The sequence below is a fragment of the Centroberyx affinis genome, unplaced genomic scaffold (genome assembly GCF_046629955.1).
Source record: "Centroberyx affinis isolate AG114_WGS23_722 - 3 ecotype Tasmania unplaced genomic scaffold, CSIRO-AGI_Caff_v1 ptg001954l_1, whole genome shotgun sequence".
NCBI classification, from domain to species: Eukaryota; Metazoa; Chordata; class Actinopteri; order Beryciformes; family Berycidae; genus Centroberyx; species Centroberyx affinis.
The window spans coordinates 97,445-161,317 of NW_027280311.1; the positions used below are offsets into that span (position 1 = coordinate 97,445).

The 63,873-nt window shown below is 41.4% G+C and overlaps 2 protein-coding genes across 2 annotated transcripts; one reads left to right on the forward strand and one right to left on the reverse strand.

Moving 5' to 3' along the window:
* Nucleotides 1-20,198: 20,198 nt before the first annotated feature.
* On the reverse strand, nucleotides 20,199-60,685 carry LOC139653735 (calsyntenin-2-like; the record flags this gene model as incomplete). Its single annotated transcript, XM_071530681.1, has 12 exons — nucleotides 20,199-20,872; nucleotides 21,050-21,240; nucleotides 22,108-22,228; nucleotides 22,562-22,707; nucleotides 23,634-23,801; nucleotides 24,099-24,310; nucleotides 32,688-32,836; nucleotides 34,248-34,414; nucleotides 43,479-43,641; nucleotides 57,293-57,414; nucleotides 59,033-59,290; nucleotides 60,500-60,685. Coding segments are annotated over 12 exons (2,108 nt in total), but the record flags the coding sequence as incomplete, so codon positions are not given.
* LOC139653734 (sialoadhesin-like) lies at nucleotides 35,396-40,422 on the forward strand. Its single transcript, XM_071530680.1, has 10 exons — nucleotides 35,396-35,416; nucleotides 36,297-36,338; nucleotides 36,423-36,761; nucleotides 37,008-37,286; nucleotides 37,486-37,734; nucleotides 37,873-37,986; nucleotides 38,575-38,649; nucleotides 38,746-38,811; nucleotides 38,907-38,981; nucleotides 40,106-40,422. The coding sequence occupies exons 1-10, from the start codon at nucleotides 35,407-35,409 to the stop codon at nucleotides 40,111-40,113; spliced, it is 1,257 nt and encodes a 418-aa protein (XP_071386781.1). The 5' UTR covers nucleotides 35,396-35,406; the 3' UTR covers nucleotides 40,114-40,422.
* Nucleotides 60,686-63,873: the final 3,188 nt, after the last annotated feature.

A 63,873-nucleotide genomic window follows, 5' to 3' on the forward strand; every position in this document is an offset into this window, starting at 1 on the left:
CTTGTGGAACTCCAGGTAAAATTAACTTCTACCTATTTGTTTCTAGCATGTGAGGATGGAGAATGGGTAGCCCACTCCATCTCTGCTCTGTTGAATGCTTCAGTAACATTAGTTGATTCATTCAACGGAACACATGGACTGTGTATTGGTTTGAAAAATACTCTGCCGCTCGATTGCGTTTGTTTGGCTAGCACAGAGGCTGCATTGTGTGTTCGCTGTTATTAGGAGCTTTAAGCCATTATCATAGGGTTCACATCAGAAATCGCTCTGCCTTCCTCCAGGCTACTTGTCCTGAATTGTCCCATTCATCTCTTTGATCTCATTTTTAATTGTCGATGCGATTGCTGATATAAAATAATGAAGTACATTAAATTGATAAGAAAACCTGTCCTAACGGAGGACAGCAGGAAAGAAGAGAGGAAACATTTGTATATAAATTATACTTAGATTTTGTAATGGTTTATTTCAACCAATTACTTTTTTCATATTTTGATCTCCCTCTTGCTTTTCAAAATAGAGGAGGAGCATCCTCCTCTGCCTCTATGGACCAGCCTCCTCTGATGCAAAATGATGATACATACATACATACACCATGTTCATTTATTGTCCATTTTAAACATTCATTACAATGACAATCTATTTAAAGATGTTATTGAAGTTATAATAATTTCAGAAATTATACAGCATAAATTATACAGTAGTTCATCCAGTTTTATTACATTTATACTACATTTCAGACATACATTGACAGTCTGCATGAGTGAGACTTTTCATGTATTTGGCGGTTTATGGTAGTGAAATGAACATTCAATTCACAGGCAACAGCTCTGGTGGACATTCCTGCAGTCAGCATGCCAATTGCACGCTCCCTCAAAACTTGCAACATCTGTGGCATTGTGTTGTGTGATAAAACTGCACATTTTAGAGTGGCCTTTTATTGTGACCAGCCCAAGGCACACCTGTGCAATAATCATGCTGTTTAATCAGCATCTTGATATGCCACACCTGTCAGGTGGATGGATTATCTTGGCAAAGGAGAAGTGCTCACTAACACGGATTTAAACAAATTTGTGAGCAAAATTTAAGAGAAATAAGCCTTTTGTGTGCATAGAAAAAGTCTTCGATCTTTTATTTCAATTCATGAAAAATGGGAGCAAAAACAAAAGTGTTGCGTTTATATTTTTGTTCAGTGTATATCAAAGTGGTTGACTTGCTGCAAATTTCAGTACTTGTTTGAGTGAACTTAGCTGCAAATTTTTCAACTTGTGCTTTTCACAGTTCTTGATCGTTATATTTTTGCCGCAGAATATTCCTTATACATTCCTGCACTCGTAATTAAACATGCATGAAAAGTGTGTTGGTGCAAAGCCACTCAACTACTGAGCCCTTATGGCAATGTTTTGGATTGTTAGTGTGGTGGTCAGAAAAAAAGGGACAATGTGATCATGGATTGATGTTTGCATTCACATTTTGTAATTCAAAGTCGACATAAAGACTTGATAAATTGTGATTCAGTTGGACTAGTCAGCTCCATCTTGGGGCGCTTTCACACCTATAGTCCGTTTGCTTTGGTCCGAATCAGTGGATGAGTTGCTACTTTGTTGCATTTTTCATTAGGTCCGTTAGTGTTCACACGGTCCTGTGTTAAGCGAACCAACATTTGTAAACAAATGACACACGGTCCTACATGCCGTTCATCTATTGGACAGAACATTTCCGAGAGAAAATCACTTCCTGTCAATCACATTGTCACGGACAACAATGGAGCAACAGCAGCATTTTGCGATTGCAATAGTAGCTTTGATTATTATGATTTGGTGTTGCAACCAAATAAGAACAGTGCAATGTTGTTATCAATAGTTGTTTATAAAGTTATTTGCTAGTTTGCACCAGCCGAAGTCTTTCGGCCCAAAGAGTAACCGCAAACCGTGACCAGTTACGTAAACTCGCTGGCGGCCGCCAAGTGTTTTAACCACCGTAAAATGTTCACACATGCGTGGTACAAATCGGGCAGGAATAAGCACGCGCATGTGCATAACGGATCGGGCAGCTGGCACGTCCTGTTAAATATAAAACCCGATAAAACCATAAAACATGCAGTATCAAGTTTGTCCAAGTGGAGTTGCTGTATCTAGCTGTCCAAGATGGCGGACCCGCTTGCGCATGCGCGCGCATGTGCAAAACTGATCGGGCAGCCGGTACGGATCGGGTACTGACAGGTCCTATATTAAGTCCGATTACGTTCTCACCTAAAGCGAACCGAACCGTGGTTCACTTGGAAACGGACCGAGTCCCAACTTTTCAGGAGGACCATGGTTCGCTTGTTTGGTCTGCACCAGAATTCGAATGCATGTTCTCACCTCTCCAAACGAACCGGACTTACGGAGTAAACGCACCATGATTCGATTAAAACGGACCAAACCGGGTAGGTGTGAAAGCCCCCTTAAACACTGCAAACACAAGCTTTCTAAAATTACTGCAATAAATGTTCTTAGAAAACATATGCATGTTTACGTCTTACATATTTTTGTATGTATTTAGTCATAAATATGATGGTAAATACGATGGTAGCCATCATAGAAGTACCCACTGTACATCTATCCTGTATTTCTCTTGCGGCATCTTCATTCTCCTGTAGTGAAATATAACTGTTATGCTATATAACATACAGTATGATGACAGACAATTATTCGTGCCTTCTGTCAGAGAGGGAACAAAAATTTCACCTTCCAAACAATTCACCTATAGGAGTTAGATAAACACCAGCAGATTCAGGACATTAGTCCTACACGGTTGAATGTAGTGGCTGCAAAAACCCCATCTCTATCCCAATGCAAAAATGTCCTCTTTCAGATTGTCTTACAATTTACAATTAAAATGAATAAATACAAGATCATTATTCAACTGAATTGTGGCCGTTGGGTAGCGGACGCACCAAACAACAGACTTCTAAGTATTGTTTGTAGCCTACTTTTATTTAAAACTAAGTAACTTGTCATTGTTCACAAACCAAATACAAATCCCAAGATTTACAAAAAATACATTAATAAATACAACGGAAGTATAAAACAATAACTATAAAACCATAGAAAAAAAACTTGAAAACCTGTTGAAATAAACTGATTGCAGGTTCTTTCTTCTTTCTTACTGGCCCTTTCCACAGTAGAGCTGACATTCCTTGTTTGAGCACTTTATTTTCCATGTTTAAAAAAAAAAACAGTTATAAGGCCCGTCTTGTTCTGGTCCATTTATTGAAAGCCACAGACAAGCAGCCAAAGGCTTTCTATTTAGTTGGCTCTGTTTTGATCTGAAATGTAGACCAAACTTGCTTTCGATCATGTAGAGAGAGAGCACAAGAAGCAAGTAAAGAACAGCGTAGCTGTACAGGTGGATGCCGTGTAAACGTGGCCATCTCAAGTGCCATGCTTTGTTGCCATGGAAGCCCATGTGTTAGTGGTTAGTGAGGGGAAGGGGAAGTGTCAGAATCAGAATCAGAAATACTTTACTGATCCCCGAGGGGAAATTGGGTTACATTGCAGTTGCTCACTTTCTAGAAGAGAAATATATATAGGCATAGAGAACTTATAAGAAAAATAGAAATAAGAAAATAAGAAATATGTAAAATATGTGCATTATACTACAATATATAACTGATAATAATAATAATAATAATAATAATAATATAGAAATAAGAGAAATAAGAATTATGTACAAATATGTGCATCATACTCCAATATATACAACAGTGTACATAATTAAATAATTATTGCACAGTTGAATTATTGCACAAAATTATTACTAGAATCGGTATTGCACAGTTTAAAATATTTTTTTTTAAATAAATTATGGGGTTATAAACTGCGGGTGAAATAGTCCAAGAGCCAGTCTATTGACTCAGAGTGTCTGACACTCTGAGGGAGGAGTTGAAAAGTTTGATGGCCACAGGCAGGAATGACTTCCTGTGGCGCTCTGTAGTGCATCTCAGTGGAATGAGTCTTGCACTGAATGTACTCCTGTGCTTGACCAGCATGTCATGGAGTGGGTGGGAGACATTGTCCAAGATGACACATAACTTGGACAGCATCCTCCTCTCTGACACTGCCGCCAGAGAGTCCAGCTCCACCCCCACAACGTCACTGGCCTTGCGGATCAGTTTGTTGAGTCTGTTGGCATCCGCTACCCTCAACCTGCTGCCCCAGCACCAGTGTTGGGCAAGTTACTTTCAAAATGTAATGCATTACATATTACTAGTTACTTTCATTTGAAATTAATAAGTTACTTTACAATATTACTGTCTGTGTGGAGTAACTCGTTACTTATTACACTACTTTTGCATTACTTTCACCAAAATAACCGCAGAAGTACGACACCGCCAGTTAAAAGCTTCGGTAACACAATTTGAGACGCTTATTGGTATTTCATTTACATGTGTACTAGGAGAAAGAAAGCAGCTCTGTGTCGGTCTTAAACCTCTTCAGCTCCGTCTAGCTCTCCGACGAGTGAACGCCCGGTCACGGTTAACTCTGGTCGGTCTGACCCCGTGCTTTGTCACGCTCCTTCGTAGCTCTTTTAGCCTCTTATAGAACTAGCGCTCGGCGCCGATGGGTCCGTCGGGGTCCCGGGAGCAGTTACAGTCTTGTCTTCCATCTTAGTACTATCTGCCATATTGATTAGCTTCGCGCTGTTCAATCTAAGCAACTAGTCTGCATTCAAACTGCGTCTGTTTTCTTCCTGGTTTGGTTTGACTTTCTGCCGGTGGCGGTGGCGGTCCGGCGCGGTGTGTTTCGGCTGGTAACACGTTACTTGACATAGTAACTGTAATAATATTACCGAAATCCTATTAGTAACGCGTTATATTACTTCGTTACCGCTAAAAGTAATATATTACCTGTAACGCGTTACTTTTGTAGTGCGTTACCCCCAACACTGCCCAGCACACAACAGCAAACAGCACCACAGACTCATAAAACATCCTCAGCATTGTCTGGCAGATGTTGAAGGATCTCAGCCTCCTCAAAAAGTAGAGACGGCTCTGGCCCTTCTTATAGAGGGCTTCAGTGTTCTTAGCCCAGTTCAGTTTATTATCAATGTACACTCCCAGGTACTTGTAGTCCTCCACAATGTCCACACTGACCCCCTGGATGGAAACAGGGGTCACCGGTGCCTTGGCCCTCCTCAGATCCACAACCAGCTCCTTTGTCTTTGCCACATTGAGCTGCAGATGGTTCTGCTCACACCATGTGACAAAGTTTCCCACCACAGCCCTATACTCAGCCTCCTCACTCTTGCTGATACATCCAACTATAGCAGAGTCATCAGAGAACTTCTGAAGATGGCAGGACTCTGTGTGGTAGTTGAAGTCCGTGGTGTAGAGGGTGAAGAGGAAGGGAGACAGGACTGTCCCCTGCGGGGCCCCAGTGTTGCTGACCACTCTGTCCGACACACAGTGTTGCAAGCGCATATACTGTGGTCTGCCAGTCAGGTAGCTGAAATCCAGGACACGAGGGGGACATCCACCTGCATCGCTGTCAGCTTCTCACCCAGTAGAGCCGGTCGGATGGTGTTGAAAGCACTGGAGAAGTCAAAAAACATGACCCTCACAGTGCTCGCTGGTTTGTCCAGGTGGGCGCAGGCGCAGTTTAGCAGGTAAATGATGGTGTCCTCAACTCCAAGTCGGGGCTGGTAGGCGAACTGGAGGGGGTCCAAGAGTGGCTTGACCATGGGTCAGAGCTGCTCCACGACAAGTCTCTCCAGGGTCTTCATGATGTGGGACGTCAATGCCACCAGTCTGTAGTCCTTGGAGCCACTGGGACGCAGCGTCTTTGGCACAGGAACGAGGCAGGACGTCTTCCACAGCACGGGAACCCTTTGAAGACTCAGGCTCATGTTGAAGACATGGTGAAGCACTCCACATAGCTGGGGGGCACAGGCTTTGAGCACCCTGGGGCTGACACCATCAGGGCCTGCAGCCTTGCTTGAGTGGAGTCTCATCAGCTGTCTTCTTACATGGTCAGCTGTGAAGCACACTGTAGAGGTTACAGGTAGGGGAGGGGGAGGGGTGGAGTCGTCAGGGGACTTCCGGTGGTGACACACCCAAGATGGCTGCATAGGAGAAGTGGGCTAGCCAATGTTGTTGTTTTCCCCGTTTTTTACATAAATTGAGTTTGCAGAACTACATGTACCACCGGTGAAATAGCAATTATAAAGTGATATGTCGGTAAAAAGTCACTATCCTCCTCAAAGCCAACGTGGCAAAAACTTGCAGGAGGTCACGGGAGCAACCAAGATGGTGGAATCACTTCCACAAGACACCCCAACCGTGGTGACTGAACTGCAGGGAATCAAGACTATCCTCGAGAGCCTGGCTACAGACCTCTCGGGGGTAAAAAGAGGAGTTGAGGCCCTGAATGAGACGGTGAAAAATTGGGGCTGCAGGATTACCAAGGCAGAATCGAGGATATCCAAACTGGAAGACGAAGAGGCAAAAAGGGCACGGCGATGAATGACCTGGCGAGACAGAATCACATACTTAAGGAGAAAATAACCGCACTGGAAGGCTTCTCTCGCCGCCAGAACATCCGTATTGCGGATGTTAAAGAAGGAATGGAAGGTCGCGACTGGGATGCCTTCATGAAAACACTGGGTCAGAACCCTTCCTACCGAACCATATGACCTTGGTCTTGGTAGTGTTTAACAAGAGGTTTAGGGTGGAGAAGGCCTGTTGAACCCTAAGGAAGCTATCCTGAAGTGATATAAGTACTGTGTCTGGGGAGGGACCAGCGGCATAAAGAACTGTATCATCAGCATAAAGGTGAATAGATGAGTCTCCAACAGAACAGGCAATGTCATTTATATATATAGAAAATAATGTGGGGCCTAGGATCGAACCCTGGGGCACACCCTTAGTGACAGGGAGGGGCTGAGAGAGGAGTTGTTCTGATTTAACACGTTGCACCCTATCAGTGAGGTAGTTTGAGAACCACGCCAGTGAGTGACCAGAGACCCCAATACTGCCCAGCCTGCCAGCAAGGATAGAATGATCGACAGTGTCAAAGGCCTTAGCTAAATCAATAAAGATTGCTGCACAATGTTGTTTAGAATCTAAAGCAGAAGTAATGTCATTAAGGACTTTGAGGGTTGCAGTGACACAGCCATAACCAGATCGGAAACCAGATTGAACACCAGACAAAATGTTATAAACATCCAGGTAGTTAGTAAGTTGCTTATTTACAAGTTTTTCCAACACTTTTGATACACAGGGCAGTATAGAGATGGGCCTATAACAATTAGGATCAGCCTGGTCTCCTCCCTTGAAAAGGGGACGCACAACAGCTGCTTTCCAAGCGCGTGGGATTTCCGCTGTGTGGAGGGATAGGTTAAAAAGATCTGCAATGGGAGCTGCGATGATGGGGGCCGCAATCTTAAAGAAGAAAGTGTCCAGCTCATCAAACCCAGCTGGTTTTTTGGGGTCCAGCCTAAGCAGCTCATCCAAGACCTCACCCTCCGAGATGGCCTATAGAGTGAGGCTATGTAAGGGGGCAGGGGGCCTGGGGGGGGAAATAGGGTGAGAGGCTTCAGGTGAATTGGGGTGTGGGCTTAAGGGAGAAAGCCTATTGGCCAGACGGGGGGGTTTAGCAGACTCGTAAATAAAACCAGACTTTATGAAATGCTGATTAAAAATATCGTCCATACGCACCTTATCAGAGACTATAATGTCCAGAATCTTTTCGGGTCAGAGCCACAGAGGGAGAATTGTTCTTTGAAATAGCCAGCTTTGGCCTTTCGAACAGCTTGCGTGGCCTTATTTCTAATTTGCCTAAACACGGCTATCGGGTAGATAGCCGCGCCTTGCGCCAGGCAACGTTTTTTTGTTGGAGACTGCAAGCTCAGGGTCAAACCAGGGACTGTGTCGATGTTTTATTCTTATTTTTTTGACAGGGGCATGCTTGTTAACAATGGCACTGAACAGGTCACAAAACAAATTCCATGCATCATTTACAGAGGGGATCAGGCTGACTCTAAACCATTCCACATTGGCCAGGTCATGTAAAAAGGCTTGAGTGTTAAAGTTTTTTAGGATTCATTTACGATTGATCTGGACAGGCTGTTTAGCAGAGCAGTTTGATCGAACACAGGCAATAAAACAGTGGTCGCTAATATCACTGCAAAACACACCAGACAGTCATGAGCTCTTTCAAAATAATCAAAATAACTCCATTACATTGTTTAGAGTTGTTTTGGATGGTATAACATGCATTTAATGTACATTAAATCTTTTCATGGTGGTATTTCTGGTAGGTGAAATTACTCAGTAAATATATGTATATGGTATGTTTGAGGTCATTATGCAGTTGTTCCAATATGGAGTGTAATGAGTGTAAGTTTACCTCAGTACATCCTGCTGCTCTTCCAACAGGGAGGCCAGAGAAAGAACTGGAGGGATGCAGACAGCATCATTCACTCTCTTCAGCTGTTCCCCATTGTGGCAGAAGCGCTTCATGTGAAGCACTAGCACTCTATTAAAAGAGAGAGTACCATTAACACACACTATAGAAAGACAGTGTAGTTTACAACACCTGTGAGCAGGTTCATGTATGGGACTTACCTGGGTAGAGTGAGGAAAGCTCTGGACACTGTCGCCTGGTGGCCAAGGCACTGCCGGCAGGTGCACTCCAGTTCTGATGCCTAAGGAACAAGACACAGAGTCACTACATTAGGTGTGTGTGTGTGTGTTTGTGTGTGTGTGCGTTTGTGTGTGTGTGTATGGAGAACTGAAGTGATCCGCTGTATACTGACTTTGAAGTAGAGTGCGAGGCTGTCGGCCAGGCAGGAGGAGAGGTCCAGAGAGAGGTTGTTGTGCCCCTCCTCCTGGAAGACTTTGTTACCACAGCTTTAAAAACAAACATGGAGGAGAAAAATACTTTAACTCAGATCACCAGACAGTTCTGTGAACCTCAGTGATAAGTGATGTACTTTGTTGTTTAATGTTTAATTCTGTGATTGTTCAGATAAAACATCATGAATATAGTAGATGCAGTTTGCTGTTGAGTTACCTGGACAGGTGCGGACAGACTGCAGCTTGAACTCAAAGTTCAGAATGGGACAAACGTAGTCCGGTGTTGTGGACGTCCCCTGCTGCGTCTCGCTTTGCATTTTCATGCCCATGAGGAAGAGCATCAGGAACTCATGGGCATCCTGTAAGAGATCAGCAAGCCATTAAAATATGTTTTTCACACAAATACTGCAGTAAGAAATAAATCATGAATGCTAGACTCATTTTTGTACCTGCTGAAAGTCACCCTCGTACTCCTCGTTAAACACGGCCAAGCTGCTCTTGACCGACCTCAGGAGGGCGCTCTTGCCGTGGTAGGAGCTGTGACTCTGCCTCGCCTTGTACAGCTCTCCAAAGTACCTGGAGAACAGGAGATTGAGAGCATAAGTATTTATGATTTACTTTTAATATCAAGGGAACAATCAGTAAAGCAATGAATCAGTGAAGATCTCTTGCTCTACTGTACCTCTGCAGCTTCAGGCTGGTTTTCTTGGGGCTCCACAGCGCCTCCTGCCCCATGATGTCAGCACAGAAAGTTGGGATGCTGTACAGGGCCTGGAGAGTGGCGTTCAAGAAGCAGGTGTTCCCAATGTTTGGCAACCTGGTCAATAAAAACAGAATAACTTTCTAATGTGTTCTGTTGCCCAAGGTGCTTTTAATGAACCTTGAAACCATGAAAATTCATGGTTTGTAATGGCAGTGATATGACTGACTTATCTGAACCTCAGATATCCAAACTGTCCAGTCTACCAAATGGGCATAATGAACTAAATAGGCAGTGATGAGAAAATGAACCCTGCCAAGTCTTAGAGATGACCTCAGTCTAAAACGTTTTGCTTTTCCAATATGCTAATACGGTCAAGTGCAATTAGAATAATTAAAAATTTCCTGCTTGGATTTCACTTGCCTTGTACTAATTAAACAGGAATTGAATGAAGAGTCAAGGTAGATCAATTTATTTTTTGTTTCATACCCCATCTTCTGCTTCTGGCCTCTCTGGGTCCTGCTGGACTTGAAGGAGGAAGCCTGCACTGGCCTGAAAGATGGAGAGAGAGAGAGAGAGAGAGAGAAGGAGAAAGAGAGGGGCTGGGTAAGAGAGAGGCAGACTAGCAGGGATGTGATCTGAGCAACACAAAAAAGAATGGAGCCAAAGGCAGGAAAACATGAATATTCACTGGAAATGTATCTCTAAGCAACATATCTGATCTCTAAACTGTCCTAGGTTTCCACTGCTGTATGAGAAACCTGTTTCATGGAGAAAAACAGTAATACCTCTCCAGAGATCCAGAGCAATGCAGCTCCAAGGAGACTTATGAGGAGAAAAACATAAACTAATGAGAGAGCAGTTTTGGAGTGGCACATGGACAATACATATATATATATATATCATACATACATACATATCATAACATATCTGTTATTAAATGTACCTGCTGTGGCAGCGATGCCAGGAGACTCAGTCGGTGCTTCCTGGCCAAGCACCTCAGGAAGTGCTGGAATCCTACAAAACAGTGTACCTTCATTTAGGACAATAAAAATATAAAATATATCATTAGCCTTAATTAGCCTGTGTCATATTCTACCTGTTGATGGCGCTGTTCTTCACACTCAGAGTGGTGGAGGGGGGGGAGGAGGAGGGAGAAATAGAGGTGGAGGGGGGAGAGGAGGAGGGAGAAACAGTGGGGGAGGGGGGAGAGGAGGGGGGAGAAACATTGGGGGAGGGGGAAGAGTAGGAGGAGGGAAAAACAGGGGTGGAGGTGGGAGAGGAAGAGGAGGGAGAAACAGGAGTGGAGGTGGGAGAGGAGGAGGAGGGAGAGACAGGGGTGGAGGTGGAGGGAGAAGAGGAGGAGGGAGAAACAGGGGTGGAGGTGGGAGAGGAAGAGGAGGGAGAAACAGGAGTGGAGGTGGGAGAGGAGGATGAGGGAGAAACAGGGGTGGAGGTGGAGGGAGAAACAGGGGTGGAGGTGGGAGAGGAGGAGGGGGGGGAAACAGGGGTGGAGGTGGGAGAGGAAGAGGAGGGAGAAAAAGGAGTGGATGTGGGAGAGATGGAGGCAGAGATGGAAAAGATGGAGGCAAAGAGGGAAGAGATGGGGGTGGAGAGGGGAGAGGAGGGAGAAACGGGTGGAGGGGAACGAGGAGGAGGAGGGAACAGTGGGGGAGGTGGAGGGGGAGGAGGAGGAAACAGTGGTGGAGGGGGGAGAGGAGGAGGAAGAAATAGCGGTGGAAAGGGGAGAGATGGCAGTTTGAAGGGAAGAGACGCAGGCAGATAGGGAAGAGATGGTGATGGAGAGGGGAGAGGGGGAGGGAGAAAAAGTGGAGGAGGGGGAAGAGGAAGGAGAGGAGAGGGGAGAAAGGCGGCGTCTCTTCCTCGGGGGAGAGGAGCAGGGAGAAAAAGTGGAGGAGGGGGAAGAGGAAGGAGAGGAGAGGGGAGAGAGGCGGCGTCTCTTCCCCACGGTGGATGAGGCACAGCTAGGAGTCGGCCACGTGCCATCATCAACAGCCTGTTAGAAAGAACAAGGTGAATTTCAACATACTGTAACGTACCTGGGTAGAATTATATGTAAAGATGAACAGAGAAGTAATTTGAATTTTAATCCTATTTTTGTTCAATTGAAGAAAAAATTCAATCCATGGCTAATTGGCCCTTTTCACAAACACGTCTGCTATACTTCTGCAGGATATATCTTGGTTCTCACCATTGGCAGCAATGTTAAAAAGACAACTTTCTGTCACCCGTAACGCTGTCTTTGATCACTTATTTTGTGTTTCAACATAATGTATAACACAATACAGGTGTTTTCACTGACATGTTTCTGTTTCTGTTGTCAGACGACTGCGCAAGTAACTGTGATCGAGGCTGACAAAATGCTAACTGGCTAACGCTAATTTCTGTGCTGTTAGCATTTTGTGACCCTCAGTTTTTTTCAGTCGTCTGACAACAGAAACAGAAACATATGTCAGTGACAACACCTGTACTGTATTATACATTGTGTTGAAACACAAAATAAGTAATCACAGACAGTTACAGGCAGCAGAAAGTTGGCTTTTTAACATTGCTCCCAATGGTGAGAACCAAGTTATACCTTGCGGAAGTATGGAAGCCATCTCATTAGCCTCGTAGGCTAATGAGAGACTTATTTGTTTGGTCTGGTATCATTGTCCAAAGCAGACGGAATATGTAGATCTGTTTATGTCTCATTGGCCCAATGAATATTATCAAGGATTTAAACAAACTGCTTTCTGATGTTATTTGGAAGATTTTAGCTCTCTTAAACCAACAGATCACACATTTTTTTTTATTTTGTTATTATCTAATGACCCCCCTGTCAGCTGAAACACTGGTGAAGTTTGTATTTATAACACACAGCTCCATAGCAACTTTTTCCAAATAACTGGAGTGAATAGATAGTTTATTTAGTTCCAAAAAGGTAAAAATTACCATAAATTAATCTAAACAGCATAATAGAAATGTTTTGAAGCCAAACCATTGCACTGTGGTCCAAAAGTCCAATATTCAGGCCTAGTTTACCTTATCTCCCAGATTTTCCGCAGTTCTTCTGCACCGAGCCAACCGTCACAACAGTAGCGAGCAGATGTTGCCTTCAAATACGGTCAGAAAATGTTTAATTACGGGAAGAGCGCGCTTGAACGACCCAATAAAATGGTAAATACCAATGGGAAAGTCAAATTTTACATGATAACCAAGAAGCCAAGATGTGACATTCTCACTTTTTGTTTAACTTCTGGTACCATGCATAACAACTATAGCTAATACACGTATTAAAAAACCAATTACAAAACTGTTGTGAATATTCTCCTCTTCATTCTGCTGCTGTAGCACAAAGAAGCTCTGTAGCATTTGGTTTCTAAAATAGTCACCAAAAAAGCTACTTTTGTTGCAGGGTCAATTTAGTTATTTCTGACTGAAAAAGTACTTGAATACACGAGAAGTTGTATTTACGACTGGAACAATCGAAAGTAACTTACGAGCAAAAGAGCAGCTGAGAGTGACAGCTGCAGCACACTTATATAATGGGATACATAGGCCTATAATAATTTACTGAGCCAAAGTTTCGACCATGGTTTCGACACTATGTCTTCATCAGGGCATAATGTATGAATACACAGTTTTATATATAATATTTCACTGTATTATTAGATATTTTTCAGATAGATTTAATTGGACGACTGAATGGAGGAAATGGATGCAGAAGCATTAAGTTGTCATTAATTTTTAATTTAATTGTTAATTAAAAATCGTGTAGTCACTTTTTAAACACGTAGTATTTACTAAATTGGAGTAACAGTACTTAGCACAAAATTAATAATAGTCATAATCATATATTTCATAATAAAGATACATTTTCGTTTAGGAATGGCCCCTGTTTAATAATAATGTCCAATTGTATGTCCTGTTTTATCCCTGTTGTAATTTTATGTGTCTCATTTTTTCTATTTTCATTTGTTTTTGTTTCCTTTTTATCTACTTTTACTGTAGCCTATGCTATCTATTTAATATCTTTTTTACTTTGCAAAGAACTTTGTCTAAATAAAGTTTTTATTTATTTATTATCTAAACAGATAATATCGCTGGTCGTGGCTGTTGCAGCAGAAACCATTTTTTTCTTCTGAATATTGAAACATCACGTGTGTGTGTGTGTGTGTGTGTGTGTGTGTGTTCGCTCTGAGATCAAAAGCGTTCTAAAGTCAGAACAGTGGCTCGAGCTAAAGCGCGTGCTTCATTCAAGCAATAACAAGTCCAGTGTCTAGCAACACCTTGACCCCACGGCCCCATAAAAATCCACAATAATTCATAATTAATGAAACAATTACTGTGTTTTACTCGGAACCGTCACATCTCACTTGACACACGACTTTTTTCAGAGCTGCATTTCACATCCTTCACAAAGTTTCTTATTTGTAGCTCAAGTTACACCGTGAAAACGCACAAGAAAGACAAATTTGTTCCACTACAAAGATGAAAATGAGTCAGTTTTACCAGTTTGGAGAGGTTACCCATGGTGCCAAGTCCCAGGTCCGGCTTTTGTGGTGAAAATTAAACAACAAAAAACAAAAAACGAAAAAAAACGGACAAAAAACAAACAAAAGTCTACCGAAAAAGAAACAAATCAACGAATAAACGAATGAATGAACAAAAAATGAATAAATGAAAGAATAAATGAATTAATAAGTGAATAAATGTATGAAGAAGTGAATATAGCCGAGCGATGTGAAGATGTCTCTTGAGTCGGAGCGTGCTCTCAGGTCAAGTCTGTGGGGACGAGTGACGCTTCTCATTCCAAACAGCATTTAAACAGGGAATGTTGCTCTGTGGCATCACACGTGACACAGCTGTTCTCTGACTCCCAAGAACTAGCAACACAGAACCATAAAATAACTACTGGACCTTTTTACAGCAATGTCTCTTTTTCTGACATCTTTCATCTGTAAATATACTCATAATGCGCCTTTGGCCGTCTGGACTAATTTCTATAGGAGAGTAAACCACCTAAAGCCAGTTTGACCAACTTTATATTTGTGGAAGAGTTTACCCATTTTTTAAGGTGACACAAATCTTCATGATATAAATTCATAGTTGGCCTGTAGTAAGCTGTATCAAACTTGTATGATAGGGGGAAATAATGATTTTCTATAAAGACTGGTGATTTTTTGTTTATTATTTATTTTTATTTTGTTTTTATTTTTATTTATTGTTTATTTTTGATGACCAAACCACTAGGCCTCCATCACTGCTTACCTCCATCTATATCTATTTTACATGCTGATGATGTGACAGCATTTTCTTGCTCACATTTTCTACACTTGGTCACAAATCATTCATTCATTGTCTTTTTGAAAATGGCTCTTTGCAAAAACAAGTAATCTTTTTCTTGCTCAAAATCATTTCTTTTCATGCTCAGATGATCATGATAGCGAAAAACCTTCATCTTTGTTACTTTGTTCCTCTCTCCCTTCCTCTCCCTCTCTTACACAAACTCAAAAAACACACACAGATCACTGACGTGTCGAGAAAAAAAATCAAGAAGCAATGTGTGTTCAGCCAGACCTCCTGGCTCAAATCACATCTCATTCATGCAACACAGCCAGCATCTGGTTTTATTTCAAGTGAATAAGGCATTTTACATCACATAGTGCTTCACCGTGTTTCACATGTGGCACCTTTTGTCTTATCAAAGCTGTCAGACAATTATGAAAATACACATTTCCATACAAAATGACTGTTTGGAGCCAATATTTTGAGTTAGTCCTACATGTATGGGTTTTTTCCTTCTTTCCAGATGCTGATCCATTCCCCTCTACTGTTCAGCCAAAGATTCCTCTCCTCTTTCTCTCTATCTGTGTCTCTTTAAACGTAACGTAAATCACACACACACACACACACACACGCACACACACACACACACACACACACACACACACACACACACACACACACACACTGATTCATTGCTCCAGGCTTCACTTTTATCAAAATGTCAAAGCACGGTCAAGTGTTCCTGTAATTACTGATGGCAAGTTTCAAATTTTGCAGGATTTAAACTGAAAAATTGCATGCAACTTCCATCAAAAAGTGTGAAGATCCCCTGAGATGATAAGGTTTTACCTGGGAGGTGGCTGGAAACAGCTCGAACACATCAGTACGATGAGGACCTCCACCCAACTAGAGACACAGAGAGGATTACCGTGTGTGTGTGTGTGTGTGTGTGTGTGTGTGTGTGTGTATGAACACTCTTTGCCCTGTGGATACATGCCATACCCAACATGTGTTTGATTCTACAGCATGTGTGTGTTACCTTCTCCTCCATGCTGTGTCCATGCGGGTGTAGACGGAGCACTTTATTAGGAACACCTGTACACCTGCTTATTCATGCAATTATCCATTCAGCCAATCATGTGGCAGCAGTGCAATGCATAAGATCATGCAGATACAGGTCAGCAGCTTCAGTTAATGTTCACATCAAGCATCAGAATGGGGAAAAAATGTGATCTCAGTGACGTTGACTGTGGCATGGTTGCTGGTGCCAGACGGGCTGGTTTGAGTATTCCTGAAACTGCTGATCTTCTGGGATTTTCACGCACAACAGTCTCTAGAGTTTACACAGAATGGTGCAAAAAACAAAAAACATCCAGTGAGCAGCAGTTCTGTGGACGGAAACACCTTGTTGATGAGAGAGGTCAGAGGAGAATGGCCAGACTGGTTGGAGCTGACAGAAAGGCTTCAGTAACTCAGATAACAACTCTTTAAAACTGTGGTGAGCAGAAAAGCATCTCAGAACGCAACACGTCAAACCTTGAGGCAGAAGGCACTTTGGTAGCCGGTTGACACTGAGCTGAAAGCTGATACCTACCCAGTATTAGTAAGGTGTTCCTAATAAAGTGCTCGGTGAGAGTACCTTGTATTCCACACTGTGGCCATGCCAGTGTACAGTGTGTATGTCCACTTCATTGCCCATTCCCATCAGATACCAGTAAACCTTATCACCCACCTCCATGTTCAAACCAATCAGGTTACCATACAGAAGACCATTAATACCTGCACATATAGATACAGAACACACACACACACAGGGTTTGAAAAGCCTCTGAAACAGCATGTAGACCAACATGGGGCACTAAAGCTCTCATTGAAACCCAGACTAATGAACTTCTTCTAGGTGGGTTAGCAGCTCCTTAAGGCAGAGTGAGGCAGGTTCCACTGCAGGTTTTACATGCTGACACCCTGAAGCTGTTCAGTAAAGTCATGTATCCTCACCTCCATCATATCAGTGGTGGACGACACTATAGCCAATATCCCATAACCTATATAACATTCTGCTATCTGTTAGCCGGTCCGTTGAACGGTCAGTCTCCCAGGTGTGGTCTGGAGCAGTCCCAGGCTGTTTCCATGGCAGCGATGTAGTAGGCTTTTTTTTTACTGCTTCTAATACCTACTACTACTGCTACTACTTCTAATATTTACTTACTTACTTACATACTTTCTTACTACTGCTACTTCTACTGTTACTAATACTGCTATCATTTTAAACTACTAATTCAATTACATCAAAGACCGAAACTACTACTAGTATTACTGCTGTACTACTACTACTGCTGCTGCTACTACTATTATTGCTACCACTGTTACTACTTCTACTGTTTCTAATACTGATAGTCCAAATACTACTACTACTACTACTACTATTGCTACTTCTACTGTTACTAATACTGCTACGATTTTAAACTACTAATTCAACTACTTCAAACACTGACACTACTACTATTTCTGTTTTACTGCTACTGCTGCTACTACTGCTACTACTACCACTACTTCTACTGTTTTAATACTGATAGTCCAAACTACTACTACTACTACTGCTACAATTTCACATTTGGCAGACGCTTTTATCCAAAGCGACTTACACAAGAGATTTGCATACAACACAAGCAAGTTTCTAGATAGGAGAGAACAACGAGAGTAAGTGCTATAGAGCTAAGTTCTGGTCCAACAGGACAAAGGTGCTACGAGACAGTGCAACAAGCTAAGTTCTGGTCCAACAGGACATAGGTGCTACGAGGGATTGCTACAAGGCAGTGCTATGAGGTAATGCATAGAGTGCATCAAATTGTTTTTTTTTGTTGTTTTTTTTATGAAAGGAGGTATTAGCTAAAGAGCTGGGTCTTTAGCCTTTTCTTAAGGATAGAGAGGGATTCTGCGGATCGAATGGAGTTTGGCAACTCGTTCCACCACCGGGGAACCACAGAAGAGAAGAGTCTGGCTAGAGACTTAGGGCCTTGCTGAGGTGGCAGCACCAGGCGCCGCTCCATGGCAGAACGTAGTGAGCGGGAGGGAGCATAGACCTGAATGAGGGAGTTCAGGTAGATCGGAGCCGTTTTGGTTATTGTTTTGTAATTGTATTACCTCTACTACTGATATTACAACTGCTGCATTTACTACAATCCATAATACTACAACCTTTAAAAACATTATTAGGCCTACCTGTATTGATAACTACAGCACTTTTGCCTTTCAAATACATTCAAAATTTAAACACATTTAAATTCTTTGTAATGAATTCAACTATCTTCAACCTTCTCTTGCTGAAGCAAGCACACAAATCTATCACACCTGTCCTAGAGCTTTGATGTGTTTGGAAAGTAAATGGAGTCTGTTATATTTACAAGGTTAGTGTTGTAACTAACTGTAACGCCTATAAATATCTCTAAGTATTTCAATTACACAGAAATATTGTTGTATAATACTGTACAGTAAGCCTGTTGATCAAATACTTAAGACACATGATATGTTATAGTATAATGTTTATTAAACAAAGAGGAGCCATGTAGATTCTAAAACAAGTCTTTATTGGTCAATATACAGAAAGCACTGGGATGACCATTTGAGAGAGAGAAATCCCAACCATTTTGTTTACAAAAAGAAAAAAGAAACAGATATATAAAATAACTGTCTTGAACATTTTTACAGGGTTTATTTTTTATATTTAAAAGAATCTTTTCTCTTTCATTTTTTTTTTTTTACGATGCACAATATGGCAAAGGGAGAGGGGAAACGAGGCAGTTGTCTCACAATGATGACATCACGATCACAGGTGCTTAAAGGCCAACAGAGGGAAGGAAAGGCGGTCGGGAGGAGTACCAATTACAAAACTCATAGGGAGTAATAGCCACTGATACTGTCCGAACATGAAGAATGGAGCGGTTGGAAGTGATTTCTCTGGATTGGGCGGTGTCAGGGATTTGTAGTTGCTTATTTTTAGATCCTTTGAGAATGAACACCACATTTGGATGTGCAAAAGCTCTTGATGGAATAAGATTTTATCTAAGCACATGTACTTAATCTGTTAGAATGATGTCACATGACAAACCAAAGCAGGAGAACTACTTGATTCCTGCAAGGAATCATCGTCAAACGAAAGTCTCCACTTCTGCTTCTAGCTCTGGTGCGACTGTACAGTACCTCACCTGTGGTGGGAGGTGATCACTTGACAACACCAATGAAATACACATTCACCCCGTCCCGTTACTGTTAACTATCTAAGCCAGGTTTCTCTGTAGGTGTTCACCCTACTTTAACAGCACAAGTGTTTGTTACATCAGATTCTGTGTATTGGTAATTGCTCCTGTGTCCTTTCTTGCAGAGTGGGATCAGGCTCCCTTTCCTTGGACAGAGTAGCCAGGACCCTCTCTATCATTTCAGCCACTGGAAAAGCAGACAGATAACTGCTAGAATCAAATATCAGCTGTGGTTAGGCCACAGCATGGACATTGGTAGAGGACACAGATACAAACAAATACGCTTTAAATAAACATCAACTCTTTTGGTTTCCTAGAGCATTTTAACACTAGAATCATCTTTATCCATTAGCTCATTATTGATTATTTTAGCATTAAGATGCCTTTGGGAAACCTAGGAAGGTAGGGCCTGCTAAACTGCAGTGAGCATAACTCTTCTTTGTATGTAAGTAAGGATGAGGATGGAATGGGTCGAACCTACATTTATACTAAGAGATAACTTGCCTAGGATCTTGTTTCCCTTAAGTATCTAAGGGCTAAGAGCCATAGCACTAAGATGCATTTGGGGAAACCTGACAATGATCACACAGACATCAAGGAACAGGAAAGTGTTAGACACACATTGGGTTAGGGTAAAAGATAAAAACAGAGGAGTGACAGTACAGCTACGCTATACCTACCATATACGCCAAAAGGATTTATATAAAAACATACAAGTACTAAGTAGTTTCTTTCTTTTTCATCGTGTCGAGGGAGAAACAAGCAGAGAAAGAAAGAAACTAAGAAAGAACAGAAGAAATAATGTATCAAAATGTTAAAATCAGCTTGCAGATACACCTCACTGTTACGTGAATCTCCTGTTAATAACAATTCAGACAATCTGATAAAAAAATAAGAAATATTTTAATCAACACAAGATTTTAAATAACACAAAAGTAATCTAAGAACATATTTCATTGCAAATATTAAATGCTGCAAAGAAACACAACATCCCTGTGTTTATGCAAGAAAGAGAAATGTTGCATCAGCATATTCAAAATGTGGTTCCAGATTGTTTGGCTCAGAAAATCAAATGTGTGGAATATTTTTTAAATGATCAGTACTTAAAATCAGAGTTTGAACTGCTTTTATCAGCAAAACTCCAACATTTCAGTACATACAAATGAGCCACTGAGAAGAGTGTGTTTGTTGGGCATTCGCCATACATTTTGCTCTACTGCATTGATTGTGATGTGAATAATAATGTCGAAACTGTTTGATCAATTAGACTAGATTAGAAGGTTTTCAAACATTGTGAGCTGGTTTGGCGGTAGTTCTGATTTTGTCCAGCAGAGGGAGATGTTTCATTAAAAATGGCAACATGGAATGGTTGAGCGTATTGCTCTCACAACAGATTGTAAATGATTTTATCAGGGATTTGGAGTGCATTTTTGTGTGTGTGTGCCTGTAGGTGTGCATGCGAGCATGTTTGTACAACAGTGAGATGGGGTGTCTGTGAGCGGTGTGTGTGTGTGTGAGAGAGAGAGAGAGAGAAGGGGTGTGTGTGTGTGCGTGTGTGTCTGGTCAATATGTTACGGAGGAACTGTCCAACTCATGTTTTCCCTTCTGCTTCCTCTCCTTCTGTTCTTCTCTCTCCTCTTCCTCTTCCTCCTCCTCTTCGTCTTCATCACTGTTGTCTGACTCAGCACTTGAGACTCCACCCAGCTGTTCGTCTTCCTCCTCCCCTTCCTCCTCCTCGTGTTCTTCCTCTCTTACCTCCTCCTCCAGAGTCTGAGATCCTCCAATGTTCTAGAGAACAGAGTAAGGCTCACTAAGGTCATCAGATTTATCCCAAACCAGGTTAGTATGCTTAAGTGGCATCAAATGCAAGTGATTAATGTGTGAGATACATCTGAGTGCATCTAAATTTTTTTATTTTTCAAATATTTGACAGCACACCCCTATGCCCGCACCCTTCTGAGTTACCTCCATGGGGTTGACAGTGATGGTGAGAGTGGAGTTGTCCCAGTCCACCTCAGCATCCTTGACCCCATCCTCGTCTTCTCTGGACCCCTCCTGGTGTGTGGCATGGATCCTGTAGATGCCGATCACCACGATCACCACCAGGGCGGCGATACAAACCACGATCACTACTGTGGCTGCTGGAGGCGCCGCTCCTGCAGGGTGAGGACAGGAGAACAAGGGGAAGATATACTGTTGATTTTATATATTAAATTATATTAGATTATTACTTTAGATTACATTTATCTGCCTATCATGGACATTTACAGGCACACTTGAAACTGTTTCTCAGCAAAATGACCACACTAACTTCTCTATCGGTGCTGCCATATTATTAATTGCTTTTAATGGTGTCCTTGTTGTTGATGATGTTATTTGTTACGCTGTTTACTGTCTCCAATTCCTTGTGTGTCAATCCAGTTTATGCCTGTCCTACTTTACCATTCTTTCAACATTACTGTTTTCTATTGTCTTCAGTGAGCTGCTGGCCTTCTTGTCTTGTCTCCCTGTTTTTTAAATTGTTTTTTGTCCCTCAAGGCCTTCTGCATCTTACCAAGCCATGCCTGTTTAAATAAATATTATATTATATTATATTATATTATATTATATTATATTATATTATATTATATTATATTATATTATATTATATTATATTATATTATATTATATCTGAGTCTAGGTGTACATAGCCTGCTGCAGTAGCCTACTCTGACTGTAAGTAGCCAAATTAATTAAAGCACACTGGTCTCCTTTGAGATACACTGTTTCCCCTTTGTTTGTTATGTTTAACCTATAGTCTTTGCCCCACAAGTTTGAGCATTAAAAGAGAATTTATTTGGTTTTAAGCAGTAACAGGATAGACACTGGTAGTTGTCTGGATTTCCTTATCTTGCTTTTGCAAGAGTATTCAGAAAAGAGAATTTCGCTGACAACTGTGCATCTGGTGCTGATATGGAGTAAGTGTATTATACTGATGTAACACTGAGTTATTCTGCTCTATTCTAATTATATATGTGGCTTACCTGACATGTGTGAGTTGAGAGTGTGTATCATGAGTGGGTGATGCACAGGTCTCAGGTACTGGGGTTGGGCAGCCATATGATTGACATGCTCCACAGGTGCTGAGTGGTGAAGGACACTGACCTAAAGGGGTGGGACACAGAGCATTAAGATTTTAGAAAAGGATGTAGAGAAGGAGGATGGAAATGTGAGCAGTCAAGAAAAACAGAAAGAGGATGAGGATGCATCTGATGTGACAGGTGAAAAAAGAAAAACAAAATAAACTGACTGAGCATAAGGAAGAGTTAATGATTGCAAGATTGAAAGACGAATACGATGGAGAAGGGAGTACAAGATGAAAGGTGGATGACAGATGAGAAGGAGAGGAAGAGGAAGAGAGGGAGAGAGAAGCAACCAAGCGTATGAGGGAGTGAGCAAGAGAGTTGAAAGATGACGGATGAAAGACGGAGCACTGACCTCCAAATTGAACTCATTGCTGGTGTAGCGTCCGTTGAGTTCGGAGCAGGTAAGCCTGAACCTTCTCTCACTCAGGGTGGCAGGTCGCCAGTTCCTGTAGTGCACCTGTCTCAGCACCTGCTCATAGTGGGCCATGGAGTCCACACCTTGCACACAGCAAAGACAATACCATACTATAGTCTAAAATTTTAGATCTAGTGCAACAATATGGCAATTTAAACCTGCAGTAAGATATCAGACCTTATAACCAGTCCTGAAACTAATGTGTGCTATGTGGCGATTTCATTGAGACATGATGATATAAACCAATATCCACACAGCAGCCAGCTGTGTTGTTGTTTTCACCTCTTTTCTAAAGCTTGTCGTCAAATTCTGGTCTGCAATGAAGCTCCTCCCGGTCCATTCAGTATTTTTTTATTTTTTTAAAACTAGCTTGTCTCCTCCCTTGCAATTTAAAAGCGGCGCTCACCCCCTCCCATTCCTGAAAATATTCTCATAATGGCGGAATCGATGAAGCGAGTGAGTAAACTTAGTAAATTATTAATCTAGGAAACTTGCTACTTTTCACTTGTCATTGTGGGACATGTAACTTTCAACTTTCACTTCTGGCAAAGCGAGACTGCTAACCAGCCAAACTTCTCCGTAGGTATGTTTAGCTTAGCTATTAGCATTTATGCACGGTGCTTTGCAGTGTGTGTCCTTGGTAGGCCTCTGTAGTGCAGTGGCTTTGCTGTGCTTTATTTACAAATGTGTTGCGGTTTCTATCGCCCTCTAGTGGTCAGAAGATTTCACTTATTGCAGCTTTAATAAGAAATATTGTAATATAGTGGGACAGGGATCAATTTCAGGGACCATTTCAACTGTCTTAATGTCTACAGAGTGAATGTCCAGCTTCAGCTTATTTCCAATAAATTGCCATTAATTGGCCATTGGAAATATGATTTTTCATTATGTTTTCCCAAAGATGTTAAGTTAGAAAGGAGGTGCATTTCATAATGTCTGCCCACCAAGGAGCACTACCACCACACACCATGCACCCTGTCTGTGCATTACCAGCCCGCCCCCCACCTACCATATATTGATATTCCTGAGGTGGAGTTGGTGGCATCCAGGTGTTTTCCCAACAAAGCGCTGTGATGAATCTCCAGACTCTCCCTCTCAGGATTCAGTTCCTCCCCAATCACCAATACATCACAGTAGTCCAGGTTATGCATCACCTCCATCACACCTGGCCTGTGGGCTGTATCCGTGGACATGAAGTCACAGATTTGTAGGTGTGTGCAAACAGATGCTTATAGAATATCAAATATCCAGTGCATATAAAGGCATATGTGTGAGAAAAAAATAAGTCTAAATTTCTACCTGAACCAGAGCTAAAAAAAAGATCAAACCACCAATCAATCTTTATGTGAAGTTAATGCACTTATCTATTATGCATGTGACATAAGAATCTCATGACACCATACTGACTGTAATCACATTGTAGTAATAACTATAGTAACATTGAGAATTACAGGATATCAACCGCTCCACTCACATCCACTGAACGGTGAGTTGTCTCCCTTGATCACGGTGCTGGTGATGCGTAGCTCCTTGAACGGGACCACGCCCAGCGGCCCCCGCAGGTCACTGGCAGGCCTGACGAGTCGATTTGATCCCGTGATGGTGATCCGTGGCTCGCTGGGTGGCATGACCATTACGACTGCCTTGATGTCTGGGATGGAGAGACACGTGTCCTCCCCAAAACACCTGGCAAACAGAAGGAGAGAGGAGAGATTACAGGGAAGCAGTGATGCTGCTTTTTTTTGGTCATTATCAGACACAAGTAATGGCTTTCAATCTACCCCCAGTTTTAGTTTCTTTCATTGCCTCAGCCATTTTGTCTGTATGTTATCCATCATTGGTACAGTAATGCTATTGAGACATTGCTCAGGGAAATGACATTTGGCCAGTGAAAAGTGATCCAAAATGCTGACAAGACATAGGTTTTACTATTTGTCTCCTGGTGATACATCCACTAGAAGCTGGCTCCAAGTCAGCCTTAAACGCTGGTCATTCTGGCCCATCCAATTCAATTTAAAATACTCCTAATTACATTTAAAGCATTGTGAGGCCTGGTTCCTCCCTATATCTCTGAATAGTTGAAGCCGTACACCACAGCAAGGCCACTCAGGTCCTCAGACCAAGGTCTGAACTAGAGGTGACTGTGCCTTTTCAGTTTTACCTCCAACCCTATGTTTAATTTTCTATTTGTTTTTAACCTGCCTTTTGTTTTATTTCTTTTTGTAAATCACGTTGTAACACTTTTGTTTTGTTTTGAAAAGTGCTATACTTACTCCAAATGTGAACTACCCCTGCTATAAACACAATGAGCAGCCATGCTGTACTTTTCAGAAAACAAACATTTTGCATATTTTGCAATGGTGGAACGGCAATGAAGACACTTGATGATGTTTTACACACACACTCACATACACACACACACACACACACACACACACACACACAGCATTTCTACACACACAGCATTTCTACACACACAGCAGTTCTAGCACCATACCTATGATGTGGTAATTCTTCTATTTTTTTCGATTTATCTGTTTGTGTCCTGTTTATCTAAATAAACTTGAGTTGACTTGACAAACCTTTTAAAAACTGACATGTAAATGGACTGACACATCAGGGCTTTATGTTTGGAGATCATAATTATAGAAGAAATAAAAACTGCATCATGCCGGTATACACCATTAATCACATGTCCCTAGCTTTGATGTTTTGGATGGAGATATTCATCTTCTACCCACAAATCACAGGACAAAGAAACAACAAGGAAACAAAAAGCATGGATGAATCTCAAGTTTTAAGTTGTAACTTGGATGTTGTATGTCTATCAACTGTATTTGTCCAATCCTTTTTTGGTAAGGCTGATAGTGGACAGTTCTGAGGTTTGTCCCACTTGAGTACTGCACCAAACAGATGGCTGTTTTAAAAAAGACACCCACACAGAACCCCACAACAGGTCGCTGGTGAATGCCTAAAAACTGGCCCTGATAAAACATTGCCAATCATTACTTTTTCCCTCTCATGCCAACATGGCATACATGTACAGAATAAAATTCTGTGAAACAACAAAGCACTAAACAACAAAGCACTAAATTAGCACACAGACAATTAAAATCCTTGAGAGTCTCCCTATAAGGACAGCATCTTCTATTTGACTGTTTGTGTCAGAAACTTCTAAAACCTCCCAGTTGATAGAGGGATTAAGGAGGAAAACTCTTGGAATTTCAAAGTCAAATCTTCAGGATCAACTGGTTTCAAAATGATGCAATGTGTTTTGAATGGGTTTCATGGGCCCTAAAGTCATGAAGCTTATTCAACCGATAGAAGAATGTAACTCGAATTCAACTACAATCATAAAAAACACTCAAATTGGAAGTACAACGTCTTCATGTGACAGCAGTGATGTTATTCCAATGCCATAGGATATTTGTTTCTATTCATGAACATTCATGGCTATATCCTCCTGAAGGCAGCAGCACCACATACCAGCAGTGCCACCATCTCACACACGCCAGTCTCTTTGATACATAGACAGACGCATGCTAAATCAAAGGATTTTGTGTTTTTTCCGATAATACTGGATATTCTGAACATGACCAATTCTTTCCCAAAGGTAAAAATCTGAGAGCCAAAACTGTTTACTCTCTATAACCAAGTGAGCTTCATGTTATGGTCGTGAAATCAGTTCCAAACTAGAAAATAGAAAATCATCCTAGATACTACAACATTCACTTTTTCTATTTCCCCTCCAAAAGCTATGGAAATGTACATTGTATCACATCACAGGTTGTGGGGCAGAGCAAAATCTTTTGCCTTGTTTCTGGCAATGGGACATGATAAATAATAATTCTAAACAAAAGGAAAACATCTAAATCATTACCCACAGAATTTAAAGTTGATGGTAAGCTTATATTAGACCCCACAACAATTGCTTGTAAGTTTAATTAATTCTTTACTGAAATTGGGCCAACTCTTGCCAGTCAAATTCCAAAAGTTGCTGAGAATCCTATTCAGTACATGGAATCAAGTAACTCCAAAACTTGTACTCTTACTCTTACTTAGTTAGTGAACAAGAGATACATAACATAATCTTATCCTGCAAAAATACCTTGCCAGGTCATGACAAATTTGATACCAGACTGGTTAAAGAAGCTGTAAATTGGATTGTAAACCACTTTGGCATATTTTTAACTTGTCTTTTTCCAAGGGTATTGTTCCTCAGGAGCTAAAAGTTGCCAAAATTGTACCCATATATAAAGCAGATGACCCCTCAATATTTATCAATTATCGGCCAATAGCAATATTACCTGTCATGTCAAAAATATTGGAGCAACTCACTTATAATAGATTGAGCAACTTCCTTAATTAACAAAATATTCTGTATGAACACCAGTATGGCTTTCGCAAGTCACGTTCAACTTACATGGCAATTACCTACTTAATTGAGAAAGTCTATAAAGTACAGGATAGGAAAGAATACTCAATTGCAATATTCCTTGACTTATCCAAGGCATTTGATACCATTGACCATGAGATACTTTTATTAAAAATGAAATCGATTGGTGTCTCAGATATCTCATTATTATGGTTTGCCAGTTATTTGAAGAAGAGGAAACAATATGTTGCATTTAAGGGAACTGACTCCCCCCAACTTGATATTAAATGCGGAGTTCCCCAAGGATCTATACTCGGACCTCTTCTATTTCTGATTTATGTCAATGATTTATATAAAGTTTCCGATGTTTTGTCAACAATTTTGTTTGCAGACGACACAAGTGTTTTCTTTTCTCATAGGAATTTACTTCAATATCTAGTTACAGCAGCAAACAAGGAACTACATAATTTTTCAGTATGGTTCAAAACTAATAAATTGTCTTTGAATGTAAAAAAACAACAACTTTTTAATATTTAATTGTAGAAAAAATAAAATGAGTGTCAAAGACGTAGAGGTGATGATTGACAATAATATCATTTCATTAACCTCATCTTCTAGATTTTTAGGCATATTAATTGATGACAAACTGTGCTGGAAACCCCATATTAAAGAAATTTCATCCAAAATTGCCAAAATACTGGTATCTTAAGTAAAGTTCGTTATTGTTTGGACAAAAAAACTACTCAGATGTTGCACCACTCTATGATTTATCCTTACTTATCCTTATTTTGTTTGAATTACTCTTTTGTGCTAAATATAAAATAAAAATAATAATAATAATATACATTGTCCTTGGTGATAAAAACAATCATCTTTCGCACCAGAAATTCTTTTGAATTCCCCTTTATTTGCAGAGCTCAATATTTAATGTTGTTTTAGGGGTTTCATGTATGCACATATATTTCACTTTGGTATAGAATTGAAAGTTTTCAGTGCTTATGTTCTCACACTGTTCTGGTAATCAGTTGTATTGTCCTTAGCTGTTTACTTTTTGGTGTCTGAAAATTATGTTGTTTTTTTTAAAGATTTATTTTTGGCATTTTATGCTTTATTTGAGAGATATAGTGAGAGAGAGACAGGAAGGTATGGGAGAGAGAGCGAGGGGAGGACATGCAGCAAAGGACCACGGGTCGGATTCGAACCCGGGTCACTGCGGGAAGGCCTGAGCCAAATGGTACGCGCCCTACTCGGTGAGCCACCAGGGCGCCCCTGAAAATTATGTTTAACCATTTTATCTGTGCCATGTATCATATATTTCAAGGGGGTAATTTTTCATGTTTGTAATTATTAATAAAGAGTCTGAATCTGTGAATGCCCACCACAGGGGACAAGCAATTTCAGTGATACAAATATCAGCAAACAAAGTTACACTGGCCAAGTGTATTGAAAAAAATAAACGTTGCAACAAAGTGAAACATCACTTTAACACGAGGTGAATGCAATTAGCCCCAACCTCTGCTTTGTGAAGAGCCCGTGCTACATTACTGAGACACTCTGGTGAGAGCTGGCACTGCTCCAGCCTCATTACTGCTCAGGAGGAGAAAGAGAGAGGAAGAGAGAGTCAAAAAGAAAAAAAAAGGAGAGGGAGAAAAGAGGAGTGGAGGAAGTCAGAAAAGTCTCCCAGGATGCTAAATCATCAAGTAATTACGCTTTTCACACGTAGATGCAAAGTGCTCTTCACTTGTTTATTTGTTCATTTGCTTTCCCCTGACTGATGAAGAACTGGCTACTTGTTGAGGGCGTCGATATGATGCTTGAGCTGAGTAATTGCTATGTGCTTTGTGCTATCGCATTTCGCTTCCACCCAAAACTATAGTGCAAAGAGTTTCAACGAGTGAGAAATAAAGGGATGAGAAAGAGTGTGGTTTGTGTTTGTGTGCACACATGCTACTGTAGCTACCTGTGTGTGTGTGTATGTGTGTGTGTGTGTGAGTGTGTGTGTGTGTGTGTGTGTGTGTGTGTGTGTGTGTGTGTGTGTGTGAGTGCGTGTGTGTGTGTGTGTATGTGTGAGTGTGAGTGTGTGTATACTTGCACAGTATTTGTGTGTGTGTCCATCCACCTGTATATAATCAAGTAAATTTGCTCCAGTCTCACAGGCCATTACTCGTAACAGCCTTATTTTAAAACTACGGAGAGGGAGTTTGTGAGGTGTAGCACAATAAAGTGTTTCTCATGCTAACTGCTTGCCCTCTCAACAACATCTCAGGCTCTGTCCCAATCTCCAGTGCCATTTGGAGCAGTAAAGACTGTATTTAAACAAGGCAAGGACATTTTTACCCCCTTTTTCCAACTGATTTTGAAGTCTTTGTCATGCAGATATGTGGTTTTCATGGCTCCCCTAACTGGAAAATAATCAGATTCCATGTGGTTCCTCCTGTTTAGACTGCAATAAAAACATCTCACGTCACGTTTTGCACCAGTGTGAATCTAGCCAAGTCACCATTCAGAATCAGGCTTTGTAGAATAGTTTAATACATTTCAAAAATATTGTTTCATACATTAGAAAATCAATGCAAGGAGTGTAATTCATGTGAACGTGTGAGGTCTGGGTGCGTGCAAGCATGAATGTTTTCGAAAACAACGGCTGTAGTGAAGATTTCCGCTAAATAATGGTGTAAATATAGGTCTTCTCCACTCACTGTTTGGCTTCAGAAGATGTATGGAGTAACTTTATGGTGATTTTTTGCTGTTTTTGGAACTCGGTCACCAATGGCTTCAGTTGTTTTGGAGAAGGCTGCTACAGAGTTGTGCTGGCAACCTCCCTGTGTGTTATATGGACTAAGAAACATCACTTGTGTTTCAGCTGACATGAGGGTGAGTAGATAATGAATTATCATTTTTGGGTGAACTATTCCTTTAAGGTCTCAGTTCAATCAAGGCTTGTATGGAATGTCAAATTCAACGACCCTATGAATCGACAGTACTGAAGTAGCAACGATGTTTGAACAATTCCCGCTACTAGTCATGGTTTGCAACACAGAGACAAGTCGCACAGCTATAAAACCATCTGGCACTAAAACAAACAAACATCAACACTGTTTAGTGGGGCTACATTATTGTTTTTGCCTCTATCAAAGACTGCAGCTTTACAATCTGCTGAATGTAAAGGAAGATCCATCTCTCTTTATCTAGAGGGGAGCTGTGAAGTGTTGTTCAGAGTTAGACAATCTCTATTACTGCTCCTCTAGCCCGCCTCGCCTTATCGACCAACACACATCCAGGCTTTGACCTGCCTGCGTTCACTGCTCAGCAAATGAACAGGTACAGGTGTAGAGACATGATGGGCAGACACATACAAGCATACAATGTGAGACACATAGACAAGCACCCACATATGTACACACACACACACACAGACACACACACACACACACACACACATAAGCATGCATACATGTGCACACAGGTTGGTTGCTTGACGATGGACAAGCACTTGACAGGTGGGGAGAAACCCCGGCCCCAGTCAACCAAGGTGTACCTCAAGGCTCTGTGCTTGGACAGAGCCTTGACGGTCTAAGGTTCCACTGCTACGATGATGACACACAGCTGTAACTCAGCACTAAACCATCCACTCAGCTCCCCCCACAGTCTCCCTTCAACTGCCTGCATGAAATAAAAATATGGATGTCATCTAACCTACTCAAGCTTAATAGCAACAAAACAGAGCATGGTTGTGGCTCCCAAGGCGCTGCTCCGGAAGGTTGGAGATCTTCTTGACGTGTACGGCTGCTCCATCTGCCCATCCCCAGACGTCCGCAACCTGGGTGTCATTCTGGACTCCACCCTATCTTTTCAGTCACACATCAAATCCATCATCAAATCCGCTTTCTACCACCTCAAAAACATTTCCAGACTTCGGCCATCACTCTCTGACTCCGTGGCAGAGACTCTCATCCATGCCTTCATTACCTTCCGTCTGGATTACTGCAATGGAGTCCTGTTCGGGGTACCCAGCAAAGCCCTGGACAGGCTCCAGTATGTGCAGAACTCAGCTGCCAGGGTTCTCACCCGCACCAAGCCCTGGCAGCACATCACCCCCACCCTCATCCACCTTCACTGGCTCCCGGTCAAGTCCCACATCTACAGAATCTTCCTCCTCACCTACAAATCCCTCCATGCCCTCGCCCCCCAGTACCTATCTGACCTCCTCCACCCCTATACCCCGTCCCGGAATCTGCAGTCCTCAGACACGGGTCTGCTCTCCACCGCCCACACCAGCCTGTGATCTTTTGGGGACAGAGCCTTCAGTGTGGCAGCCCCCACCCTCTGGAACTCTCTCCCGGCAGAGATCTGCAACGCCCCATCTTTGGACACTTTTGAAAAAGTCCTGAAAATCCTCCTGTTAACCAAGGCCTATGGCCTCTAGTTAACTCTCTCATCCCCGGCAATTATTGCTATTATTATTTTCTGTTCTTGTTTTATTTGTTTTGTCTGCCTCACTGTGTAAAGCGTCCTTGGGTCTCTTGAAAGGTGCTATATAAATCTAAGTTATTATTATTATTATTAAACCTATTGTTTAAGGTCTATAGGAGAAACAAACAGAAACAGAAATCCACACACACAAGCACGCACACTCCATCACACAGATAGCATGTGCAAACACAATTTCTCTTGAAGAGAAGGAGGGGGAACAGATGCAATATGAGTGTGTACATTTAACAGAGCACAAGTAAAACAGCAGCAGTCTGTGATGCAGATTAATTACCCAACAGTAACACAGGAGGAGATGCAAAGAAATGGTGAAGAAATTGTATATAACGACAGAACAGAGCGAAGTAGAGAAAGAAAGGAAAGGCAGTATTTTGGGAGGTTAATGCAGAGAAACAAAGAGGCTGGCTGGCAACCAGGCAGACAAAGACACATAGACAGGAAGGAAGGAAGGAAGGAAGGAAGGAAGGAAGGATGGAGGCAGGGTGGGAAGAAACAAATAAAGATAGAGTTGAGATATGCATTGGATATCTCAAATCTCATATATGACAGTAATTCTGACTAAAACTGACAAAAAATTCAGATTAAAACATCACAGATGTTGGATCCCAGCAGACAGTCTGGTGATGAAATCTGCTTTTGAGGTGAAAACGACAGAGAGGCAAGAGGTTTTCATTCAGATAGCCAAATACACCAATCTATGGGTGGCATCACATTCTCCTCAGCCCCGAGCCAGTCAGGGATTATCAATTTAGAGAATTCATCACTGCAAGTTACAGTTTATGTGTGTGTGTGTGTCTACAATACTGCAGCGCAAAAGAGGGCACGTGTGCCAGCATTATCAAGCCAAGTCTGCTGATCACTGATCACACCAACAGGCACAGCATGAACTCAAATATATGGCTGGCAACATTTCAAATGCTATAAGACAAAAAAAGGGGGGGGAGCTGTTGGGTGAGATGGACACATGGGCACAGTGGCGGGCTAAAAACAGATGATCGTAGATGACACAGATGTCGTACAGTATGTGTTTGCATGTGACTGAAAAGGACGCTGGTTCGAATCCCCGGATCACCCTGGGAAAATGTGGGTGGGGATGAGTAATGCTCTCCCCTTCCTAAACTTCCACTTATGTGTGCTTGAGCAAGGCACTGGACCCGCAGCTGTTGGATGTGCTCCAACATGTGTGTGTGTACTCACTGCACTGTGGTGGCGATGTGCAGCCGGCGGAGGCCTGGGGTGGGGAACTGACGAGAATTGATGTAGGACACCTTGGTCATGGCTGTGTTGATGCTGTCCAGATCCTCTCCTTCCACCACTAGCACCGACTGGGCTGGGTTAAAATGGAACTGGACACACAGACACATACACAAATAAATATGGATAACAACAGGCTATATACATGAAAAACAAAACTGTTGTGTGAGGGAGACGAATCTGCTCCCTCAACTGTCAGGTGAACAGCCGTCACACATTCATTGAACACACTTTATGTTTGTACAGTGTATATAGTTTAATAATTATTATGGTTTGACTTGCTATTCTTTAAGTGTTTCTCTACTGGAAGGGGCCCATTTCAGTTGAGCAATCCACTTTATTTTGTCATGTAGGTTCATGGGACTGGTTTCTGTGTATGGTTGTGGCTTGTTTCTAACCTTGTTCTCCTTTGAGGTACACTTCCTGGTTGAGGCCCAGATGAGTGGCAGTGTAATCACTCTAGCGCGCAATGTGAGAATGCTACTGCTGATTAACCTCATTGGACTATACCAAGTGGACTGAATTGGGGTGGGAGGTTGGAATGGGTTTCTTTTCTTTTATTCTTACAATGCAGGCAGTTGGGAATTTACCGCCTGTGATTAGATGTTGAAAACAATGGTGATAATAATGTTGATATTAGGCCAGTACCTGTGAAATGACTGTTTAGCTGTTAACTGAAAACTCCCCTGCAGCTAAAGGTAATGGAACAGTCCGGAGAGTATTTAAGCCTAGCATTTGGATAAGGGCAGTTGCTTGGCTGTGGGTATGGGAACCCCTAACATGTTAGTTTATCATTCTGTTCTTGTTTATTTTTCTCAGTTGTTTGGTTTCCTTTCTGTTGTATGGAGCTATTGCCAGTTCACTTAAGAAAATCATCAGTAAATCAAAGTGCTTTGAAACCTGAACATTGCTTCGTGCTGTTTTCTTCTGCACTTCATCACTTCGTGGAGAGCAGGTGCCATCCTAGGCAGTGGGTTTCACCCTATAACCCGACATGTTGATCATACTGTAACTGCATTGCTTCAAATTTCCCCATCTGAATTGCCTCAATGTGTGATGCATGTATCCTGGCCCTGACTCAGTTAGCTAGCAATAACTTAGCAGAAACTGTCATCTAGAAACTTTATTTGCACTTAGTGTTGATGAATGTCAGTTGGAAACTTGAGATTGCAGCTGTCTCAGTTATCCTTTTAATGCAAAGCAGCTGAACGGCCATTTTCCAAAGTACAAGTCTAGTGGACACTTAATTAAGTGTCAAGTGGCTGAGTGGCTGTTTTGAAATTTGTGAGTTTTGTTGTGTGTGTGTGTCTGTGTGCATGTGTGTTAATTGTGTATGTGAGCATACATGCCTATGTATTTGTGTCCCTACCTATGCATGCATGAACTTGTATGTAGAAGGGTGATGGGTGCATATACAATGGATAATAAGAATCAAAGCCTGCAAATGCAGTGTGTGTGTGTGTGTATGGGAATCCCTGTCCCTGTCTCCATTTTTCCACCCACCTTGATGTCCTTAGCAAGGCTTTCAAGGGAGTTAATATCAAGGCCTTCCTTGCAGGCCTGCAAACAGGAGATAACCTTCTGGGTTTCGATGCGGCCTGGTCGGATGGTCAGGCCTGACAGGCTGCCACGGAAATACTGTGTGAACCTTGGAGTCGCAACCTCACCGCCTGATGGGAAGGAGAGAGGAGAGGAGAGAAGAGGAGAGAAAGCAGGCAATGCAAGGGTGGTGGTAGAGAAGACAGCGGAGAGAATGGGGAAGTGAGACGAGAAAGGATAGAAGAGGAAAGGAGGGAAAGTGTGAGAAATGGGGGGAGAAGTGAGTATTGGAAAGAAGTTGATTGGAAAAAAGATACAACATGCACTATGTACTGTATATCTCCATGGCAAATACACATACAGTGCTGAGAATAACATCTCTGAATCTGCTTTAAGAACGTGCTTACAAACCCCTAATGGGTTGTGAGCCTATGAAGCGCATAGAAGTTTTTTTTCCAAATTTTGCAGCTGAGGTAAGATTAGTGTTATAATACATTTGAAACCATTATAATACTAAATTTGCCATAAGAGATAAATGGCTTTTTGTTGTATTGTCTTGACATTATGTTGCAAATGTGTTTTCCTGTTTTTCTAATGCACTGTATGTGGCTCCTATGTGCTGATATCTTTTTTAGAGTTTGTAAATTTACAGATACAGACAGTTTGCATCAGAGTACTTAATTTTGCAGTTGACAAAAGGGACGTTTTGTTGTTGAAAAAGTTGAAGAGTTTACCTTCGAAAAGTTTGAAAACTTTCAGACTTGAGTACAGCTGACAGTAGTGAACTGAAACTGAAATTTGCCACTTCTTTTTTCTACTACTATACACAGCTATGTGTTAAAAATACCATGAAGCTCTTTCATTTAAATAGATAAAAAAAATCTAGAAATACCCATAAATAGCAATTATAATTTGTCTCTACAGTCTGTACAGTCGAAGCTGTTAAGAAACACTACATATCTGATATCCTGTCCTGACTTCACACATTTATGAAAACTGTGAAAGACGTTTCACACTTTCAGAGCAAGTGAGAGAGCAAAATATGATTGAATTAATAAGGACCACCCTTTTCCAGATTGAATCACTTACTGCACTGCACAGGATGGAACGTGTCTCAGCCTACATGCTTTTCTGTGAGTATACATCAGTTAATATCAAATACAAACTTTTCACTCACTGGCTTTGGCAATTATTAATGTGTACTTGTGTATGAAGCGTTTTATTCCAAAACCCTAGATAGAAAATGGCCTGCTTCCTGAAATTAAAAACAAAGAACAGAAATATCTGTCCGAACCCAAATGATTCCATCCTCAAAATCATTAATTTCTTAGTTCTTAAGATAACTAACATTAGAGTCTATAGGAAGATCACCGCACACTCGACTACGGTGTTAGCGGTCAAAAAAAGTAGACCTTCTTCAGGGCATACTTAAGTGTGCAGAAATTTTGCTCTTCCACTAAAATAACTAACATTAAAATTTAAGTGGTATTCCATATTGTTCTTTGTTTTTATGACAGAAATTGTCGGCATGGGTGACACTTTTTTTCAAATGGTGATATCTGATTTTGAAAAGAATCTCTTAACATGAATATTGAGTATTGATTCATAATCTGTTTTCCCATAAAGCAGCAACATAGTAAAATGTACCAATATCTTCGCTCTGTATATACAAGTGTTTACTGTAGGTGTACGCAGGACTTATCATAAGTTATTATAGCCTTAAGCGGATATAAATTAAAATCAAATTTAGCATTAATAAAACAGTGAAACTAAATGGTATTTTTACTGGTTATTTTTTGTTGAAAATTATATGAATATAGTTATATCTATATATAAAGTTATCCATATATATAAAGTTATATCACAATGAAAGTCACAACTTCCTAAATGAAATAAAGTATAGTAACAGTTACCACTCCCATACGATTATAATATATATATATATATAAAAAAAAAAAGAAAAATAACTGTATTGTACCTTTGACTCACTTTTCATGTTTTTCCTCTCATCAGCAATGAGCATGTGTGTCCTCTTTGGCCCATCTCACAGTGAAGGTAGTTTATTTATTTGTCCAATATATTTCCATTGGTTTTGTTTCTTATGCCCCTGACCTAACCCCTGTTTCCACCCTCCTGCAGCAAAGCCCCCTTCTGTCCTACTGAATATATCTCCTTCAAAGTGGCTGAACATTGGAGACTCTGTCATTTTGTCGTGCGAGGTTACCGATTCATCTAACACAGACTGGAGGTTCTCCTGGTACAGGGCGATTCTCTACACCAGTACACTAGAGTTGATACAGAATAATGGCATCCGTTATTCTGTCCAGCAGCTACCAGACAGCCAGCGTGGGGCCGGAGGCGTCTACTCTCTTAGCTCTGTCAATCAGAATCATACAGGGGCTTACGCATGTAGAGCTGAGAGAGGGGATCCTGCCACACACACACGTTACAGCTACCCTCAGCTTCTCTGGGTAGCAGGTGAGCTATGTTATACTGCATATTGTTCAGAAACAGAGGTTGCACCCAAAAGCCCCTAAGTTCCCCTAACATCATCACATACTGAGAGTCGATAAGTCTAACATTGGTTCATTAGTTTTCAATATCTGTGGAGAGGATGAAGAAAGTTAGGCTGTCCACAGCACAGTATGAATAGCATGCTCTTAATGTAACTTAGATTTTTTCCATTATTCTCGATAAAGCACATTGATATCTCTGTTTTCTTAGATCCTTCTCCTCCAGCCTCTCTGAGCATCAGTCCAAACAGATCACAGCACTTTGTGGATGACTGTGTCTTACTGAGCTGCGAGGTGCAGGGGAATTCCAGCGGATGGAGGCTGATGATGCTGAGAAATGATGGAGTGCTGTCAGAATGTAGTCCGTCTATCCAAGGTCCATTGGGACCCACATGCAATATAACTAGGATTTACATATATGAGGCTGGGGTGTACTGGTGTGAGTTTGGCACAAGAGAGTACAGCAATGCGATCAACGTTACAGTGGCTGGTATGTTAGTGACTGGCAAAACTCGACTCAAAATAATCCAAATTACAATCAATTGTAACAAAAAAAACCAAACAAATTCCAGGGATTCATTCTCTCATTCATTGTATTTGTCATCTTTAATCACCATTTATGCTACAAAGCGTGAAAATTCATCTAACTTTATGATAAATCAATATCATAATGAGACTTATATTCACAGGTGGCGATACGCTGTTAGAGAGTCCCGTCCTGCCTTTGGCCGAGGGAGATTCTCTAACTCTGCGCTGTTTAGTGAAGGCAGGGATAAACCCTGACATTGAAGTCAAGTTCTATAAAGATGGATCACTCATCAAAACCGAGGCGATGAATGTGATGACCATCGCAAACATATTGAAGTCAGATGAAGGGATGTATAAGTGCAAAGTTCCTGCACACTCACAATCACCAAGAAGCTGGGTGGCAGTGAGAGGTAAGATCAAATATCTTTAAAATGTTTTCTTCTCTTTGTTCTCACAGCCTTGGGGGTCCGATCAGTCTGTGAGCTTGTTGAGGTGTTTAGACTGATCTTTTTCCCCTGATCTGTATCTATCTCTGTGTTCATATACAGGCTCCAGTTCAGGTTTGCACACGGGTGTAATAGCAGGGCTGGCAGTGGCTGCTCTGGCTTTTGTCATCACCATTTCAGTGATGGTGACCATTTTCTGCTTCAAGCGTTCAAAAGGTCCCACCTTTACACATTTTTCAATTATTTATTTATTTATCAGAAAGAATATTTTACATCTAGACCACAACTGGGGGCCTTAATACATTGAAATCTGCTTCTTTCCATACTGTTGAGCTTAGCCTGTAACTGTAGATGAATTCTGCTAAATTTAATTGGGTTAGAGTGCTGTATAGTGGAATAAAAGCAATAAGCTGTTATTATTGGCAAGAAACCTTCTTCAACAAGCATGCTGTGGTTCTACAGCTACAGTATACTAGCACGACATCACACACATGACAGTATGTGGTGGCATACTGTCACTATATACACATTATTATATACACATTATATACTCATTATTATCACTATATACACATTGTTATCGCCCTCTTGTACGTGATATGGGGTTTTGCGGATAAAAAAAGAAACAGTTAATGCCGTGGCTAACATGTTCTGCTTGTTAATTAACTCTCATACCATGTGACAGCAAGCAGTGTAGCTTGCAACTCTGGTAGAGCAAAATCACAACCACAAAGCAGCCGTGAAAACGTTCAGTAAATTTTGTCTCCCCAATACAATACCTTACAAGGTCTTTTTCTGCTTCAGGACAGAACGCTGTGGCTTGCTCAGCTGATGTAATATACACTGAAGTCAGACTGAGAAATACACCGAAGGCTAGAGGTGATTAGAAAGATTTCTGCTAAATGTTAGTGAGCAAAGTTACAAGCTTCTAACTTAAAAGAGTTATTAATTTGATCATAAATGTGTCTCTCACAGAGACATCAGTCCCTCAGTGTCCATCAGACGTTGTGTACTCTGAAGTAAAGAAAGGCAGACGTGCTGGTAAGAACATTGCTGTAATTACGTACAGTAACTTAATTAAGTGTTAAGTGTTTGCAAATACATGTGGATTTAGTTAGTTGCATTTCTCCCCTCAGTTGAATCTGGTGAAGTGATTTACACCTCCATTGTGATTAAAGACAGAGGAAGTGGCACGTACAAGAGGAGGGAAGGTAGGAAAAGATTTAGGTGACAAACTCCTATTCAGCCTGCTTTGTAACATACTACATTCAAAGCCATATCAGCTACCTCTCTATATATCTATGAATTGGGGTAAATAAGCCTGCCCCATGTCAACTAACTCACCCTAACCTCAGTTATTTTTCTCAAAAACTATTTACCACAAAACATTATTTTAGCTTCAAATGCCAACAACACCTTTGGTTTGTGGATAATTTGGCTCAGAGGCTCAGATGTTAAGAGAAGATTTCTGCAACAGTTTGCCAAGCTGTTTTTATCCTTTAGTGATCTAGAAAAGGTCATCTGTGCTGTTATCTCTTATCGTTCTCTTCTACTGCAGCTCTCTTCTCTGTATTCTGCCTCAGTCAAAAGTCCCTCTCACACCTCCGGCTTGTAAAAAAAATGGAGGAGCGTAAATTCTTACTGGAGCAAAAACACAAAATCATATTACCACAATTTTAGCAATTTTGTATTTGCAACTTGTTAGTTGTAGATTTTAAGATGTAACGGATCACCTTTAAGGTACTGAACTAGAGTATTTTAAAAACCTTTCAACCCCATATGAGCTGGATCACAGCCTGAGGACCTTGCATTTGTTTCATGCTTTGCTTTGATTGCTCTTTACTTTTTACTGATGATTTTACATTTTTGTTTTTATTTACTCCTCTGCAAAGCACCTTGTAGCAGTGTTTTGAAAAGTGCTATGCAAACTAAGACTATCATCCATCCATATTGTTAATTATTTTTACAGTGTATCTCTCATTTCTGAGAGCAGACTGTGGTCAGCAGCACTGTGGTTTTTGCGATGACATTGCAATGTCAGGAAGTAGGGGCAGAGTGAGAAATCTTGCTTTTTCCTAATCTTCGACTGTACCCATTACCTCCCTCTCTTCTCTCCCTCTCATCTCTCTCTGTAACTGCAGAAATATTCCTCAGTATTCTGCCCTTGACTCTCCGTCTTTATCTCTCTCACAAATGCATTGTTGAGAGTCTCTCATCAAGGAGAGGTCTCTGTGATTCAGTGAATGAAGGGAAACAGATATTTTTGGATTGTGTGTGCTTGCGTGTGCGTATGTGTGTGTCTATCCATGTGTGTATGTGGTTTTTTTTTTTATAGAGCCATGAGAGCGAGAAAGGACCAAAACGACCCAACAAGAGGAGGAGAGGACACATATGTCACATGTTGCATGGCATACTTTGCATACACACACACATTTTGGGAGTGTTATGATCTACTGTAAATAAGCTATCTATGCTGTGTAAGCAAATCAGTAAGCCTAAGCAATAGCTCTGTATCAAATTAAAGCATGTTCATTTTAATCATTATTTATATTTGATGTAATATGGAAAATAATGTTATATTGTATATATGTATATATGGAACTTAAAAATTGGCAGCTTATTCGTTAGACATGCATGCTGCTCCATTTTTTTGCCCATGCTGTCAAGATGAACAAAAATTAAAAACATGAAAAATATTTTGTTTCTCTGTAACTCTTTGGCTTAAGGGTCTGCTGACTGTCAGTGAAAATATGGTTTCTTGTCCTTCTCATTGTCTTATCCTTTAATTCTCAGGCAAAGCAGCCCAGGCATTTCTGCTTGCTATTTGCTAATTTGTAAACAAACACATTTTAACAACACACACATTTAAACAAACACATACACACACATGCACGCACGCATTGAGCCTTCCAAGGACTTGTATTCTACTGCATGTACCCTTTTCAAGCTTGTTTTCCTATTGGATTAACATCAACTTGCAAACATCATTTATGCTAGTAACAGTGCACTGGCATATTACTGTAAATGTGGCTGTTCTATTCTCGCATCACTGTGGTAAATCATGCTGAAAAGCAGAAGTAAGCTCCCTGCACTCTCTATAGCTGCATCACTTGTGAATTACCTAAAATCTACTGTTTACTGATCATACTATGCTGGATGCAGTGCACCAGTTCAACAGTGAGATATGTCCACGGTCAAATGAGTCATTTCTTGAAATGCTCAGTATTGGAACGAATCAGGTATCATGGCTCTGCTTCTTCAAACTTCAGGCACAAAGCTGAAATGTACTGTTGGTTGACTGAAGTAGTCGAGGCACAGAAGTGCAATTTTAATTTTATAATGATTTTAGATTTAGAAAGTAGCTTTTACCCCACACTTGCAGCCTTTAAAACCAGAGTTGGTGTGTATTTGTGCCTGACTATAGGCTACATGGATTATAAAAGAAATGAGGCTGGCCAGATTAATTCAGACTCTTAAATGTCTTTGATAACTTGGTACATCGGGCTCGATAACAAAAGTGACACATTCAGTCATTTTTGACCAACAGTGGCAGACTATCCTCTTTGTTGTAGTTTATACAGAACATAAGTAACAGGACAATGCTTCTTTATGACAGGATGCTGTCTGTAAATGCATACCTGTATGCAACATCTACACTATGACTACAGTTGACCTTATTTGCATGGTGGCCATTTTAGTAGTATTTCCCACCCTGAGTGTTCAAAATGGCCACCGGGTGAATAAGCTTTTGTGTAAAATTGGCAGTGTCGCTGTCTGACAACTGGGCGGGACCCATGTTTTACCAAGCTCCTCCCCAGTGACTCCTCCAATTTGAGCGCCCTCCTTCAAGATCTGCAGTGCAATGCTGAACTTGTTGACTACTTTGCATTGGTAAGTAAGTTACTGTTTCCGTTTAAGTGCATGGTCCTTTGTTATGTTACAGAAAAATGAATTCAACGAAGGGAAAAATATGCAGCATAACTGTTAAAGATGTGAAAAATAAAGGTAGTCTGTTAGCATTTGCAACGTCTTACAGACAAATCTATAGCAAACACCTTTTATTCAGTAAGCTAATACAGTTTGTCCTGCAGACATTTTGACCTAGCATGTCTTGGAGACATGTGCATAAGCAGTCGCTAATTCCAGCTGTTGTAGGCTTCACTTGTCTAACAGACCACAACTAAGCAATTCATTCGCTGCAGATTGCTTAGTCATTGCTTATGGAGTTGTCTCCAAGAGATGCTAGGTCGAAATGTCTGCAAGACAAACAGTATTCATTTACGTGTACAATTACAAGTAGCCTATACATACAAATAGTGCTCACATAATGACTGGTCTATATAAGAAAGTGAATATGATTGTGGATGGATGGATAGACTGATAAATGATTATTGATTGACTGATACAATTCAAGCCCTATAGAAAACCACCCAAGCATCTTTGCCCTTTAATGCCTAAGCTACAGTGCATTCGTTATTGTATGCTGTGGTGGTTGCTTTGAAATTTCACCCCATTACTTTTCTGTTGTACATGAAAGCCGATAACAAGCACACATTTCAGGTGCAATCTCAATAACAGCTTATTGCTATAGAAAACTGCTGCACAACCATTTACTTGTCAACCTTGTATGGCGACACGGGTCTCCTTTTTGCTTTCAGGGGCAGTGAAAATAAAGTCTGATGCCTTTCATTCCGCATGTCTCGTCATTATGTTGTTGATTGTGGGGAAGAGAGGATGGAGAAATGAGAGACTCTGAAAGGCAATCCCGCTTGCTAATGGCCTGCAAAGTTATCAGTTGCGGCTTAGTGGAGCTTAAAGCTGCTTCATTGGGATGTAATAGCTGGCGAACTTGTCCTCCATTCACTCTGGCTAATCCCTCCTTCAGGGCTTTCTCTCACAATCAGAGATTCATGGAAAGAGACAGAAAGAGAGGGTTGTATGAAGCAGGGAAGAAAATGAAGAAGAAAAAAGAAAATTGCAATCAGGCACCAGATGAAAAGAAATTCAAATGACAACCAAAATGCCATCAGAATTAAAGCTTCGGATGATGTTGGCGGATGCCATGAGCGGACTCATGCGATTTAGGCAAGCTGCTGAACGGATCACCGCCGTCTCATTCTGCCCCCCTGTAAAGCACTTTTGTATAATTATTCAAGTCATAAACATGGCAGCAGAGTAGCTCTTACTCATTTCAGTGTGATCACTACCCGCTCTCATTCCATGCTGCTGGAACTGACATGCAGCATTTCCTGTTTGATATCTACCCAGCTCGAGCCTCTCCATTTCAAAGAAGAATTACTTGTAGCCCTGGGCCATAAATCTAAATCTCTCTCTTTATCTTTATAGTAACTCTCTCTCTCTATCTCCCTCTCTCTCCCTCCCTGTCTCTCTCTCTTTCTCTCTGTCGGTGCCTCAAATACAATCAAGATCATCTTTTATGCCAACAATGTATATTCCATCTTCGCTGCATTCTTTACTGAGACAATATTAACTACAATGCTGTTTATTCAGTTTTGTGTAGGTAGAGACTAATTGTCTCAAAAACTTGAGAAAACCTGTGTTTATGTGGTACAATGCATCAGGCAAGTTTCTGTATTATGGTAAAGCTACATTTTAGATTTAGGACAGAGAAACAGATGGGCAGACAAGCTAGTGCAAATGTGCACATGCCCGCATACACACAAACACGCAAACACACAGACACTGACCTTGCCAGCAGGCCCCCACAGTCAGCTGGGTGTCAATCTTTGAGGCATGGATTGGCCAATCATCTGTCACCAGGTAGGGTTCATAGGTCACGCCGTCCACAAAAAGAGTCACTGCGGGGAATTCCACGTTGATCACATAGTAGTGCCACTCCTTGTCACAGATCTGCAATGTTGAGAGACAGGTCATCATGCCTTAGCCATTAAGCTATACCTGCTACCGCTTACCTGAATGAACCTGTATATTCAAATATGCAGTAAGAAAATATTTTTGGGTTGCACACACACGAAAATAGGACAGCTTTAAAAATACATTACTGTGGCAGCTAGCTCTCCTTTTTTAGGGCCTTATTTGGGTTAGGAGCATCTTTTCCGTGGAGGATTATGTTTATGGGGATGCTGTTGTGAAGACGATGATGTTTACTCCTATCACAATGCTGAAACCAAAGGCACTTGCTCGGCTGTTCCCCGCCTTGCTACCTCCCATGAAAGAGACACGATGACGACTTCTGCTCCATCTCTTGATCATTTGTTCCCTGTCGTGAGATAGCTAATGAAGTTTCCATCTAATGAGCTGTTCATTAAAGGCACATGAAAAGCAGGGTGGCAGAGGGCCCATCCACTGCACAACTTTTATCAGTCTGTACAAACATTCTTTGACTATTTGGAGACCTTGTAACGAAGTCTCTCCTACTCCATATCTTTCTCTCTCCCTCTCTCTCCCCTGCCTCTCTCCCTTCTCTGTCCCCCTACCTGAGTTACAACATTATGTTAAACATATTTGCTACTTTGGCTACATGGCTTTTGCTCTCAAATCATTGACTTTGTAGAGTAGAGTTTAGCATTGACCTAAGGTTTGAATCCAGGAGCTACAGAGGACAGTCATGTCTCAGGCAGGATCAGGGCTATAAACCACTACACCTTCTTAGAGGTCAGTGAAACCACACACTTAGGATAAACTGAGAAGCTTATTGTAATACAATATTTTTTAGATGTTATATGCAGTGACATAAGTGAAGCAAATAGCAATAAATCCTGCTTTCACCTACTGCACTGGCCTAAAGGATGAATGGTAGATGCAAACACTGTATTGGGTCCTGCAAGCCATATCTCTCTCTCTGTTTGCAAGCCAGTAAGACTGAGCTGTCTGTCTGTCTGCCCGTCTTTTATCTGAATTACCAGGACAAGCACAAATGCCCATGACTGGAATTATCACTAGAAGGACACTTCCTTTTTAAGTGATAATTCCAGGTAGGTAAATAAAGTTTCAAAGGTTTTATCAGTCCAGTGAAGTTTTAAAGGATTTATAGGTCCCTCTCTCTTCCTTTATCCCTCCTCCTGTTACGGCCATAACATCAGTTTTCCTTCTGGCGTGAAGGATTCGGTAAACACAATTTAGTGTCCTTGCTTGCACAGAGGTGGAGAATATCTGCTGATTTTAAATGCACACAGAAACAGGCAGGAACAGACACATTGGCAGATTTTCTGGTAGATTTCTTTAAAGGACTTTGTGGACACACACACATACAAACACACCCACAAACATCCTATAACCACAGGTGGTTTACTTTAGCTGTGATACGCAGTAATGAGGTTGAGACCCCTGATGAAGCTGCCAGAGGTCTCCAGGGGTGTTTGATACAGATCATAGATTCTCTCCCTTTACGTCTGTGAGGACACAAAACTTCCAATTGGATATCCCAAATACCCTTCCCTCACAGTACTGAATCTCTTAGCAGCTATCTGGATGTCTCTTGCCTATATTTACTATCAATTTCTGTGACTCCCATACACTGAAAACCCCATGTGTAGATCTGAGGAGGGTGGATGTACAGACAAAAATAAACCCCATGATGCAAGGACCAATAGTTTCATTCTGCCTTAGTTTTCTTTGTCGGGAATCTATCAAGATATGAAGCACAGACCTGGGTTCAAGCCTCTATATCAGCAACCAGTGGTGCAACATGATAGTCATGGGCCCCAATGCAAATGTTTTTCTTGGGCCCTTCCCCACATGTACACACATACACTACCAGCTTCTCCATCACATACAAATTAGCAAGCATAGCTATCAAAGAGCAGACAATTGCAAAAATGTTACTACCGAGAAATCCACCGCCCCACCTCTCATACCACAAACAGTAACCCTTGGTCAGCAGTCCTCAAACCACCGCCCAGTCTGATCTATAAAGCATATACGCATAATCGTTGATGGTGCAAATCCAGTCTGTTGCTTTGTTGTTTATCGTCCCCTGAAACCAAATGGTGCTTTTCTACCTGAATTCTTTAATTTTGTTTCCTCTGTTGTCCTGAAATATGACAGAGTGATCAAAGCTGGTGATTTTAATATCAATGTGGATGACCTCTCAAATGGGTTTGCATATGATCTTTTAAATACTACTGAATATTTTAATCTAGTGTTTTGGGCCCTACACACATCTTGTGACATTGTTTTACAGACTGCTACCCCATCACAGAAGCTAACTACACACTCTTGGGTTTTTAACAATCAATCTCTCTTAAAATTTTCTTCTATCTTTAGGGTTAGTCATCATATGGCTCAGTTCGGAAGTGTTTCAGTGATATCTGTTCCTCAGTGCTGGATGCTGCCGCCCCTTTTAAGATCAGATCTGATGGTTCTGTGAACTCCTCCCCATGGGTAAATGATGATATCCGCAGGCTGAAAAGAGAATGTAGAAAGGCGGAACACAGATGGAAAAAGATTATATTACAAGTCCATCTTCTGTATTGGAAGGAGCTTCTAACCTTCCTTAGCCAAAAAAAATCAAAGACGCAAGAGCCAAATATTTTGCTAATCTAATATCTTTTAATAAGCACAATCCCACATTCTTGTTTAACACCACTGATCGGCTGGTAAACTGTGTACTTCATGTCCTTCCTTGCTCTGTAGGTCTATAGAAGACTTATCTTTCTTATGACCTACCCTGTGCTGTTGGATAAACTTGCCCCAATCTTTCTACGTGATCAGATAGATACAACTTCACATATGCGACTGTCATTCAGTCCGCTCGATATAATACCCACTAAATTCCTAATGAAGGTCTTGGATGCTATTGGGTCCAGTCTGCTCACTATTGTAAATCAATCACTTCTCTCGGGCTGTGTCCCAGAATATTTTAAGTTGGCTACCATCATGCACCCTCCTAAAGAAACCAAGACCTTGATCCAGCCTTACCTCAAAATTATAGGCCCATCTCAAAACTTCCTTTCATTTCCAAGATTATTGGAAAGCCCTTGAGATACTTGTGGGAAATAACATCTTTGATAAATTCCAATCTGGGTTTCACCAACAGCACAGCACTGAGACAGCTCTTCTGAAGAGTCTCTAATGATATTCTGATGCATGCTGACGAGGGCAAATGTTCCATTTTGGTGCTGCTCGATCTTAGCGCTGCTTATGTCACCATTGACCACACCATATTGGCTAATAGGCTCCGACCATGGGTCGGGGCGTCTGGATCTGCACTCGACTGGTTCTCATCCTATCTGTCAAATAGGAAGTTCACTGTATCTCTTGGAAATTATACATCCTCACCTGTCCCACTCGCGTGCAGTGTGCCCCAGGGGTCAATCCTTGGACCCATTCTGTTCTCTCTCTATATCCCTCCCCTGGGCCACCTAATCCACCAATTTGGCTTTATCTTCTATCACTGCTATGCTGATGACACCCAGCTGTATCTTTGAAGCACAGTGACACTGGTGATCTAGTCACTCCACACAAATATCTGACTACAATAAAAGTTGATGGCTCATAATTTTCTTCAACTAAACTGAAAAAATGAGGTCCTTTTTAGCCTGCATGCCTTGTCAGATAAAATTAGGCAGTGTCTTGGTCTGCTGGCTCCCAGTATCAAGCAGGCAGTAAGAAACCTAGGTGTTATTTTTGATCCACTTTTTAAGTTTGTCTTGTTTTTTTCCAGCTAAGAAATATTGCCAAAATTAGCTCTGTTCTGTCAAGATTTAGAGACAGTTAGCCATGCCTTTGTTTCATATTGCCTTGACTATTGTAACACCCTGTATACTTGCCTTAGCCAAAAAACTATTGATCGGTTGCAATTTATACAGCATTCTGCTATGAGACTTCTGACAAAGATTGCCTGTGGATCCCACATTTCTCCCGTTTTCCCCTCTCTGGATTGGCTTTTGCTTAAATTTAGGATCAATTTCTAAATTCAAGGTATTACATGGTCAGGCTTCATTATACATTTCTGCATTCTTGACTCCTCACATACCAATTAGATCACGTAGTTCTTCAGCCAATGACCTGCTGGCTGTTCCACAGACTAATCTCAAATCCAGAGGTGGCCAGGCTTTTTATGTTGTGGCTCCAAAGCTCCAGAGTCAGGTCAGCTAATTCCATTGATTGTTCTAAACGTCGCCTTAACACAAATTTTTATTCTTTGGCTTTTTATTGATATCTGTGTGTACTGCTCATTCTGTCATTATTGTTTGTCTGTTTTGTTTTACTCTGTATTGCCTGTTTTCTCTTTGCTGTTGGTTTGGGTTTGGGGTTTTTTCTGTTTTTTTGTTGTCTGTGTCTCTTGTTCTGTATACTGCTCCTTTGTCTCTGTTGTTGTTTTGTTCGTATTCTCTTTTTGCTCTTTTGTCTCTGTGAAGCATTTTGTAACACTGGTTTTAAAAGGTGCTATATAAATAAAGCTTTACTTACTTACGTATACAGAGTGTGATGGGTGATAGGGTACCATTTGGAGGCTGATCTGCAGGATATGGGGGCCCACACAGATTCCTTGGAAGGCCGATGGGCCCTCCAGGGCTCTGGGCCCCTTACTCCACTGTCGGCAAGGATCTGCCTTGCTGAAGTGCCCTTGAACACTGAATCCCTACCCTACCCAAATTATCTATCTGAACAAGTAATTTAATCTCATATTGAGTCTTAAAATATTCAGTAACATTTTATAATAAGATTCTATTAACTTGAGTTAATGCATTAATTAACAGTGAACAAATGCTTAACTAAAGACTGAATACATTTCTTCAAGTAATTAACAAATGCATTTGTAAATGCTGTAATTAAACTCTGTTCATTACCTATTTATGACCTTTCTGTCGCAGTTTTGGAACTTCCTCTTCCATGAATAAACCATTTACTAACAATATCTGTATGGAGGGAGGAGCAAAAAGAGAAATTCCCTACAAGGATCATTAAAGTATCAAATTATTCGCATACTTCAATTTTTCAATCCACTCATTTTATTTAGCCAGGCAGATCAAGTAAAGTTAATGGTCACTGTAACACAAAATTGGTCAGAACTGGCCAGAACCAACCAAACCCAACCCAAGAGGAATTGTTTGGATAATAGGTTACCACACTACTAGTGCAGGATAAATGCAGAGTTTGCAGACTTCTGAAACGGCTAGCTCTGTACTTGTAGCCTCATATACACAGATTGAAATATCCCAAGATGCCAGGCACATGTTATCAACAACGACAGTGTGTTTTAGTTTCATCACCTCACATCGAGTATTCGTGCATGTCCTTGACTAGACAGGCAGAATGAAATGCCACTTTCATTTAGCCGCTGGCTGGCTGGCTGCCTGTGGAGGTGAGGTTAAAGTGACACGTCTCTACAATTATCTGTGCTTTTTGTGTAGGCTACCGTCTTCCCCCACGCCGCGGCTAATATTCCCAAAGCAGTGATTATGTGGTGTTTATAAAAGCGTGAACAGCTAATATTTCAACCGCCACACAGTACATGGACTCTTTAATGAAAAACACACAAGACATTAATCTCAGAGCGAGAGGAAAATAGACACTTGTATGAACACACACATGCATACACACAGTGATTTTGCTCCTCCTCCCCTTCCGTCCAGCATAATACGTTTCACTGGACACGGATAGAGGACAGCAGATAACAAGAGGAATAGAGAAGGGGAGAAGATGAGTAGAGGAGGAGTTGGTAATGACAGCTTTCCCTCTGAGCCTGCATCTCTTTTCATCTCCTTCATTCAGCTCCCAGTCCCTCCCTTGCTCTCCCAACCTCCTTCACTCTTCCATCCTACCTCGTTCCTCCTCTGTCCCTTCCTCCCTACCCCCAATAAATGTAATAATGATAATAATGTGGTACTTCATTGACTCCTGCTATTCTAATTTTACTTATCTCTCTCAGTCAAAACGCAGCGGTGAGCTACAGAACAGGGCGCTGTTCTGTATAGCTTTGTAGTTCTGGAGCTGATTTCAGGGCCTTGCTCAAGGACACTTCAGCAGGGGTGGATGCTTGTCAACACAGGGGCATGAACCTGCTTCTATATACACTACCAGTCAAAAGTGTGGACACACCTGATTCAAGGTACTGTTTTTCATTCTCTTAAAGCCATTTTGATCTAAAGGCTTATGCTTAAATGCTTGAAATTTGTTTCTTAGACAAATATAAATAGTGAAGTTAATGCCTATGTATGAATTTCTTTCCAAAGCCTTTGCCTTTCCATCAAGGCAAAGGGCGGCTACTTTAAAGAATCTAAAATATAAGATAGTTTGGATTTGTTTAACACTTTTTTGGTCACTGCATAATTCCATTTGTGTTATTTCATAGTTTTAATGTCTTTACTATTATTCTAAAATGTGGAAAATAGTAAAAATACAGAAAAGGTGGTTTGTCCAAACTTTTGACTGGTAGTGTATGCAACTAGTTTCCTGAGTGAAGAGAGTAGTTGCTGATGAGAAAGTGCTAAAAACAAGCTCTACCACTAGCTCAACTATGCTGTCACGCTCTCAAGGGGATCAGGGGGTACGGAAATATGACAATAACAAACCATGCTATATTATTTCCCTCTCACAGTGAGGCTGATCCTTCCTCTCTTACTCTTTCATCTTGCTCTCTCCCATTCTTCCTCTGTCTTTGGGTGCAGTGACTGAGGGAGTCGTTGGGTGCCGCCTGCTTGTTTGGGAATGTCACGCACTGTGACAGCATGGGTGTAAATCCTGACCAGGAGCTGAGCTTTCACGTGTGATGCTGCACCGTCATCTCTGCAACATTAGGCCTTGCACAAATCACAACACTTGACTTTATGACATGAATATTTATGTATAAAGTATAAATGTTTAATATATATATCACTAACTCTCAAACTAAAGGGTTCTGAGGGCCAGACAATGCTTGAAAAGATATTTTTTTTATATAATAAATATTCAAATGTATGGTAAATAATTAATAACACATTGTGGGCAAGCGTACAAGTCATCAAATTTCTCATTGCAGTTCAACTTTAATGAGTAGCCTGTAGTGCTGTAACTAGCTAAGAAAAGCTAGAGCAATCCGGAATCCAATTTGTTTGATCCCTTTGTTGAGTGTTTTAATATGAGACATCATATTGTTGGCACATGTGCGCAAACACACACACACAAAACACACTCAAACACACACACACTGCAGGCGGCTTGTACACACAAACCACTAACATACTGTATGTCATGTGTATGTATATGTGTGTTGTGTGTGTGTGTGTCTGTCTGTGTCTTGTGGATTGGCAAAACAGCAACAGAATGAATGTAACTGAGCATAGATAAATGTGTTTGTGAATATTCTTTTGTGAGCAAGTGCTTTTGTATCTGCACAGCACAGAGAGAGTGTGTGGATTTCGTTGCCATGTGTTTGTGCACATATCGCTTGTCTGTTAGCAAGGGGGAGCTTGCAAGCATTTCTCCTCTGCAACAATGCAACAGGACAATGAAATCTGAAATACTGTAATGAGGTGGTCCCTAAGCGGAGTGCAGGCCTGCTTAGAATGAACACTATCACCAGAGGAGTTTCAAAACAGAGAGAGAGAGAGAGAGAGAGAGAGAGAGAGGGAGGGAGAGAGAGGGAGAGAGAGGGAGAGAGAGAAAGGAGTCTGATTCTGTGAGAGAAAAAGAGAAAAAGACGAAAAGACAGACTATCCCCTCTCACTACTCCTCCTCCTCCTCTCATCTCTCCTTTTCCATTGTACTTGTCTCTCCTCTCCTCCTCCATTCCTCTGCTCTCCCCTTCTCTTCCCCTGGCCTCCCTCCCACCTTCCCCCTCTCCTTTCTTCCCCTCCATTCCTGTCCCTCTTCTTCTCCACCCTCCCTTTCTCTCCTCTCCTCTCCTCTCCTCTCCTCTCCTCTCCGCCTGCTGTTGTGCACTGCATCACTGATGCCAGCCTATTATGTGCCAGTTTGGTGGCAGGGAAAGTGAAAGAGAAAGACAGTGAGAAAGAAAGAAAGAAAGAAAGAAAGAAAGAAAGAAAGAAAGAAAGAAAGAAAGATAACTTGTCCAAGCAGCACACACACAAAAACACTTTCTAAAGGATAAGCATAGAGGTGATACACTTTAACAGTCTATGGTAATAAATAAAATATGAAATATGCCAGCTAATTTCTCTGATATACAGAAGCCTAAATGTAAGAAAAAGCTCATTCTCAGCAGTGCACTGTCATGACTCCAGACCTTATGAAAACTGAACTGTAAGAAATAATGTCCTGATTAAAAAGTAAAATATTACTTCTTTAAGTTTTCAAACTTGGCTAGTTGAAAAGAAAAAAAAAAAAAAAGTTATCTAAAAATTGGATTTAGATCTACTCTCGGAAGTTTCGGCAGAATATTTCAATGAAGGGGAGAGAAAATTAAAGTAACTTATCATCGTTAGCTATCTGTCAAATCTGGGAGAAAAGTCCATGTCAGTGACACATCTGAGGAAGCCAAACAAAGAAAGAGATGTTAGGCCTAAGATAAAACAAGATCAATGCAAAACATGTCTGCCACTGCAAGTCAAAGGTCTGATTTTAAAAGATGTTTAGCTGCAGGCTTTTTTAAATCCCCCTCTGATTGTCTGTCTCTCTCTCACTCTCTATTCTCCATTCTTATCCATTCTTCACTCAGTTAATGCAGAGATACGGCCATTGTGAATTATTCAGCCTTCATGATTTTTTCATCACTTTAAGCTGCCCCTTTAAGTTCATCAGCAAAAGCCTTTATTTACCTAGCGTAAACGAGGGAGGTAGAGGAGGAAGAGAATGAAGAGAGAGAGGGAGAGAGAGAGAGAGAAAGAGCTGGAAGAGAGAAACATTGCTGCGCTGACAGAAGGCAGAGCTTAGATTCCCCTCATGTTTCCTCTCCCTCTAAATGTTCTCATCAAGTTCATCAGATTTATTCATGTCTGCTGTGCACTCTATTACAATGAGTAGTAGATGCACAGTGTGGTGACATGAAGTACACCCCCAAAACACACACACACACACACACACCTCCTTCCCAAACCCCCTACTCGCAGCACACACACAGCGAAGCTATTCTGTGAGTTGCAACAGGTACATAAGAGTAACACAGGAAGTGCCTAAAGGAGACAACCTGCAGCAGAGCTCTCAAATGAGGTCATTTGAAAAATAGAAGCAAAGAAATAAAACAAATACACACAGTGAAATGTATACGCCTCAGGCAATGCTCAAGATTCTCTCTTTGCTCTCTGTCTGTTTTGCTCTCACAGAGAAGCGAATGTGTATTTCGACATTGCCAGCTTGTGCTCTTTCACACTAAAATCGAGGATGCTGCATTTACTGAATTCATGGAATTAGGATGTTTCGTGGAATTAGAGTGATTCACAGCAAACCATTATAAACACTAGAACTTAACACACAGAGAGTGACAAGGCAACACATATTTTGTTGACTGTCAGGTCAGCCTGACATGGTTTAAAAGATGCAAATCTGATCATTTCAAAAAGAACATGAAGCCACCAAAAAAGGCTTCTTCAAGCCCGATTTCCCTCTGTGGAAACAAGCTTATCTGTCTCTCTCTCTCTCTCAGTCCTGACACTTGTTTGTGGCCTTTGAAGTGGCTCTACGATACACCACTATACCGCTAAGTGCATTCTAAGCATTTGTGCATAAATTATAAATAACCCTGTACAAAAGCATTTATCAGTTCAGTTAGGCACTGTGGTCAAGATGGGCCTTAAATCACTCCTTCAATCTGTCCTGGTATCTACCACAAACACAAACGCAAACAAAATGAGCCACGACACGCACACACCACACACACACACACACACACACACACCATCACCACCCAATCAATCTCCTGAAGAACAATGGGGGGTTTCTAATCAGCACGGGACACAGAACAAGCCAAGCGTGGTAATAGCTGGCAGATAAGCATAGTATATGTTGTATTGACAAGCAATGAGGGTAATTTTCTGCTACCCACCAACATTCAATCACTATAATCGAAACCAGATGTAAATGATAAATAGTCAGAGGACTGCAGCTGTATCACACAGCGTAATTGGTTTAAACTGGGTCGTTTATGTGTGAATGAGGACGCGTGATTCGCCGCCGTGCCCAGTCATTTGTACAGTTACCTCAGATTCCCTGATCAATGTTAAACAGCTGCCAACACAAACAAATCTTTGCCTATTGACTCCTCTTTCTCAGGTCTCGGGCCTCAGCTGAGAAAAATATCTCATTGTCTCACCTCCCTGCATTCTGTTAACATAGATTTCTTTTCCCCTCTCGGCCTGCGAGGAGCCTGCTGTGGGTATACAACACCTCATTTGTATGGGTTTAAATCAATGCCACGCCATACACTCTTGTTCTTTATCTTAATAAGCTGAGCAAACTTAAGAGAGCTGTTCAAACTGGGACTGCAGGGATGAAAAGAGGGCCAGAGACAAAATGTTTGTGTTCTGCTTTTTCTTCTTCTTCTTCTTCTTCCCCCTTCTGCTTTGTGACTTTGTTCGGGGGTTTGACACATCCCTGCCATCTTTGGCTGAGATGGCAAGAGAGGAGTGGATCTTGATTCGTCTGGGACTTTGTGATTGTGTGTGTGAATGTCTGTTGGGCAGCTGGATTGAACTGATAGGCTCTCTACACTCAGGGAGAGGGGGGAGTGAATAATGTGCTTAGAGGGGAGTCATCCATCCACCAGTCCATTAACAAGGCTGAGGGAGAGGGAGGGGAAAATAGAAGGGTGGGGGCACTCTATATCTGTATTAGTGTGTGTGTGTGTTTATTGTATATACTCACAAATAAGTGAGTGAGTGCTTGTGCATGCATGTGTACATCTTTCCATCAGTTGCACGTGACGTTCCTTCACTTTGTTCGATCGACGTGGAAAACGGAACACTCTTTCTCTCCCGCTGTCTCCCAACTCTTCTCTCTCATCCCGTTCTTGCCCCTTCTCTCTTGGGGCGAGGATTGCAAAATCAATAGGGCTAAATGGAGTTGCCTGCAGAAACCATCGAGTGTCCCTTCTAAGTGCTGGAGGAACAAGGACAGTAAGAATCAGCTGTGACACCCCACAGTCACCTCTTCTCCTCCTTCCTCCTTTGCACCCTACTCCTCTCTCAGCAGTCTTCACTCCTCTCTCTCTGAACTTGTCCTCATTATCTACCCACTAGGCACTACAACAGCTCTTTTCTTCATCAAGAAGAACTCAATCCAACTCGCTTTCCCCCCCCCCAATTTCTGTTATCCTCCTCTCCTTAGCTCTCGTGCCCTCTCTTTCCCCTTTGAGTGTGGTTTGTAGAGGCTCTTCACCACTGATCCATAGACCATTAAACTGTTTGCTTCCTCAGGGCTTTGAGGGAAATAATGCCATGCTAAGTCACACTAGACGATTTTAATGCTGATTATAAGCCTGACAGTACCGTCACAACAGTTGGCACAGATTATATCATAAAGTGAAAACATTCAAGACTGGAGACTTTGGCCCTTCTGATATCTCCAGAGCGGTCGGAGCCCAACACGTTTTTTTCAAATGTGTTTGATTTCGTTGGGCCCGGTGTGGCTGGGCATTTACTCAAGGCCAGCCAGGTAAGTTGGTACTGGTAAAGGTACTGTATCAGGCAAGATACAGTATTGTGACCTAGGCTTTAGGTGACAGGCCAGGGTTTCCCATCCCATTCTCACACCAGGGTGGTGCTCCGGCTACCTACCTGTCCAAACTCAACATTTCTCCCAGGACTTTAACTGTCATGCTCCTGTGATGTCATTTCTCTTCTTAACCATTTCTCTTCCAGTATTTCAGACCAATTCTCATTTATATTTAATGAGTCTTCGTATCAGTGATTTATAATGGCGAGTTGTACATCACATATGCTCTTTGATTGCACTGCATGTTTCTTCCAGGCTCCTTCACATGATCAAATGGAAGAAGCAAAATTGGTAACAAAAACATGTGAAAAGCATGTTGGAGTGGTCCGCTTTTGGAGTGGTTAGAACTTCTGTGGAGTTAAATAGCGATGCATTTTTTAGCTTTAACATGGGCTGGGAGAGCGTATCTCTTTCATCCCTTACTGTCTGTGTGCATGAGTGTGTGTGTGTATGTGAGTGAGAGAGAGAGAGGAAGACAGGGAGAGAGAGACAGAGTTGTGTCTTGAGGTTGTTTACTGAGAAAGCTCAGCAGTCTGCTACCTGGCTGCCCTTCCCTTTGTCACATCCCCCTCTCTGTCCCTCAGGACAAAAGAACATTGGGCTTTGGAAAAATACTTTTTATTCTACCTTTGACCTATACAAACGAATCGCTGGCTGGCAGGTACACACAAGCACCAAAGATAGTGACATTCTGCTCCTTCAAGAAACACTCAGAAGTTTGCACGCGAACACACACAAGGAAATGAAAGCATATCTACTGACACATGACATGTGCATTGTATATGGTTTTCATGCAAGCTTGCAAAAAAAATGCAAATACAGACACGTAGGCAAACACACACACACACACACACACACAGAACGACACAAACACATACAAATCTCTCATAATCTGCTTAGTGTGCAAAAACTCCTGAGAGCCTGCCTTAATTATGAAGCATTTTTTAATCATTTCTGTACTGTTTGTGGTGGAGGCATGCTGCGTCCCAAGGGTAAACAATTCGATTAGATTCATATCTACCATCCATTAGTGAGCCAGAGGAGAGTCTGGGGAGAGGCGGAGGAGATTCCCGTACAAGACAGTTCATTGGTTTATCAGTATAATCATCTTAACTGCTGGGATTTTATTTTTGTTTTTTCACAGTTGGAGGCCACAGTTGGACGCCATAGCCTATGCATGTAGGGGTTAATATAACATTGATAATAAACTTTTACGCTACTTCATTAATAGAAAAATACTGGCTTTATGTGCATCACATCTTATGCATTTGTTAAAGCAAGCATCCAGAGGTTTTTCACAGTACCTTTGAGCATAACTTCAGAATAACTCCAGGAATAAAAGCACCATGCAAGCATCAGTAACAAAAACTATTATTATTTGCATCTTTCTGGCTGAAGCAATTTCATGTGATGCAACTTTTTCCCCTCACAGGCATACTGCCGGAGTGAAATAGGAACCTTCACTGCAATTTAGTTCAACGACTTTCCAGAAGCATGACGAATAATAGAGATCTCCTGTTGGGTGAGCCATTACCCTAAATAGACTTTTCACTTTGTGTGCGTGTGTGTGTGTGTGAGTGTGTGTGTGTGTGTGTGTGTGTGTGTGGTGTCTTCTAGCCTCTTATTCCCTGCCGTGAGAAAGAGAGTGTGATGGAGGGGCTGAGGTAATCAGAATGGAGAGTCTCTCCCTTCACTACACAAATAATGATAGCCCTTCACCTGCAGGATAAAAGCACCCTGAATCCATGCTCTCTCTCTCTCTCTCTCTCTCTCTCTCTCTCTCTCACACACACACACACACTCTCACACACACACACACACACACACCTTACCTACATGATAAACACACGCATACCCAACATTTTTGCAGCATATTTTTCCTTTGAGTTCACTGATTATGAACACACACACACACACACACACACACACACACACACACACCCCTCACCTGCTCCAGTTTCCAGTGGAACTCAGCAGGTCTGAAGGTGTCCACCTGAGTGAAATCTCTTCTGAGCAGGAACACCAAGCGGCAGTTGTGAACGTACAGAGAGTAGTGGTGGCGGTTCATTTCTGCAACAGAACGGTCACATACACACACACACACACACACACACACACACACACACACACACAATTAAACATGTTATGTACGTGTGTAAATGAGTGTGGTGTCTGCACGTTTGATACAATAATTCTGCATTATAGTATGTTAATCAAAAAGCATTAAACAAATACATAACCATATGCAATATGATTTCCTAAAGTTGTGCAAATACAGATGTAGCCATTGCAGCACCTTCTTACTGCATGCAACAGTGAATTATTACTGAACTTTTGCCCCATCTCTGGGGAAATATGACGTGTTTCTCCCTTCAGCTGTGAGAATAGATATATATACTGCCAACTAGTATTTGACAGGCACTCGTTTTTGTGATACAGTATGCCTATTCCGTTCCAATCTACAAAAACTTCAGAAAGAGCAGGTTGCAGTGACCACTGCAGTGCTACATTAGGATTTATACAGGTAGATGCATAATGGGGGACTCCTAAGATGGCTGCCACTGTCAATTTTATCAACCTACAGTCAACAAAGTTTTAGAGGAACACACATTCTTTTCTTTATAGCTGAACTCAGTTTGTGTGACAGCACCATCCAAAAAACTGTCACACAGTAGAGTTGAGTAAAAGACTAAATTCTGTTCAGTGAACTGCTCCAAATGGCTCTACTACATCAAAAGACACCTGCCAGCATGACAGAAAGGGTCCAGCGAGTTTGGTCCCACAGTACAGTGAATGCCGCTGGAATGTGCCACTTTTGATTATGGGCCGGTGTCTTTACATGGCAGCTCAGCAAAGTGTGAGGCCCCGCACTACACCTACAGCACAACAGATTCTCTTTTCAATACCACACGACTCCCTAGTGGTGATTAGTCTGGCCACTGCTGGTCATCCTCACATCATTTCTGTGTTGTGTGTTGTGTGTGTGTGCAATGACTCTAGGTTGTACATTGCTGAGATGGAAACGGTTAATAGGGTCGCTAGGACAGGCAGCCTGTCGCTACTAATTCCCTTCCAGCTCAACTTGGTGTCAATCCAAGACAAAGCAGTAGTTTAGGGTAACAGTGCTGATCTGATCTGTAGCCTTCTGACACCATGCACATCTTTTGGCAAAAGGTAGCAAAAGTAAATAGGATCCAGACAGCCTCATCCATGAGCTAGTCTGCACTGAATGTTGTATTACATGATCACACTACACCTTTCTTCAGCTAACAAGCCATCTGGGTTTTGTGAGAGCCTGCAATGTGCAGATGGCTCGCTTGATTACACAGTTCAGTACCCTTTGGTTTGGTCAAGCGGTGGGAAAAAGCTCCTGGAAACTGGTGAGATTGGCTTAACTTCTTTTGAATAGAAAGGCTGCACATGCTTAAAGACAAAGTCCTTGGTATGTGTCTACTGCAGAGCACACTGAGAAATGAAAGTATAAAATAGAGTAGAAGTTGTGACTAGCATTTCCCAAAGCATCTGCTGAATGCTGCTACATTACTGATTAATAAAAGGTGTAATCTAAAATATTACTGACACTTCTTAGTTAAAGCTTGTACATTTTCACCCTCTAATATTTGTGTGATGATTAAATTGCACTTCTTAACAACAGGCAGGTGCGAGTGTTTCTCAGCCTCTTCCTCACCAGTCTTGTCAGAGTTACACAGCAGGGTCTCCTTCTCCGCTCTGAGTCCTGGACTGGGCCCGTGTTTCATCCACGTTGCTATGGTGAACTGGTCCGTCAGGTTCTGGGGCACCACCTGATCTGGAACGTTGGCCGCCTGGCGCCCGTCGAATCGGTAGATGAGGTCACTGTCTCGCCCGCTGTCAGTCAGCAGGGATGCCGTCCAATTGGTGGAAGGGCTGGGGGAGGGAAGGAGGTCGGTGCTGCCTGATGCCGCGCCTGGATGCCCCAATCAGAAAATAGAAAACTGTCAAGGTAGAGTAGCTCAGAGAATCATCCTGGAAAAGAATGATAGTATACACACACTTTCTTCTTTCTATGTCATCTCTTTGGGTAAAAAACGTAAGCATACCTTGAATTCAGACCCTAATATTGTGTGTGTGTCAGCACTTTAGATTTAAGAGAAGGGGGGCATCCAGGTGGATCAGTGGTCTAGGACGTGTATCATAAAACCGCAACGTCCGTGGTTTGAATCCACGTCAACCCCCTCTCTCTTCCCCCTTTCCTGTCTATTTCAACTGTACTGTCTAATAAAGAAGAAATGCCATAAAAATAATCTGTAACTTTAAAAGACACAGTAGGATTAACAGCTGACGTGCCAACTGAAAAAGGCACATATTTAAAACAACATCCTTATTCAGCTGTTTCCACTTCCGAACCTAATTTTCACTGAGACTGTGACTGTTTGAGGTGATCCTACATCTAATCTAACTCAGGAGTGTTTTTAGAGAAGCGTAACAATTTGGGTGATGAAGAAAACTTTAAGAAACAAGGCTATTGATCATTGTGCACGACACAAAATCAATTCAAACTACTATTATTCCGCAACAAACAACTACATCTGTCATGGCAGGGATCTTTTTTTTCTTTCTCAATAAGACAATAACAAAACAGTGAAGACCTGTTTAATCACAAGTCTGGTTTCTCAACATGAATACTCTCTATGTTAGCATATATGGATGCCATTCAATTTCAAGAGACTACCACTACCAAGTGTTTTACAGATATATTATAATGTAAAGCAATGCTCTGGGATATAAATGGGAAGCAATAATGAGCATGTCACAGAGGGGTTCGGAAGGTAATTTAAAATGAGAAATGAAATTCAAAATTGTGTCCAGGATTAAAATGCCAGAGTGAAAATTGGCACGTTAATACACTCCAGAGAGGTTAAGACGTCAAAAGGTAATTTCTTCTTTGAATTAAAAAATTCCTTGTCTTTCATTATTCTTAAAACCCATTGCTCTGTCTTTGGCCTCTATACTTTCTTTCATTGTACTTCAGTATTTCTCATTGCATCTCACTGCATCAAATCTTTCTCGAGCTCATTCTCTTGCCCCGCCCCCCACTTTATTACTCTTGGTTGCTTTTATTCTCGCTCTTTCTCTCTGTCTCTCGATTTTGAATTCTCTCTCTCTTTGTCCTTACCACAGAGTTTCTGCAAAGACTTTTCAGAGTAGGTTTCACGGTCGCAGCCCTTCCCGATGTGATTGGTCTGCAGCTCCACCATGGCCCTCACCCCAGACAGCGGGCCACCGCACGTTTCCAGGTGCATCTTGGGAAACAGCTGCTTGCTTCCAGTCCCGGGCTCGTAGTCCACGCGCTTGTTCCAGCCTTGAAGGATCAAAATTAGTTGAGCAGTTTTTTAAAGTTTATACTGTAGTTTATTAAATATAGTTTTTAGTAATTTATTGTACTGGCTGGTACTTGGAGTTGTCATCAGCAAGGGTTAATAGTGTTAAAACACAAACATTGGACATGTGGAGGAATGCTGCCGAGAATGTTAAAACTATGTTATTGGCATGAATTTAAAGTGTCCTTTTGAATTTTCACCCCCCCTTTTTCTTTTTCTTTTTCTTTTTCCTCTTTGTATAACTGCAATTTTACTTTATATGTACTTAATACCCTGAGCCTGGTTATTTTACATTTAACTGGATATTGCTTCTTTTATTTTAGGACCTGTTCTCTCTGTTTTGTGTGCCCCTTGAAGGGAGGGACAGTTGGTGGGATGGGGGTGGGGGGTAGGTGGTGAAATGTAATGTAATCTGCACTATTCTGTATGCTCCTATGTATGTCATTCACCCTCTAAAAGGGAAACTTAAAAATCTAAAAATAAAAAACATTTAATTACAAAAAAAATGTATTGTACTGGTCTCTTCCCATACAATATCAGGTAACCTGGTATCACATGATATCAAACAAAGTTGATTTTGTTGTTTTATTTTGCAGTCTATTAGTTTTTACAATAATTATTTGAATGAACTGATTCTTTCCATTACATAAGATGTAAACTATCATGTCTTATTTTCCATTGTATGCTGTAATTGTATGTGATACAGTGATAACAGCTGTTGACTATTTGGATGAATCTGAGTCCGTATCAGTTTCACTTCTCCAAACTGGATAGCTGGTCTAAGATTGCATATTACTCTAAATCCATTTACACTTCACCTATAATAACCAGACATAATCACAGATCTGCTGCCTAGTATTCTGACTAACTTGATCCAGTATATAGAAGCCAAGATATTTAAATATCATTACCATGTTGGCTGTGGTTTCACTGTGATGTAAAAACAAATGTGACTGCAGTGCTTGTGGAGCTAAATGTTTTTCTAACCCATAGTGTCGTACCTGTGTCTACATAACAAAGACACAGCAGTCTTTTGGAGACATCTTCAAAATATGAGACATTTTCCTAAATTTAATTTGGAATGAGATGTAAAACAATTCTAAAAGACAGAGAAAAAACACAGGCCCACTGTGTTGGCAGATCTGAGTTGAAGTATTGTGATTGAAAGTGAAAGGTATAGTCAGCCTTGAACCTGGGGTATATATATGTTTCAGAGAAGGTGAATATCAAAGACGTCAGTGTCTGAAGACACGGCACTGAGCCTCCAGGCCTTTTTCACCATCAAACAGCTAGCTGCTACATCGAAAATCGAAATGAATATGTGAGGATGAGTACAAAGAGTGGGTGGGGCAGAAGTGTGAAGGCAAAAAATAGAAAAGGTGGAAAAATATATTAAGGAAAAATGAGAGAGGGGTTGAAGGGGGCTTGAGGCTACACAACTAAAATTTGATGTGATCAATTTAGCGTTGTAGGTCTATGTGTGTGTGTGTGTGTGTGTGTGTGTGTGTGTGTGTGTGTGTGTGTGTGTGTGTGTGTGTGTGTGTGTGTGTGTGTGTGCACTTGAATGCTTGCATTTAATTTAAGCGCTGAACATTTGAAGATTTGTCAAGTTATTTATTTTTAATTAATTTTATTTAGGTCCCACTTTGCTATTGCCAACTGCTGCTGTCTTGACCTGACTAGATTGATGCCATATTAGACCATCCCACAGAAATGTAGGGAATAAAATCAGATGTTCTGCTATAGGTGGTTTCATATATCGAGCATATTGATCTTGAAAAGATGACAGACAGCTACACACGTTGGCAACCTGGGAGCTTGGAATTTGCTCACAGTGTGTGTGGAGTCAGAAGGAGAATGATATGGCCCAGCAACATGACAGGCCTGGTTGTAGGGGATGCTGCCCTCCTTGCACCTGTCATTCCTGTTGCCAAGTGTTACATTTTCATTACCCTCAATATGTATCAGAGCGGCACACTGGGATTCACAACCTGATTGTGTCTGTGTGTGTGTATGTGTGTGTGTAGGAAGGCACTTGACAGCTGTCACCAAGGCTACAGAATGTGATATTAAGGATCCGGAGCCAAACACGGAGAGAGAAATGGACTGTGATTAGGAAGGAAGAGGGGCAGTGTGGAGAAGGGGTGAAGTGTTACAGCTGACCCCATTTATACCAGGGGAGTCTTCTTCAAAAATGGAGAAGCACTACTGACCCTGACATAGACTATCTAAAAGGTTATGCGTGCAAAGCACATGATGTTTGAACGCATCATTGGATTATGTTTTATTCATGGCCCGGAGCGACTATGGGTTAATGGTCTTACTACAGGAATATGCAGTACGGCCTCTTTTATGACCCAAATCACGATGTATCATGCAACATTAATGAGGGTGTTAGCAGGGTGCGATAATAGTGTGTTAAACTAAGTGTTTCTCTGTGATCCAAAGGCTGTGGATTACTAACTGGATCTCGCAAGTAAGTGTGTATTTTTGCTAAGGGCAAAAAGAAGCAAGAGTTTTCCAATCCTGCTGGTATCATGATGTTAAAAGATAGCCGCCATGGCGATTGATTGTTCAAAATTTCATCACTTAAGTACTTCACTGTGGAGCTTTCCTCAGCTGCAGGGAGCTCTGCTCTCCAATACATGCACCTAGGGCTAATGCAAACTCCCAGTTGACAGTCGAACCCAAAAATACGTCCTTTCAACACAGAAACACTCACACTGCAGTTACAAATGTCTTTAAAGAGCATCTGATTTTGCTCTTCATGACAAAAAACAATGTGATGTCATGTGTGATAGGGCGGGCTATTAAGAATGCTATTTAGCTAGTATCATTGCATTATCATAGCTTGTAAGTAATAGCTAACTAATTACCACTTGGCTGCGATGCTGTGTCGAGTGGTAGCTAGTTAGCTATTAGCTAATAGCATGCTAGTTAGCTAGTATCGCTAGGGTAACTTAAAAACATCTATCAAATTATAATGTGCATAAATGTACCATTTAGTACTGCCTCATACATGCAAGCCAAGCTGCTTCTCCTCTTTGCATATTTTTGTACTTTGCTAGAGCAGTGTTGCATAAAATTGGATGACACTGCCACGATTAGAGACTCCTCCATGTTGGATTCTCTGTCAGAGATCAACATGCAGGTCAGAGTTCACCACATG

Coding starts and splice junctions, on each gene's coding strand:
- LOC139653734 (XM_071530680.1), top strand. Junction 36,339..36,422: donor TGGCCCATCTCACAGTGAAG/GTAGTTTATTTA, acceptor ACCCTCCTGCAG/CAAAGCCCCCTTCTGTCCTA. Junction 37,987..38,574: donor CTGCTTCAAGCGTTCAAAAG/GTCCCACCTTTA, acceptor TTTCTGCTTCAG/GACAGAACGCTGTGGCTTGC.